This window comes from Benincasa hispida, chromosome 5 (genome assembly GCF_009727055.1).
Source record: "Benincasa hispida cultivar B227 chromosome 5, ASM972705v1, whole genome shotgun sequence".
NCBI classification, from domain to species: Eukaryota; Viridiplantae; Streptophyta; class Magnoliopsida; order Cucurbitales; family Cucurbitaceae; genus Benincasa; species Benincasa hispida.
Genome location: NC_052353.1, coordinates 1,320,151 through 1,392,239, shown reverse-complemented (window position 1 = coordinate 1,392,239; position 72,089 = coordinate 1,320,151). Strand labels below are relative to the sequence as shown.

Below are 72,089 nucleotides of genomic sequence, written 5' to 3'. Positions count from 1 at the left end.
CAACCTGAATTTCTAATATTATTAAAATATATATTACTATGAATATTATAACTTATATATAAATTGTTATGATGTTTGCTTGAAGTTTGTAATAAATATCTTGAATTTTGATATTTAACATTTGAGTTTTAATGAAATTTTAGTTATTAATATGTGTTATAGACAATTTTAAGTATTTTAAGCTAATAAAAAATACTAAAAAAGAAAAGGAAAAAAAATCCAACAACCCAACCCAATCTAACCCTTAAAATTTGGGTTGGAGACCATATTTAGGTCATTTGAGTAACTAATTCGAGTTGCTCCAAAAATTATACTAACCCAACCCAACCATGTATACCCCAAAAATTCAAGAAAATGTTTAAACTGATAAATAAATATTTCGCGCTTTTTAAATAAGCTAAAAAGTTTATTATTCATGTTATATTCACATTAATGTTATTTCTTTGCTTATATTCTATGTTTCATAGATTTTTGGAAAATTGTCAATTTACACCCCTAAACTTTGAAGATGTATCCATTTAAACCTGAACTAATAGTTGTATCAATTAAAACCCTGCAAATTTGTAAGTTATCAATTAATGACCTCTTTTGAACTTAGTATAAAAAATATCGTACGAAACATATAATTGTTTTAAATTAAATTTCTAAATTGTTAAAAGTGAATCAATCTAGACTCGTTATTAATATTATATTTGAAAAATCATCCCTACATTCAATTCTTACATATCTGTAGACTTTTTCAAATGTTAGATTGTTGAAATAAATGGTTAGAATTGATGCATAGACAATTTCCAAAGAAATTTTGTTATTGAGAGTCTAAAATGATTCGCATATGAAAGCTTAGGAGTTTAATTAATAAAATTATAAGTCTCACATAATGTTTATCTAAATAGAACATAGTTGAGGGTATAAATTGATGCACTTATGAATGTTCATAGTTTAAATTGATACAACTCCCAAAATTTAAGAGTGTATTTTTTTTTTTTTTTTTTTGAAAAAATGAGAATCATCAAGAATTAACAAAATCTAGAACAAGTTCCTTAAGCACAGTAAAGGAGACCCAACGGGGCAAATAAGATGTCTGCCAAATAACAACTTCTTCCAAACTAGAAAAAGAAACACCCACAAAAGCATACTCAAAATCCCCATGACTAAATGCTAGATGGAAAAGGAGAAGAGTTGCTCCGCCACTCAGAGAAAGAATTGAGAACAAGCCGAATCGCCAACAATTTCAAATTCGTAATCAATCAAGATTTGTTGATCTGGGCACATCCAACAAGGATCAGAGATCCAACAGAGTCACCAGCAACTCAACAACTCCACTCATTCCACTGTAATGGCACCAAGATGTGCCCGTGTTCATCCTCTAGTAGTTCATTGCTAGGGCATTCTAACGCTTATGACATGGTTGGATTTCAACACTATCACTTGCCTATGATGTACTTATAGCACTAGTGATCTTGACACAATGCTTCATAATTCTAGAACTCATCTGACTCAACTTCAACTTTTGGTTGCTTGACATTTCTATGGTTTCTACCATGCCCACATAATGACAACACCATATAAAGATCCTTCTTCTCAGGATGTTCAATAGATCCTCCCACCTTATCGCCACACCCTCACCAACCCTAAAATCGATAAAAAAGACGTGTAAGGAAGGAAGAAATGCATACCAAACTTTCCTAGAGAACTCACACTCCTACATTAGATGCTCTAAAACATCCACGTGCTTCTTGCAAAACAAACATAATAGATTGGTATCAATGCCTCTTTTACAAATGTTACCTATCCAAGGGATAATATCGATAACAATCTTCCAGATAGTTATCTTGATTCTCGAGGTTATTGGGATTGATGTCCTAAATCTTTTGTATTTTCGTAGTTTGTAAACATTGTATAAACAGTTTGTTAATAATAAAATAGTTGTTATTTTATGATCATACATTCAATCCAATAAACTAAGATCCTAGGTTATTTTATATAATTTAAACATGTATGTGGAGACATATGGATGGATCGTGTTTAAATGATAACCTAAACTGTCTGTGATAGACAGATAAGGCTAGGTATTTGGTGAAACTACGGATACGACCCGCTTTGTAGATATTACAAGTGTTGTAAACTGCTACAAATGATCTGATCCTAATAATTCATGTATAAGACTGGACTACGAAATTATTGGTCTCATTATATAACACCATTAATGGTATAGACTTACATTTCACCAAGAGTTCAGCTGTCAGTCTTTAGTGGAGTGCCTAGCAGTTAACGGATGGTGGATCCCGTAACTAAAGATTTTAGTTAGTTATTCACGTAGCTTTTGAGCTTCAAGCTACAGGTCCATAAGATCCCCTTGGTAGCTCAATGGATTTAGCTGAGGATCAGTTCTTGGTGTTGTTTTGAAATATTCAAATTGACAAGAGGTATTTTTATTATATATGATATAATCGGCATGATGTATGAGATACATCTAGTGGAGAATTGATGTAAATGAGATTTACATTAAGTACCATGGAATAGAAAAAGAACTATGGTTTATATGTTTCATGAGATGAAATATTAAAACTATAGGTTATAAATATAGTATGATAAGTTGGTTATCATTTATATTTATAATAATATTAATTATTGGATAATTAATTTTTTTTCTTTAATAACAAATTGAGTGGGTGGTTATTGGATTTTCATGGTAACCGTGAGATAAAAGGAAAATGGTTTTCCTAATTTTAGAAGATTTACAAACTGTTGAAATTTTTTTCATAAAAAGTTTTGGAGATCTCTTTCTCGGCGAAAAAGGATCTCACGGAGTTGTAAAGTAAATATAGATTTACTAAACGACGGCTTGGGCGAGCTAAACAATCGTGCAGTGGCGAGCTAAACGATCGTGCAATATTTACCAAACGATCGTATACCTTTTGCTAAACGATTGCTTGCCCAAAGTAAACGATCGTGTAATGTCTATAGGTGAAAGACCAAGCTAAACGATGAGCTAAACGATCGCTTAACTTTTACTAGACGATCGCATAGCTTTAGCTAAACGATTGGGCATTGAACTATACGATAGGTCTCCACCATCTCCCATTTGCCCAGTCGTGTACACGATCAGTGTTTCCTCCTTCTACCTCATATCAAGTCCGAACAGAGCCCACCCTCTGGATTCTCACACTGAGAATACCAAGGTAGCCTTGTTGGTGGTGTCATACTCAACTCGACACCGTCGAGGTCCGTTGGAGGTCGTTCGTGCGATTGTTGAGGAGTACGTGGCCGAGGCGATCATTGAGGACGAGGCGAAGTGTTCGTGCTTTGTTGCGGTAATGTTGATCGAGCGTTCGTGATTACTGTTGTTCGAGCGGTTATGCATAAAAGAGCATGGAGACGCATCTTTAAATGTTCGTAAAGTTTGCTCTTTGTTCATTTGAGTTTTCATGTTGTAATTTCTATATTAATTGCATAATTGTTTGTTTTGTATTCGACTATAAATGTAATGTTCATTCATGATTGTGATTTGGAATAACTTTTTTTTTCCGCTGCTCATGGAATCTCGGATTTGATTTCCTTCAATTGGTATCAGATCCAGGTTCTCTGATATTCCAAATTACAACTCTGAATTGAATGCATTTTACAGTTGTGGTGGGTTTCTGCATTTGTGGTTAATCGTTTTCTGCATCTGTGGTTGCGTTGATGAATGTTTTGGGTTTAAATTGCCTTTTTGTTAAAGCTTTCGGTATTACAAAGTGTTAATTGTAAGGGTCACTATGTTTTTGGGCGAAATTAACTTTGCAATCGAGTTTGTAATTAAAAAAGTTTGAGTTCGTCAAGTTGTTCGTGATGAAGCTTCGATGCATGGCGATGCGGTTCTCAACAAAAAAGAAGACCAAGCGTTGGTCGGATCATGTAGCCTCAGGTAAACAATCGTTGGAATTTAACTAAATGATCGTTTAGCTAATGCTAAGCAATGGGGTAAATCGTTTACCATATCGCGTAACGTTGGTTGCCTGATCGCATAGGCACTGAAGGTAGACAATCATAGTGGGATTATGCGATGCTCGTCATTTAATCGAAGGCGCGCGCTAGACAATCGTGTAGTTAGCAAGCTTCATCACTACCTATGATATCGCACGTATACAATACGGAGCGCGCTAAACGATCGTGTACTTCAGGCTTCATCGCTTTGTACAAGTACACGATCGTGTAGTAACAGCTAAACGATCATTATACGTGATTGGGCCATGATGGTTTTGGCAAGATTTTTCTATACAATCGTATAGTAAATGCTAAACGATCGTTTAGCTCTGGGAGCGCTGGTAAACAATAGAGCAAAGCGTTTTTTTTATCGTGTAGACAATCGCGGGATGCTTAGTACACGATAGTTGGAGAAGCGATGCTTTGCCCGAGCGGTTCAAGATCTGGTTCGCCTGTTTGAACCAGAACTCCTTGTCTTTGTAATAGTTGGCTTTATTTTTGTGTTTTTAAGGCAATTTCACCCGGTTCATCAACTTTTATTGCTTATACATGTAATGTATGGTGCTTATATGTCAAAGTGTTTGTCATATAGTTAAAACCCACCGGTTGTGCAATTATTCATGCATCATGTATTATAAATGTTATAATATTGCATGAAGAAATTACTTGAAAGCATGCGCATGCATCATGAAATATAAAAGTTATATTTTACATGCAGTGAACATTAACATGCATCATCCTTTTATTATAAGTGTTATAGTCTAAGGGTGAATGGAAGCATGTTTTGCTTGTTTCATTGTTGTTTTGTATAAGTGTTATATAAAAGAAGTAGCAATGATTGGACAATGCATTGAGCATGACATTTAGGCTGTTTATAAACGTTATTAATGCCTTGCATGTGTTAGCTTTTCATTGTGCTGGTTGTTTCTGTTTATAAGTGTTATAAAGGAAACTAGACCTAAAATTGATAATTCAGAGTTGCATGTGGACTTAGGGTGAACTCAAGTTTTTTAAAAGGGTTTTAAAATTGGATTGAGATATACCTAAGTTCAAGTGGTTCTAAAGAGTTTAGTAACCTAGATTAATCTTTTAAAATCGGTTTAATAGGATTAAGTTGGTTGAATAAAAGTTTAAATTTGTTGTAAACCTACTTATAAGGGACCTTTTGTCTAAGGCGAGTTTCTGGCTAGGTTGGGTTCTTAAGTTGATGGAAACATAACACCCCTACTTGGGAACCTACTTGGAAAGGTGAATTAGATAGATTTTCAACAAGCATTCGACAATTTTGTCAAAGATTCCGTTAAAGAGTTTAATGGATAATGATCAAAAGTTGTTTCACTATCCAAGGTAAATGTTACTCTTGAGAAAACCTAAAAGTCACTTAGTTAAAATCCTTAGCCATGTTTTTTCTAAGTAAGCTAAATCCTAGGTTATAAAATACTCAGTAGAAGGAAGAGGCGTATCAGATATGTCTATGATTCCACCCTATCCATGTATGTTCACACCATGAGATTCATGCTTGGCCTCATGGTGCCCAGGATGCATCCCCCTTCGGATGGTGTTTACATGAGTCAATATCAAGGTGAACGGAGAGAGTATTTATAGTATGTGGGTGAAGAGTGTGTGTCAACACGTCCTATGGTCTCTGTCATTGGTTCACACTGTGAGATCATTCTGTAATCCCTTGTGTCGCCTTTGGTGTGTTCCCATTCGGATGGGTTTTGTGCAGTTGGTCAATATCAAGGTGAACTCCATAAATGGATAGGGTCGCTTTAGGTTTTGGCCCAATCGGATTTTTTCCCTTTGGATTGCCCTTTTGGGATGGACCTCTAGGGCTTAAAATGATAGGTGACACTTACAGGAGATTGTTAAGCAAGTTAATGATCTCTTGGCCAAACCAATGATGGCTAGTCATTATAGGAGCAAAAGTTGTTCTGATATTAATGACTGGTTGAGAACTTCTCAATTCAGAGGAGGGATAATTGACCTCCCTTTGACGGCTTTTGTCCTAAACCTTTGAAGCGTCATTGCGAAACTAGATGTCACACGGGGTTCATGTTAGTTTTTCTAAAATCTTATTGGATGTTGATTTGTTTTACAACGGGTATTTGCTTAAAACCTAACGTAGATCAATGTGTTTTTCTTTTCAGTAACTCGTTAGTATTTCCGTTTAAAGTTTTTAAAAATGACTAATTACTTATGGTGGATAGAATCGTGTGAAACAAATTTCGTGGCAAACGAACTCGAACCCACTACTCTCCACAAGAAGAGACAAGACAGTAAATATGATTTATTGGTCTTGGAGACGTGTTTGGTAGAGAATGATGATTCTACCTGGATCCTCGATTCAGGTGCTACCAATCATGTCAGTTCCTCTTACCAAGGATTCAGTTCGTGACAAACGTTGCCACAGGGAGAGATGACTCTTCGAGTCAGTACTGGTGAGGTTGTTTCAGCTGTTGTTGTAGGCAGGTTGAAGTTATTTATTGACAAGAAACGTTATTTGTTACTGGATAATGTTTTTGTAGTTCCTCATATTAAGAGGAACTAATCTCGGTTTCTTGTCTAATTGAACAAGGCTATATCGTCTTCTTTTATGAGAATAAAGTGTTTATTTTCAAGAATGGAATAAAGATTGGTTATGGTTCAATGGAAAATAACTTATATGTACTAAGGCCATTAGTCATAAAAGCCTTGTTTAACACTAAAATGTTCAGTACGACAACAATAGCTAAAAGACCAAAGGTTTCTCCAAAGGAAAACACCCATCTTTGGCATCTTAGGTTAGGTCACATCAACCTCAATAGGATTGAGAAGTTGGTGCAAATTGGACTTCTAAAGAGTTTAAAAGAAAACTCCTTGCCGGTATGTGAATCATGCCTCGAAGGCAAGATGACCAAACATCCTTTTACTGGAAGAGGTTACAGAGCCAAGGAAGCCTTGGAGCTTGTACATTCAGACCTCTGTGATCCGATGAATGTTAGAGCTCGAGGTGAGTATGAATATTTCATCTCTTTTATAGATGATTATTCAAGGTTTGGGTATCTCTTCCTAATGTAACTTAACTTTGAAGCCCTTGAAAACTTCAAGGAGTATAAGGCTGAAGTTGAAAACTTATTAGGTAAGAAGATAAAAACACTACGATCTGATCGTGGTGGAGAGTATATGGACCTCCAATTCAGAACTATATGATAGAACATGGGATTGCGTTCCAACTCTCGGCCCCTGGTACACCTTAGTAGAATGATGTATCAGAAAGGAGAAATAGAACCTTGTTGAACATGGTTCGGTCTATGATGAGTTATGCTCATCTTCCATACTCGTTTTGGGGTTATGTAGTGCAGACTGCATGTTATATCCTGAACAACATTCCCTTGAGAAGTGTTTCTAAAACACCTTTTAAGTTATGGAACAGTCGTAAAGGTAGTTTACGCCACTTCAGGATTTGGGGCTGTTCGGCACATGTGCTAGTGACTAACCCGAAAAAGTTGGAACCGCGTTCGAAGGTTTGCCTCTTTGTTAGCTACCCCAAGGAAACGAGAGGAGAATACTTCTATGATCCGAGTGAGAAAAAAGTGTTTGTTTCCACAAATGCTATCTTCTTGAAAGAAGATCACATGAGGGATCATAAGCCACGAAGTTAGCTCGTTTTACATGAGATCTCAAGTGAGACCGAGACTGCTGAGGGTTCAACAAGAGTTGTTGAATAGCCGACAGATCAACAAGATTTGTTGAGGTCGGAACGTCTAGTCAACCAGCTCAAGAGTTGAGACTGCCTCGACGTGGGAGAGTCATGAACCCATTGGATCACTACATGGATTTGACCGAGGCCCAAAACATCATTACGAATGATGGGGTTGAGGATCCGTTGTCTTTTAAGAAAGCAATGGAGGATGTTGACAAATATGAATGGGTTAAAGCCATGAACCAGAAAATGGAGTCTACGTACTTCAATAACATCTGGGAGCTTGTTGATCCACCTGATGGGGTAAGACCTATTGGGTGTAAGTGGATCTATAAGCGAAAGAGAGGTGTAGATGGAAAGGTGCAAACCTTTAAGGCTAGACTCGTGGCAAAGAGTTATACCCAGGTTGAGGGAATTGACTATGAGGAAACTTTCTCACCTGTTGTCATGCTGAAGTCTATCAGAATTCTTCTGTTCATAGCCACATTTTATGATTTTGAAATATGGCAAATGGACATCAAGACTACTTTTCTTAATGATAATCTCGAGGAGACCATCTATATGACTCAACCATAGGGGTTTATCGTTCCAGATCAAGTGCAAAGAGTTTGCAAGCTTAGTAGGTCCATTTATAGGCTGAAACAAGCATCTAGATCTTGGAACATTAGATTTGACAATGTTGTCAAGTCGTTTGGCTTTGACCAGAATGTTGATGAGCCTTGTGTTTACAAGAAGATCATCAACAGCTCAGTAGCTTTCCTGGTACTATATGTGAATGATATCCTACTCATTGGGAATGATGTAGGGTATCAGACTGACATTAAGAGTTGGCTAGCTGCCCAGTTCCAAATGAAAGATTTGGGTGAGGCACAATATGTTCTCGGGATCCAGATCATTCGGGATCGCAATAACAAACGGTTAGCCTTGTCTCAGGCATCGTACATTTATCAAATGTTGATAAGGTACAGGATGCAGGATTCCAATAGGGGTTTGTTACCCTTTATGTATGGAATCATTCTATCTAAGGATCAATGTCCTAAGACACCTCAAGAGGTTGAGGAGATGAGATGGATTCCCTATGCTTCTGCTGTATGAAGCTTGGTGTATGCAATGTTGTGTACTAGACCCGACATTTGCTATGCAGTAGGGATTGTCAGTCGGTATCAGTCCAATCCAGGATTTGATCACTAGACGGCGGTCAAGATGATCCTCAAGTATCGTCGGAGAATAAGGGACTACATACTCATGTATGGAGATAAGGATATGATCCTTATAGGATACACAAACTCTTACTTTCAGATCGATAGAGATTCTCGCAAATCGACATTAGGGTCAGTGTTTACTTTGAATGGAGGGGCTGTAGTCTGACGAAGCATCAAGCAAAGATGCATCGCAGACTCTACTATTGAAGTTGAATATGTAGTGGCTTGTGAAGCAGCTAAAGAGGTTGTTTGGCTTAGGAAGTGCCTTTCAGATTTGGAAGTTGTTCTAAATATGGATTTACCTATCACTTTTTATTGTGATAACAACGGGGCTGTGGCAAATTCAAAGGAGCCTCAGAATCATCGTCGGGGTAAGCACATAGAATGGAAGTATCACCTGATCAGGGAGATTGTGCATCGCGGTGATATGATAGTCATGAAGATCGCATCGGAGCACAATGTTGCTGATCCCTTTACAAAGGCCCTTACGGCTACAGTGTTCGAGGGTCACCTGGAGAGTCTGGGTCTGCGGAACATGCGGCATCTTGTTTAGGGCAAGTGGGAGATGATACTGAGGTATGCCCTAATTTATTGTATATTATACATTTTTTTATTGTATAGTACATTAGTCTCCCGAGTCATTAGAACAAGTGGGAGATTGTTGGGATTGGTGTTCTAATTCTTCCGGAGTCTCGTTTTTTTGTAAAAATACACATTGTTTAATAAATAAAATAAGTGTTATTTAATTATGGCATTTACTCATATCTAATAAACAAAGCTCTTTGGTTATCTTATGTGAACTTAAACACGTATATGTGATATACAAGTGGATCATGCATTAAGTGATAACCTAGATAAGTTAGTAGTATAAGGATTAAGGTGGGATACCTAATCCTAGTGACACTACGGGTACGACCCGCATTGTAGAGGTTTGCAAGTGTTCTAAACTATTACAGATGGTAGATCCTGACCATTCATGTGGAGACGTGCGAGTGGGGGTGTCCTATACAAAAAGTTTATATAAGACCTGAACCACGAGATGACTAGACTCTGTATATAACGTCGTTGATACTAGAGACTTGCATCTCACCTAAACGACCATAGGTGACACGAACTCAATCCTGAGTGTTTTGGGAACTCCTGCCTTTGAGGGTGGTTCTTTGATTAATATGGGTGAGAGTGGCCAGATTACCAACTTAACGTGCCTATCTTTTTGGGGACTTGTCTGATCTGGAAGTTGGGAACTCAATCCAACAAAATGGAATTCACTCATTTCCCAAAGCAGGGATAAGTAAAGAGATTGCTCCCTTAAGGGCTGATTTCGGGGCTTGAACATAGTGGTCATAGCTTCTCTTTGGAAGAGAAAACTCAGTCATAGTAGGACTATGACTTATGCTCATCAGAGGGAACAGTGGTACTTAAGGAAACAGATCTAACTATAGAAGCATAACAGTTATTGGCCCAGCTGTACTTACAAGCGATCTGTGAAGGGTTTTCGCACTGCTGATTGGTTAAGATGGACACATAATATATATGTAGTAAAGAGAGTTCAATTATCGGTCTTTAGTGGAGTGCCTGACAGTTAACGAATGGTGTATCTCGTGACTAAAGAGTTTAGTCAGTTATTCACGTACCGTTGGAGCTTCGAGCTACAGGTCCATAAGATCCCCTTGGTAGCTCAATGGATTTAGTTGATGATCAGTTCTTGGTGTTGATTTGAAATGTTCAAATTGACAAGAGGTATTTTTATTATATATGATATAATCGGCATGATGTATAAGATACATCTAGTGGAAGATTGATGTAAATGAGATTTATATTAAGTACTATGGAATAGAAAAAAAACTATGGTTTATATGTTTCGTGAGATGAAATATTAAAACTATAGGTTATAAATATAGTATGGTAAGTTGGTTATCATTTATATTTATAATAATATTAATTATTGGATAATTAATTCTTTTTCCTTAATAACCAATTGAGTGGGTGGTTATTGGATTTTCATGGTAACCGTGAGATAAAAAGAAAATGGTTTTCATAATTTTAGAAGATTTACAAACTGTTGAAATTTTTTTCATAAAAAGTTTTGGAGATTTCTCTCTGCGCGAAAAAGGATCTCACGGAGTCGTCAAGTAAATATAGATTTACTAAACGACGAATTGGGCGAGCTAAATGACCGCGTAGTATTTACCAAATGATCGTATAGCTTTTGCTAGACAATCACTTGCCCAAAGTAAACAATTGTATAGTGTCTGTGGCAACAGACCGAGCTAAACGATCGCATGACTTTAACTAAACAATTGGGCATCGACCTATATGATAGGTCTCCGCCATCTTCCACTTGCCCAGTTGTGTACATGATTGGTGTTTTCTCCTTCGTCTACCTCATACCAAGTCCGAACAGAGCCCACCCTCTGGATTCTCACACCGAGAATACCAAGGTAGCCTTGTTGATGGTGTCATACTAAACTCGACACTGTCGAGGTGCGTCGAGGGTCGTTCATGCTATTGCTGAGGAGTTCGTGGCCGAGACGATTATTGAAGACGGGCGCAAAGTGTTCATGTTATGTTGTGGTCGTGTAGATCGACCTTCGTTGTTGCTGTTGTTCAAGCGATTGTGCACAAAGGAGCGTGGATACGCATCTTCAAATATTCGCAGAGTTTGCTTTTTGTTCATTTGAGTTTTCATGCTGTAATTTCTATATTAATTGCATAACCTCTTGTTTTGTATTCGACTGTAAATGTAATATTCATTCATGATTATGATTTGGAATAACTTTTTTTTTTTCCGTTGCTCATGAAAATCTCATATTCGATTTCCTTCAATTACCAACTCAATATGCCTACCATTTTGGGGATTTGTCTAGGGGGAGTTGGAAATTTACTCATTACCTGATGTCGAGATATGTAGATAAATTGCTCCCTTAAGGGTTGATTCCGGGGCTTGAACAATGGGGCTGTACCCTCTTCTGGCCCGAGAGGGACTTGATCATAGTTGGACTATGACTTATTGTTTATTAGAGGGATTAGTGGTACTTAAGAAGTTAGGTGTAACTATAGGGGCAAAACGGTAGTTCTAGCTCAATTGTACTTACGAGCAATTTGTGAAGGGTCATCGCACTGTTAACTAGTTATATATAATGGATACAGAAATATATTTGTAGTGCGAAGAGTGCAGCTGTCGGTTTTTAGTGGAGTGACCGACAGTTAATGAATGTTGGGTAATTTAATTAAAAAAATTAATTAATTATCTAAGTATCATTGGAACTTCAATCTACAGGTCCATGAGGCCCCCTCTGTAGCTCAACGGGGATTATAGAGAATTAATTTTGGATTAATTTGAATTGTTCAAATTAATTTAGGGAATTAGTTATATATTATATAATTAATTTAATTGATTATATGTGATATAATTAACACAATGTATTTGATACATTATAATATATTTTATTTCAAGAGGAATTAAATATTTGAATATGATTAAAATATTATTTATATGGATGAGATTCATATAATTGAATTTAGTATAAATATGATGTATATTAAATGTCATGTAATGATGAGAGAAAATAAAACTATAGCTGTCTCTTATACACATCTAGATGTGTATAAGAGACAGGTGAAATTTTATATTTGATATATGTATAATAAGTTGGTTATTATATTTATAAATTATTTAATTTATTTTTTTGAATTAAATTAAATGATGGAGTTATCAGAATAACTCCCTCCCTACTTTTCTCTCCTTCACATAATGGGGTTGGGGGGTTACGTGAGAGATGGTCTTACACTGGCTTCTTTTTTCCTGGAATTGACAGAGAAGAAAGACCTCTCCTTCTTCTTCTTCCTCTCACCATCTTTCCCTCTTCCAAAATTGTGCAGAGTCCACCACTCCTGCATATTCTCATTCCTAAAAGAATACAAAGGTTCTCAAATGGTGTTGCCCATTTGGGTTTTCAATTTTGGAGTTCGAAGCGTTCGTGATCGTGGATTGAGAGAATTACGCGATGAAGGTATTCTTCAAGGGTATGTATTTTTCTTCCCTATTTCTCAAATAAGTATGCTGTAATTTTAGTTTATAATGCATAATCTTTTGTTTCTGTTCTGTAATTTTATAATTATGTGAAAATTAAAATTGGGAACGATCCCCGCTTTCGCTGTAGAAACTTCACCGGTTCCTTTCAGAGGCAACACTTAATTTTCAACAAAGTCTCCATTTAGTTTGACCAAAGAAAGATTCAACCCTGATGCCACACTATTTCCCTCTTCCATCACAACAAGGTGGTAAGCACTTTTTATCGAAAAGAAACCTATGGGGTCCAGTCCCCAAATAATTTCATCTCTAAAACTCCCCCTGATATGGATATTACGAATATAGTAGACATACAGAGGATCAAAGCTCGTTAAGATTCTATCAACTTCCAATCCCATTCACCAACAACTCTCTGACTCTCTTGTCTTTGAGATCCACTACAATCCTAAACGAAATTCTAGAACCTTTTGAGTTCAACCATAAATCTTGGTTAATGACTTAATATAAATGCTCGTCCCATTACCAACTTTTCATTTGTATATTTCTTGTAACAAATCCATAACCCATACAATGTTTCTCCACATCAGAGAGGGATTGCATCCAAGAGATGCATTGAAAAAATCACCAACCTTGAAGTATACACCTTTGAGGACATTAGCAAGCAGGCTGCTAGGATATCTTATAACCCTTTTGCTTGTTTTTGGCTAGCATGACGTGGTCGAACAATCTTATCTCTAAAACTCATCACTCTCGCATCTTTGATGTAATAGAGCTTTTTCCAACTCAACTAATGTGCTTTTTACTTATTCGTCGAACACAAATCCTGTTGATATCTTCGCAAATGTTCATTGGAAGCTTGAAGCAGCTCATCGTATAAATCAGGATGGCCTGGGCTATGGAATTAATAAGAACTTCCTTACCTCTCGTAGAGAAAAACTTCTCCTTCCACCCATGAAGATGAAGGAACTCTTACTCAAGAGTACCTACAAGCGAAAGCGGATCTTTCCAATTCATAGTGAAGAATTACCACATATACATTCAAACATACTAAAATGCATTCATAATGCTAAAGAGATCGAGAGATCATACCAGTTGAAGACTTCTTCTTTATAGCAAATCTAAAACTCAATCGTTTACCTCGAACAGTCTTCACACGAACAGAAGGAAACGAAGATGACACCACCACTCAGAGCCCTCAGTATTCTTTGAGTGAGAATCCAAAGGAAAGGCTATGTTCGGATTTGGTAGAGGGAAAGAAGAAGAGAGATCGTATACAACGATCAAGCAAATGGGAGATGAGCCCGTCTATCGTATAGACAAAATGTTTGATCGTTTAGGTGAAGTATGCAACTCGTTGAGGAGAGTGGTAAGGGAGTAGTCCACTTTGTTAAGAATCGTATTGCTAACAAAGTGGAGCAAGCTCTACAGCAATGAAGGCAAGATAATGCTAACCTGACTGCCCTCATCGATTTTAGACCCATTCATCTCCGCCACGTTAAAGTGGACCATCATATTCAACACGTGTTCACGAACAGAGGTGCCTCCTCCATTTTAGAGCTGAAGATGTGTTTCAGAGCCTCATGCTTGAGCTGTCCAGACAGCTTTCCCAACATTCCCCGCAAGGACTCCATGATCTCATGTGCTGAGACCATGGACTCATGTTTCTTGGCCAACACGTCACTAAAACTAGCTAAGATATAGGCTCGGGTCTTCTCGTTTGCCCGTGTTCAACGCTCATACGCCGTCCGAACATTTAGAGTAGTGTTTTTAGGTGGAATAGGAGGACATTCCTCTGTAAAGACAAACTTCAGATCCTCGATGATGAGTATCGTCGTGAGCATATGTTTCCAACTTAAATAGTTTTGGCCATTCAGTTTTTCGGCGCTAAGTAAACTGATAGTGGTTGTACCCATTAAAAACCGTTGTTGAAAAAATGAATAACCTTTCATAAGACTTTGCAAAAACCACGTTTTTTAACCAATTAGTTTTAGTAAAGAAAATTCCAAGTACCCTAAGTGATAAGACTTCTATTTTGCAATGATGCCCCAGCAAGGCAGGACAAACGTCACCGGTGGGGTGATCAGATGTCTCTTCACTGGGATGAGACATTCTCAACCATTAACAGGAACCAACTCTTGGAACTGAACGAAGTAGCCACCATTTGTTCGGTCCTGAACTGTTAACCCTTAACAATTTCGCGTAAGTGTAACCCCTTGTTTTCGGCCCTAGAGTCCCGCCCTAATGCACCCACCGTAGGGAAAAAGTATATTAGAAAAAGAGACTAAGTAACCTTATCCTCTTACAGAAGATCAAATAAATAAACGCGCAAAACTGCCATTCTATAGGGGGACACGCCAAGGGTGCCACGAGGTGATGCGCAGAAACTTTATTCAATCTAACGAGAGAGACCGTGGGATATGTTGTCGCACTTCCCACTCCCACTTATTATGAACATTCTCTCAATCCACCTTGATATTGATCTACCCAAACACCATCATTTAGGGGGACACTCCCAGGGTGTCACGAGGCCGAGGATATATCTCACGGTGTGGACTATGAGGGAGAAACACGAGAGGTGTAAAGGAAGCATCAAATGCCCCAAGTCCCTCCCACCGAATGTTCTACCTAAGGGTTTATTAACCTAGACAATTTGGCTACTGATTATAATCTAAGTCATTTATTAAGTTTGCTAAAAAACAACTTTTGTCTTTGAAACAAAAAAACAAGCCCAAGTAGTCACATTAAACTCTTTAATGGACTGGCCTTAACTTGCATGCATGCATCAAATCTATCTAAAACACCTTTCCAGGTAGGTTCCCAGGTAGGAGTATTCCGTTGCCGTCACCTTAAATACCCCAGCCTAGACAGAACCCGCCTTAGGCAAAAGGTCAATTATAGATAGATTTGCTACATATTAATATTTTACTAATTATTTTAGTTCTAATTTCATTTTATAACCATTTATAAAATAAACAACTAAAACACACATGACACATAACGAAGTATTTATAATGCTTATAAATATTACGTTAAATAAATAATGCATACATAAATATAACCCTTATATTATATGATGCATGAGCATGCACTTACGTAAATTAAATCATGCTTCACTAAATCATAACACTTATAATAAAGAGAATATGCATGACCTAAGGTGGGATTTATCTATGTGTAAAACCATGGATTAATGGATCAGGATGAACCAAAATAAAACCAGAATGAGAAAACAATCTATTTACATAATTTTGCTGAGCAAACCGGTTCACAAGAGAATCGGGTTTTGAACCATCGGGCGAAGCTCCCATCATTTAGTAAACGCCTCCAAGCAAACGATCGTGTAACGCACACTAGACGATAGCGTAAAAGTTAAACGATCGTATAGACAACAATGAGTCTGCGAAGCCTGATTGTCTAAATAATCGCTTAGCATGCGACAAGTAAACGATTTACCATGCAATTACTCCGCGATCGTATAGTCAGTAACTAAGTGATGAGGCTTNACGATTTACCATGCAATTACTCCGCGATCGTATAGTCAGTAACTAAGTGATGAGGCTTGCTGAGCTATACGATCGTCTAGTGCGTGCGCGCCTTAAACGACAATCAAGCATCCGATTCTCATTGATCGTCTACCTCATCGTCTACATGACACGATCAACACTTGAACGTCTTCTTCAACGAAGAATAGCAACCCTTGCTCTGAACTTCAACATGAACGACTCAAGACTCAAACTAACTTTGAATTTACAGACTCGAAAGCAATTAATTGTGCCAAAAAATGCAAGGGCCTTTACAATTAACTTGAGAATTTAACAAACCGAGGTTACATCCCAGAAAACTCCATTAATCCATACATCCACAAACGAATTAACAATTAAAACAGAGAGTAGACATGCTGCACCCATCGTGAATGTAAATGCAATTCTTTTGCAGCAATGAATTGGAATATCAGAAACTGAGGGCTCTGATACCAATTGAAGGAACTTTTATTTAAGAGTACCTACGAGCAGAAGCGGATCTTCCCAATTCATTGTGACAGAATTACCACATATATATTCAAACATACTAAAAGGCATTCATAATGCTAAATAGATCAAGAGATCATACTAGTTGAAGACTTCTTCTTCACATCAAATCTAAAACCCAATCGTCTACCTCGAACGGTCTCTACACGAATAAAATGAAACAGAGATGACACCACCACTAAGAGCCCTCAGTAATCTTAGAGTGAGAATCCAAAGGGTGGGCTATGTTCGGTTTGGTAGAGGGAAAGAGGAAGAGAGATCGTATACAACGATCAAGCAAGTGGGAGATGAGCTAGTCTATCGTATAGACAAAATGCCTGATCGTTTAGATGCAGTGTACGATCATGTAGGAAAAGGTAAGCGATCATCTAAATGATTGTGTAGAAAAAGGTAAGCGATCGTCTAAATGATCGTGTAGAAAAACTAAGCGATCGTCTATACGATCATTTAGTAAATATCAAGAGCTAAACGATCGCTTAGGAAAAGGTAAACGATCGTTTGGTAAATAGCATGCGCAGGTGTAATCGTTAAGTGATCGCTTAGCAATATCGTATAGGTAAGCGATTATGCAGGCACTATCATATAGGCACTGATTTTCTAAGCGATGACACATTTTATAACACAATGTTCGCGTATCTCATGTTTACACACCGTGAGTTATTTATGCGTCTCAAAGTGATCTTTCAACTCACTCATCCATTATTAAAACAAAAAAGGCGCCGTTCCATTTCCCTTTTAACCGTGCAATGAATGTAATCTCATCATATTCATAAATATGAATTAATATCATACATTAATTATAGTATTTTTCCTCCACTAGATATAAATCATATTTACATCCAATTTCCTCCAAATTTAATGAATCTCATACATAAAGTTAATTATATCATATATAATTGAACTCCCTCTTGTCAATTTGAACATTTCAAATTGGCCCAAAAATTGGTTCTCAACTTGTATCCAAGCTACCAAGGGGACCTTATGAACCTAAGACTCGAAGCTCCAACGGTACGTGAATAGTTGACTAAACTCTTTAGTCACGATATCCACCATCCGTTAACTGCCAGGCATTCAACTAAAGACTGACAGTTGAACTCTTCTTGCCATAGATATATTTCTATGTCCATTGGATATAACCAATCATCAGTAGGATGACTCTTCACAGATGCTCATAATTACAGCAAAACCAATTTACCGTTTTGCTCCTGTAGTTACATCTTTCTCCTTAAGTACCACTGATCCCTCTAATGAACAATACAACATGGTCCTACTATGTGTGAACACCTCTCGGGCTATGAGAAGGTGTGTGGTGCCACATCGTTCAAGCCATGTGATCAGCCTTTAAGAGAGCAATATATCTATTTACTCCTACTTCGGGGAAAGAGTGAACTCTATCTTATGAAGTTGAGTTCCCAGCTCCCAAATCAGACGAATCCCCAAAGTGGTAGGTTGGAGTCAGCGCTCTGGCCACTCGCACCCATGCAAATCAAAGGATCGCCCTCAATGGCAAGAGTTCTCAACTCACTCAGGATTGAGGTCATGTTACCTATGGTCATCCTAGTGAAGTGAAGTCTCAGTCATGAACGGATTTATATGACGAGACATTAACACTTCGAGGTCAGGTCGTTTACAAACTCTTTGTATAGGATGCCCCCACTCGCATTCCACTAAAAGAATGATCAGGATCAGACCATCTGTAACACGTCATAACAGTTGCAATAATTCCACAAAGCGGGTCGCGTCCGTAGAGTTACCAGGATAAGGTTTCCCTCTTATATCCATATACTATAGGCCATTTTGGTTGTCAACTAAAACATGATCCACTTGCATGCCACTACATACATGCTTAAGTTACATAAAGACAACCAGGGATATTATGTTTATTGGTTTGTGGTAAAATAAAAAACATCTAAATGTGCAAAGTCAATAAGTGAGGTCAATATCATATATATTATACATCACAAGTGTTCTTACAAAGTTGTTTACAAACTACAGAACACGACTTTAGGGTACAAACCCCAACAGAATAAGGGCTTTACATGCCCTATCCCGGATTATTCTGAACAACTTGGCCTCCTCTTCCCCATTTTAAACAGGGAGACCCAAGTGATAAGAGCCCGCAATGTTTGTTGGATGTAAAACCATAGGACATTCTATGATCCTTACAAACACTCACAAATAAAGCTAACTTAGATTAAACTTATAATCTATAATGGTCACTCTTAGATCCTAAGACAACTCACTCCTGAATTAGCTTGATCAAAACTAATCGTATGCATTAATTTAAACATCAAGAAAAGACAACACCAACGGGTTGAATAAGCACAAACTTTTTAATATTGATCATATGAGTTTTCAAGTATATTGCAAATCAAATGGTCGTGCATAGGATGGAAGCTTGAAAGTCATTCAAATACAATTAAATGCAAATTGTAGAAAATAACACTCAACAACTTGAAACTTAATTACATACTAATTTAGTAATCAAAATGCAAAACTAAAAATGTAGAAAGTCTCCAAATTTTCTTAATATCTTCTTTAGAAAGCCACAAAGTTGTCGTGCATGTTTGACAAAGTTCGACATCACATTTTCCCATGTTGTGCACATTTGACAGTGTTTTCTTCACAAAGTTTACACACTTTTTTTTACCACTATACCATATTCTAAACTATAGGACTTTTCCCGTGCCTCTTCATGCCATTCTTTTTTTGACTCATTGAATTAACATTATATAAAAATTTTGATTTAAATTTTTTTGTCGCTTCTAGTGAATTTGCTATCTTTTGAAGGTGTAATATGAAAGCCTCTTGAATTTTCTTTGCCTTGCTTCTTGTAGTTGCTCCCTCAGTTACATGCAATGGTTCAATGGTTGAGTTCACAATTTCACATCACTAGGTATTGATCCAGATACAGTGTATTATTCACGCCCAATATCCTATACAGTTCGCTCGCCTTGCCGACATTCTGAGACTTACTAACCCTACATTCCAACTTTTCAAAATTGATAATTTGGTCTGTCACACTCTCGTACAATTTGGGCAAATCCTTGTAACTCTAACACTTCTTAATACAAATACCATGAATGTTAGAAAGAGACACTTAGATCGCCAAAAGCCCGTTAGCACAAACGAGGAAGAGAAATAGAGATAGTAGGTGAAGGAACTCTTATTCAAGAGAACCAGTGAGCGGAAGCAAGACTTTCCAAGCCCATTGTGAAAGAATAAATGCATTCACAAACATACAAGAACAATTATGCATTATAGAAAAAATTACAACATTCTTTATTACTAAAACAAAAGGAACTAAGAGACATACCTTTGAAGAACTCTTCTTCTGGAAATGTCTCGCTCTCGTGAGCAATTGTCTAGCAAAATCTCGCTTTCGTGAGCAATGGTCTAGCAACCTCTCGTTCTAGTCACTATCACGAACTATCTGATCCTTAAACAACGACCCCTCGACACTACACTCGGCAACCTTGGTATTCTCGGAGTGTGAATCCAGAAGGTATGGGCTCTGTGTGAATTTGGTAGAGGGAAGAAGGAAGTATATGATCGAGCTACACGGTCAAGTAAGTGGGATAAAGGTTTCATCTATCGTATAGACAGTGGGTACTTGATCGTCTAGCAATCTCTCGCTCGATCGTTTAGTCTCTCATGAGCAATCGATTAGTAAATCAATAATAAATCGATCTTCCATAAAACGAAAACTATTTTCAGTTTATTCTTCAACTATTAAAACTAAAAATAACCTCCCACTTGCAAGATTAATGGAGAAAATAAATAACCAACTAAACAATTATCTCATAATTGTTTTATTATAAATAAATATAATTAACTTATCATATTATATTTATAACCTATAGTTTTAATATCACATCATATGTAATATTTAAACCATAGTTATTTTCTCATTTATTTAATATAAATCATATTTATATCAATTCCTCCAATTAATGTATCTAATACATCAAATCAATTACATCATATATAATTGAACCAATTTAATTATACCATATATAATCAAATTCTCTTCTGTTAATTTAAACACTTCAAACTAACCCAAAAACTGATTCTCAACTTGAATCTATTGAGCTACCAAGGGGACCCTATGGACCTGTAGCTTGAAGCTCAAACGGTACGTTGACTAAACTCTTTAATCACGATATCCACCATCCATTAACTGTCGGGTACTCCACTAAAGACTGACAGCTGCAATCTTCTTATTACAAATATATTTCTGTGTCTATTGAATATAACCAATCAACATTACGATAACCCTTCATAGATCGCTCGTAAGTACAGTTAGGCCAATTTACCGTTTTACCTTTGTAGTTACATCTAACTTCTCAAGTACCACTAATTCCTCTCATGAACAATACATCATAGTTCTACTATGAATGAACACCTCTCGGGCCATGAGAAAGTGTGTGGCGCCACATTGTTCAAGCCCCTAAATCAGCCCTTAAGGGATCAATCTATCTACTTACCCCTGCTTTAGGGAAGGAGTGAATTCCTTATTGTGTAGCTGAGTTCCCGCTCCCCAATCAGATGAATCCCCAAAGTGGTAGGTTTGAGGCGGCAATCTGCCCACTTGTACCCATGTAAATCTGTTGGAAACGGCAAGACCCTCAGAAGAACGAACAACAAATGGTCAAGGCACGACAGTCAAGCAAAGAACAAAACTTGCAAAACAAAAACTCGTTATAGGCTGAATCGTGGAGCTCGCTCTCTTGAAGACATATCGTGACTCTACCCAAGTGTGCAAGTTGGTCTGGAATATTGCCACATCGTCCTCAGGATAAAACAACCAAAGAAACCCGATAAAAATGCACTGTTATTGATCAGAACACGCACCATTTCTAACTCATTCCTCGGAAAACGGAAAATGGAAGAGTATGAGAGGAAAGGAGAACATTCGAATGGGAGTGAAAAGTTTTGTGTGAATGAACTGCTGAAGGCCACGCCTTTTATAGGCCTTTAGCGTGGAACGATAGAGTGAGAAAGAGGCGGAGAGCCTAAGAATGTGTAAGGCTCGCACGGACGACTCGGACTCAAGTGGATGACTCGCTACAAGGGAGGACTTTTCTTTTCTTTTTTCGGTTTTAAAATAATAAATAAAAATAATAATCACACACACACGTGCCTTGCCACGCTCGATCGGACGGACGGACGGCGGCGACGTGCGTGTGAGACGTCCACCAAACTCACGTTGGTCTATCTCCTCACTCTCTCCAAAACATGGGTACCCTTGGGACCCAAATCCAAAGCTCAAGATTGGAGTACATAAGGGAGGCTTCCAAATCAAAATTTTTCAATGTGGGATTCTCCAACCAAAGGTTGGTTCCCTCTTATTTTTTAAAATTAAATTTTCACCCAACAATCCCCCACTTAGAAATTTAATAAAAAAAAGAGAAAAGAAAAGAAAATCATCGAGCAGTCTCAGTCTCTACAACACAGTGCATAAGCAAAGATGTCTTACAACTTGAACCTTTACGTAGTGTAGATGATTCATAATATACTAGAGTTGTTGGGTTTTATATCCTAAAACTCGTAGTTTGTAAAAAGACAAACATTTTTTATAGTCAATAAACTTATCATTGATTTTATAAATTGTATACATAAAAGTCTAAATCCAATAAACTAAGACACATGACTATTACATGAGTACTTGAACTTTATATGGAGACATAAAAGTGGATCAGGTTCGAGTAAATAGTCAAAATAATCTATAGTATATGAATACGATTGGATGCCTTATTCTGATAACACTATATGATGTGACATACTCTGTGGTTGTTACAAAGAGTTGTAAAGTGCTACAAACGAAGTGATCCTAATCCGTACATTTTATGACATGAGGAGTGGGGGTGTCCTATGCAATGAGTTTGCATAAGATCATACCAAGAAATAAGTCACTCTTACTTTATAACGTTGTCGACTGTATAAGACTGACTATTTCACTTAGATGACCTAGGTAACTCGATCTTAATCCTGAGTTAACTATGAGCTTCTGTTTATTCGGGACTATCCTTAGATTTGCATAGGTGAGGGATGACTCAACAGCGCCGGCTCAATAAGCCTCCCATTTCAGGGGTAAGACCTATTTAGGGATAGCTGGGGACATAGAGTACAAGACAAAATTCACGCCTACCTGATTTAGGGATAGGAGAAAGGTTGTTCTCTCAAGTATTGAATCCAGGTCTTGAACAAGGGGCCTCACCCTCTCACTGGATTGAGAGAGTTTTGGTTTAGTGACTGAATCACAAACTATTTGTTCATTAGAGGATCAGTAGAAACTTGAAGAACAAGACGTAATCTCGGGGGTAAAATAGATATTTGACCCAACCGTTATTACGAACAACCTGTGAAAGGTCGACTTACTAATTATGGTTAAATCATGTGGACATAATATATCTACAGTGAGAGGAGTTTAACCATGGGCTTTAGTGGAGTGACCCATAAGTTAACGAATGGGGGTTAATTTGGTGTAATGAGTTTAGCCAATTAATCTTGGATCGTTGGAGCCCATGATCTGTAGGTCCGTGAGGTCCCCCTACTAGCTCGTAAATGGATTAGTTTTAGAATAGTGTGATAAGTTAATTTGAAACGTTCAAATTAGAATTAAAGGAACTATATGAGATATAATTACATGTTTAATTTTAAGAATTAAACAGAATAGGATAATTAATATTTAAATATGGTTTAAATATATGAAGGTGGATTTGTGTAAAAATTAATTTAATATTTGATATTGAATTAACTAGAATTATTTAAATTATTTAAATAATTATTTATTAATTTATGAAATTGATTTTGTAAAATTAATAATATTTTGATTTTTGAAATCAAATTGATTTTTAAATCCAAAATTGAAAAAGATAAAAACACAAAATGGAAAAATGATTTTTCCATTAAAGCCTTTAATTTGCTCACATGAAATCCACTTTCTTTATCTTCAATAATTCCAAGCATGAGCTGCATCTCATGCAGCCATCTTCTTTGCATGATAACCTGCAATATATTGAGAAAAATGGAGTGGAATTGAGGCAGCAAATATAGAGTTTTGCTGGAAAAATTGGGTTGAAGAAGTTATTCTTCAAGTGGTGGTGACCGTGAGCTTTTCTCCATTTTCCCTACATTTAATCTTATTTTGAGTCCCACAACTCAATCTAAAGCTCCAAGAGAATAGTGGGGAAGATCTTGAGGTGGTCAACAACAAGGTTTGGAAAAGTTTTCAATTGAGCATCGAGAGTTGAAGAAGTTTTTCAAAGGTATGGTTTGAAGCCCTTTTGTTCTAGCTTGAGCATGCTTTAGTTACTGTCAAAATTAATGAATTAGAGTGCTTATTGATCCTTGTTGCTTCCGCTGTTGCTAATACAATCCTACAATTAGTATCAGAGTATCATATAAGTATTCATTATGTTTAATTTTGGTGTGGTGGGTGTTTTTCATGAGTTATATGAAATTGCTGCACTGATATGGTTTTCTGAGTTTTGGCTTTTAATTTCTCTTTGATTTCTCAATTAAATTTGTAATTGGCTATTTTTTATGAGCTTATATGTGTCCTCAAGAGTCTGTAATTTATTTAGAGTCATTAGAGTTGAAATTAAGTTGTAATTGAAGAAACAAGTGAAGAAGGCCGAGTTGCAGATTCCAGTTTTTCAGCCTCTACTCAAATATCGTCGTTGAGATTTATATACTAAACAATCGTTTAGCTACCGATGCTAAATGATGTGAAGAAAAGCTAGACGATCGTGTAGCTTCGGGTGTTGGGTGTTGAAGTCTTGTGCGCTAGACGATCGTGTACATGCGGGAGCTAAATGATGTGTAGAGGCGCAATGCGATAGCGCTACACGATCGTGTAGCTTTGCGTGGGAGCTAAACGATGTATTGAAGTGTATGATGGCACTACACGATCGTGTAGCTTTGCGCGGCAGCTAAACAATGTGAAGAGATGCTATGCGATAGCGTTACACGATCGTGTAGCTTTGTGCGGCAGCTAAACAATGTGAAGAGATGCTATGCGATAGCGCTACACGATCGTGTAGCTATGTGCACGCTAAACGATCAACAAGAGGCGTTGTACGATGATACTAAGTGATCGTGTAGTATTGTCCGGTGCTAGACGATGGCACTGCACAATAGTGTTAGACGTTAAACGATCATGTAGCATTGTCCGACGCAAAATGATGGCACTATATGATAGATGGAAGACACTATACAATTGTGTAGCTTGATCAGGCGCTATACGATGACGCTATACGATCAAGAAAACAATAGACGATCGTGCTAAATGATAGTCTTCAGTGCAACAAGATGAGCTTTAGCGAGATTTTGAGCATGGACCAAGAGTAGCCAGTTCGATCAGTTTTCTCAAGTCTTGTCTGATTCAGCCTCAAAAGGTTTTTGGTTGGTCCGGTTCAGACTTTTCCAGTTCGGATTAAGTGGTTTGGGTTCGGTTTGGAGCGGTTCAGAAGCGGTTTTGATGCTGTTTTGTAATAATTAGGCTTTTGTTTGCTTGTTTATGCCAAAACTAAAACCATATTAATATGTGTTTAATTATTTATGCATTTGATGTATGTTATAATTAAATAAATCTTGTATGTGTATACAATATGCCATGTAGATTTAAAATCCTACCGTAGGAAGCATGTTACACGCATTGTAAGTACGCTATCAAATGTTAGAATATATAGTATGCATGTTAGGGTATCTTGTATTTAATATAATTGTTATATTAAATATTGAATGCCTTTGATGTATGTTGTGGATGTTTAGCATGTCTAAAATTTTGTAAGTTGTTATAAATTTTGTAAGTTATGCCTACTATATTAAAGATATAGCCACTTTTAGCCTTTGAATCATTCGAAAGAGAGTTCCAGTCAGCATTGCTGAACCCTTCCAAGACAACGAGAAACTTTTAATAATGTAATCCTATGTTTTGGGTTTTCTTCAAGTATCTCATTAACCTTGATATAGCATTCTAATGCTCTTTACTAGGTCTGCTTGTAAACCTGTAAAGTAATCCTACAGCATGAGCTATGTAAGGCCTAGTGCAGTCAGCAACGTATCTAAGATTGCCTATGATGCTCGCATACTTAGGTTGATTAACATTGTTACCAGTGTTCTTAAACAACTTGACACTAGGGTCATAAGGAGTACAGGTTGGTTTACAATTAAAGTAATATATTTCTTTAGAATATTTTTTATATAGTGAGATTGATCCAAAGAAATTCCCTTTTCAGACCTATTCACTTTTATGCCTAAGATTATACTAGTTTCTCCCAAGTTTTTCATGTTGAAGTTTGCACTCAATATTGATTTCACATCATTTATGACATGCAAGTTCAACCCAAAAATCAATAAAGCATCTACATATAGACACAAGATAGTGCAAAGATTATTTTCAAACTTATAATAGATGCATTTGTCACTTTCATTAACTTTGAAACCTTTAGATAGGATAAGGTCGTCAAATTTTTCATGTCATTGCTTAGGAGTTTGTTTTAGTCCATAGATATCTGTCTAATTAACACACCTTATTTTTTTGACCATGGACTACAAAAACCTCAGGTTGTTCCATGTAAATCTCTTATTCAAGTTCACCATTTAAGAAAGCGGTTTTACATCCATCTGATGTACTATGAGGTTATAAAGGACAACGAGAGAGAACAGGACACAGATTGAGGTAATTCTAGTGATAGGGGAGAAGGTGTCAAAGAAATCTACGTTTTCTCTTTGTCTAAAGCCCTTTGCTACTAACCTAGCTTTAAATTTGTCAACAGTCCCATCAGGTCTAAGTTTCCTCCTTAAGATCCATTTGCACCCTATTGCCTTACAGCCTGGGGGTAGATCTACTAAGTGCCAAGTTCTATTTGACTCAAGTGAGCCCATCTCATCATTTATGGCTTTTTGCCATAGGTTGACATCTACTGAGGACAGGGCAGCTCTCAGATCTTTAGGATCTTCTTCTACATTATAGGTCAAGAAGTCATTTCCGAAATCTTTGGTTGTTCTAACTCTTTTGCTTCTTCTAGGTTATGGGTCGGTTTCCTCTCTAAGGTTTTGGATTTCTAACTAGGGTTAGACTACTTGATCCTGAGTCCCTACTATTTCTTGATTTAAAAAAGAAATCTATCTTCAAAGAAGTCGGCATCGTTTGACTCAATGATCACTTGGTTCACTAGATCATAGAACATGTAGGCTTTACTATTTAAGACATAACCTATAAAGATGCACTCATAAGCTTTACTAGCCAACTTTCTCCTTTTTGGGTCTGGAATCCTTACAAAAGCTAGACAACCTCATGTTCTAAAGTAGGACAAGTTTGGTTTCTTATTCTTGAGAATTTCGTAAGGTGAAGTTTTGTTTTTAGACTTTGGGATTATATTTAGAATATAACACACGGAAAGGATGATTTCACCCTACCAATAAGATGCGGCTCCTGAACTAAGTAAAATAGCAACTACTAGCTCAGCTAAAGTTCTATTTTTCCTTTCGGCTTTTCCGTTCATTTGAGGAGAATAAGGTGCGTCTTTTTGTGTATTATTCTATGTGAGTTAAAGAACTCATTAAAACTGTCTGAGTCGTACTTGGTTCCCTCATCACTACGAAGTCTTTTAACCTTTCTATTAAACTGATTCTCTATTTCAAAAACAAAAAGTTTGAAGGCATAAAAAACATCACTTTTGTTTTCAGTAAGTATACAAAAGTAAAATCAGAGCAATCGTCAATAAAAGTAATGAAATATCTTTTACTATTCCTAGTTAAGATGGCATCAAATTCACATACATAAGAATGAATTAAATATAAAGGCTCGAAATTCCTAAGTACAAATTCATGCGGAGTTTTAGTAATTTTAGCATGACTACAATACTCACATCTATCAAAATTATTCGTGGATAACTTAGGTATCATTTCCTGCCTAATCATGTTACTAATTAAATTCTTATTCACATGACAGAGTCTAGCATGCTAAACATTCATAGAACACAACATATACATAGAAGATTTCATTTTTTTTACGTCTAAATTCAATTTGAACATTCCCTCAGTTGCATATCCTTTCCCCACACTTACATTGTTTTTGGTAAGGGTATATAGGTCTTCCCCTATAGTTTGAGTAAACCCGACTTTGTTGAGGAGATTGCTTAAGACCAAATTCTTTCTTATCTCCAGAGTGTGCAGGACGTCCTTCAACGTGAGGGTCTTCCCAGAGGTAAAATTCAATTCCACCTCGCCGGTTCCAACAACTTTTGTGGAGTGGTGATCCTCCAACAAAATATTTTTACCCTTAGTTTCAGTATAAGTTTTAAATAAACTAAGGTCATGATAGACATGGCGCGTAGCGCTAGTGTCTATCCACCACCCTTCACAACCATCAATCACATTTACTTCTGTGATCATGGCGACTAACGGTTCTTCTGTCAGGTTCGCCTGACCAGTAGGACGACGACTGTTCCTATAGTTCCTAGTCATGTGCCTAGGTTTATTACAATTAAAGTAGGGGAACTGTACCATTTCTCCTGAAGAGGGCTTATATTTTTTCTGTTGATTCTAGTTGTTGGAGCCACGGTTCTGACCTTTCCTCTATGTTTCTTTAGATTTTTTGTTAGGTTTTACCACGGTAGAGGCGGGTTTCCCAGGTACTGCGTTCACCTCCTCCCTCTGGTCCTGCTTTCGAGCTTCCTCCTCGATCCTTAGTCGGGTGATAAGACTCTCCAAGGAGAACTCCTTGGTCTTATGCCTCAAAGTGTTCTTAAATCCTTCCATAAAAGGGGTAGTTTATCAATAATAACAACAACTTGGAATTGTTCGTCTAGAGGCATACCTTCGGTAATTATCTCGTGGGCTATCTTCTAGATTTCATGGGACTGGGCCTCCATGGATTTTTCATCCTTCATCTGGAACTTGAGATAAGGCTAACACTATATTTCTTTGACCCAGCCTCCTTGGTGTCGTACTTATTTTGCAGGGCATCCCAGACCTCCTTCGCTGTCTTCATTGTACTGTAGTAGTCATACTTCTTTTGCAGGGCTTCTTTTATCTGTTGTTCAGTTGGTTCTTCTAAAGGGACGGTAGGCTTATCTCTGGTACAAGTTTCGGCAACTTTCTTGACGGTGAGAAAGAACAACATCTTTTGCTTCCACTGTTTGAAGTTTGCTCCTTCGAACCGAAATGGATGGTTTGTTGGGGTTTGTGCCCTAAAGTCTCGTGTCATGTAGTTTGTAGACAACTTTGTAAGAAAACTAGTGATGTATAATATATATGATATTTACTTTACTTATTGACTTTGCACATTTAGATGTTTTTATTTTACCACAAACCAATAAACTTAATATCCCTGGTTGTGTTTATGTAACTTAAGCATGTATGTAGTGACATACAAGTGGATCATGTCTTAAATGACAACCAAAATAGTCTGTAGTATATGGATATAGGAGGGAAACCTTATCCTTGTAACACTACGAACGTGGCTCGTATTATGGAATTGTTACAAGTATTGTGACTTGTCACGGATGGTCTGATCCTGATCATTCGTGTAACGAACATACAAGTGGGGGCGTCCTATACAAAGAGTTTGTATAAGACATGACCTTGAAGTGTTAACGTCTCGCCATATAACTACGTTCTTGACTGGGACTTCACTTCACTAGGATGACCATAGGTAACATGACCTCAATCCTGAGTGAGTTGGGAACTCCTGCCATTGAGGGCGATCCTTTGATTTGCATGGTTACGAGTGGCCAGAGTACTGACTCAAACCTATTACTTTGGAGATTCGTTTGATTTGGGAGTTGAAAACCCAGCTTCACAAGATGGAGTTAACTCTTTCCCTGAAGCAGGGGTAAGTTGATAGATTGCTCTCTTAAGGGCTGATCCCGGGGCTTGAACGATGTGGCGTCACACACCTTCTCATGGCCCAAGAGGTGTTCACACATAGTAGAACTATGTTGTATTGTTCATTAAAGGGATCAGTGGTACTGAAAGAGTAAGATGTAACCACAGGGACAAAAAGGTAAATTGTCATGCTGTAATTACGAGCATCTATGAAGGATCATCGTACTGATGATTGGTTATATCCAATGGACATAGAAATATATCTATGGCAAGAAAAGTTCAACTATCGGTCTTTAGTGGAATACCTAACAGTTAACGGATGGTGGATATCGTGACTAAATAGTATAGTTAGTTATTCACGTACCATTGGAGCTTTGAGCCATAGGTCCATAAGACTCCCTTGGTAGCTTGGATATAAGTTGAGAGTCAGTTTTTGGGTCAATTTGAAATGTTCAAATTGACAAGAGAGAGTTCGATTATATATGATATAATTGAACTAGTTAATTATGTATGATATAATTAACTTTATGTATGAGATACATTAATTTGGAGGAATTTGGATATAAATATGATTTATATCTAGTGGAGAAAAAAATACTATGATTAATACATGATATTAATTCATAAGTTATGAATATGTGTGATCATATTTATTGTTTATTAATTGGACGGTTAAAAGGGTAATGGGATGGCATCTCTTCTGTTTTAATAACGGATGAGTAAGTTGAAAGATCAATTTGAGATGCATAAATAGCTCACGGTATGTTAAGCATGTTATGCACGGATATCGTGTTGAAATGTGTCATCGGTTATAAAATCTGTGCTTATACGATAGTGCTAAGCGATCGCTTAACGATTACACCCATACACGCTATTTACTAAACGATCATTTACCTTTTTCTAAGCGATCGTTTAGCGCCCTATATTTACTAAACGATCGTATAAACGATCACTTAGTTTTTCTACACGATCGGTTAGTTTTTCTACATGATCATTTAGACGATCACTTACCTTTTTCCTACACGATTGTATACTTCACCTAAATGATCAAGCATTTTGTTTATACGATAGATGAGTCTATCTTCTATTTTCTTGATCGTTGTATACGATCTATCTTCCTCATTTCCTCTACCAAATCCGAACAAAGCCCACCCTTTGGATTCTCACTCCAAGAATACTGATGGCTCTAAGTGGTGGCGTCATCTTTGTTTCCTTCTGTTGGTGTGGATACTGTTCGAGGTAGACGATTGGGTTTTCCTGAGCAGTAACTTACTGTCTTAGCAAAAGTGAGATTTGTTGTGAAGAATAAGTCTTCAACTGGTATGATCTCTCGATCTCTTATTTACCGTTCTTCTGAGCATGTCAATATTTTAGCATTAAGAATGCATTTTAGTATGTTTGAATGTATATGTGGAAATTCTATCACAATGAATTGGAAAGATCCACTTCCGCTCGTCCTCTTGAATAAGAGTTCCTTCAATTGGTATCAGAGCCAAGTTTCTGATATTCCAATTCATTGCTGCAAAAGAATTGCATTTTACATTCACAGTGGGTGCAACATGTCTACTCTCTGTTTTAATTGTTAATTCGTTTGTGGATGTATTGATTAATGGAGTTTTCTGGGATGTAACCTCAGTTTGTTGAATTCTCAAGTTAATTGTAAAAACCCTTGTGTTTTTTGGCACAATTGATTGTTATCGAGTCTGTAAATTCAAAGTTAGTTTGAGTCTTGAGTCGTTCGTGATGAAGTTCGGAGCAAGGGTTACCATTCTTCGTGGAAGAAGACGATCAAGTGTTAGTCGTGTCGGGTAGATGATGAGGTAGACGATCGCTTAGTATCAAATGCTCGACTATCGTTTAACGCGTGCGCACACTAGACGATCGTATAGCTCAGAAAGCCTCATCGCTTAGTCACTGACTACACGATCGCAGAGTAATAGCGTGGTAAGTCGTTTACCTTTCGCGTGCTAAGCGATGTCTAGACGATCAGGCTTCGCGGCCTCATTGTTGTCTACGCAATCGTTTAGCTTGTGTGCTATCATTTAGTGTGTGTTACACAATTGTTTACATGGAGGCGTTTACTAAATGATGGGAGCTTCGCCCGACGGTTCAAGACCCGGTTCACTTGTGAACTGGTTTGCTTGGCAGAATAATGTAATAGATAGTTTTCTCATTCCAGTTTTGTATTAGTTCATCCCGATCCATTAATCCATGGTTTTATATATGTGATGTATGTTTATTTTATGTCATATGGTATGCACGTATAGATAAATCCCATCTTAGGTTATGTATTGGTTATGCATATTCCCTTTATTATAAGTGTTATGATTTAGTGAAGCATGATTTAATTTACATATGTGCATTTAGTGCTTCGCCATACTACAACCCATCCGTTAAGAGTGAACATTGATCGTGAAGTAGATTTCCTATAATCCTTATGATTAGTCTGAAAATCAGAGTCTGTGTATCCAGTAAGGATCAAATCCTTATATCCATACACGAGCATTGTAGTCCCTCGTTCTCCAAAGATACTTGAGGATGTTCTTGACGGGAGTCCAGTGACCCTATCCTGGATTAGACTGATATCTACCGACTATCCCACAACGTAGTAGATGTCAGGTCTAGTACATAACATTGCATATATCAAATTGTCAACGACGGATGCATAGAGGACCAATCTCGTTTCTTCAATCTCTTGAGGTGTCTTAGGACATTGTTCCTTAGACAATGTAACTCCATGTTGAAAAGGCAGTAGGCCTCTTTTGGAGTTTTGCATCGTGTACTTTATCAACATCTTGTCAATGTATGATGTTTGAGACAGTGCTAACACTTTGTTCTTTCAATCCTAACAGATCTGAATCCCAAGAACCAACTGAGCGTCTCCCAAATCTTTCATTTGGAATTGGGTCGCTAGCTAGTTCTTAACTAAAGTCAGTAAACCCACATCATTCCCAGTGAGTAGGAGTAGGTTCCTTAGTGAAGCCCTCTTATGGGTTTGAATTCTTCTTGGGGCACTACACAAGAGCACTGAGAACCTTATAGACTCCATGTAGTTCACCCTATTTACTTTAAACCCCATTCAGAGTCACTTCAATCAATTTTATTATAAGTCTTACTCATGTCAAGCTCAAACGTCATTTGCCTCTCTTTAATATGCTTAGACTCAACTATGACATTAATAGTAATAAGTCGTCCACTAATAAAAGTAGATTAGAGGGAAAAATGATCAACACCAACACTTTTCTGAGCCAATTTGCTAGAAATTTTTTGATGACCTTATACATCACGAAATAATGAAAATATGAGATGGTTAATAAAAATTAAATACTATGACCATAGCAAATTGATCCAAGGTTGGTTTCAAAAATCGATAGTGGGAGTCGGTGACGTTGGCACGTGCGAAAGGAAGATGGAAGAAACATGTGAATACGTCACACAATTATTGGTTATGAGAAGAAGACGTGGCGCATTTCAGGCTGGGCTCCTCCTCCTTCACTGTCCTGTCCCGCAAGAACCCTGGAACTTCCCTCTGCCGTGTCTCCATTTTCATCCTCAATCCCAACCTTTTTCTTCATTTTCCCTTTATAATGCCCGCCTCGCCTTCTTTTTCCCTTCCATCTCTCAACCCTTAGAACCCCAACTACAAATTTCACAAACCCTAGAACTAATCATCTCATCTCATCTAATCTATTTACCACCTCAAATTTCGAGATATTTTTTCAACCGCTTATTTCAGGTACACCATCTTCAGATTCGACGGATTTTTTAATTTTTTTATCTGGGTATATATCTTGTTAATCTTAGTTATCATCTCTGTTTTTTTTTTTTTTTTTGAAAGTTTTTGTGAATTTTTTGACCGATGAAAGATTGAAGACTTGATGTTTTGGTTCTTGATCGAGTTGGTTTGTGTAGTTGGGGCTAAAGATCCGATGAAGTAGGTATTGTGTGGAGATGGATTTTTATGATCGGGTATGAATTTTGTGGTTTATTGTAAATTTTATGATTAATTCGAGGATTTGATGTATTTGAATCGTGTGCTGTAACTGATTATTAATGAATGTTTAGGGGGGAATGGTTGATTTTAAGGAGTGGGTCTTTGTGAATAATGTGGGGTTTTCTTTTTAACTATAAATTTGGGAACACATTGTTTGTTGATTAACGAGGATTTTGTTGTTGTCTTGGTTTCTGAGTTACAGGGATTTGTTTCTTGTGTTCTTTGCTCTCTGTGAATCTTCTTGTGTTTATTGCACGACTAGACTTCACGCTTATGGGGTGGTTGTGGGAAATGAGTGTGATGAATAAAGATATAAAGTTTTTGACTTGTGTGCCATTTCAGTGATAACTGAAGTACTTTTTAGTGTTTTCTTATCAAGGTTTTCAGACTATATTTGAATGGTGGTAGTTGTGGTTTTTGTCTTTGTTGGAAGCCATCAATTTCTTTCTCCAAATTTCCTTTGTTCACTCTTACATGATACATCAGTTGGCCTCTTGTTTGCATTCAGATTTTAAATATATGTATAGCAGGTTGCTGAGGAGCTCCAAAATATAGATGAGTACTCAGGCTATGAGGGGACATACCGCAAGAGGTTATCATCGTAGGAAATCATTGGACTTGGACCTGAACAGCATGCCACCAACTGAGAACCGAGATCAAGGAGAGACATCTCAGTTGAGGTTTCAGGAAGCACAGGTTAATCAACAACAGCACGTACAACCTGCAATGATTGACATTGAGGCCATTGATGATGATGTCATTGAATCATCGGCCAGAGCTTTTGCTGAAGTATGTTTCCTGCAGCTTCACTTGAATGTTTAATACTCACGATTATTCTATCCATATTCTATTCTTGTTCTATTGATTCTGATCTGTATTTCATGAATTCCATTGATTATCTGTCAGGCTAAAAATAAATCCAGACGGAATGCCAGGAAGAATATAGTTGACGTGGATGCAGGTATGTTTGTTTCAGCTGGCGGAGGACTATAGCTAAGTAGATTTTTTCCATTACCTCCCCCTTCGTTAATTGGGGAAGAAATTGGTAGCATGTTGGTCTATCTATTTTAATGTCTTATCCTGCAATGCAATTTTATTCTCTACTTAGTTTTTTTTATAAATTCTAACGGTATACGGTTTGCTGCTTGTTCTATGGAAGGAAGCTTGGAAATTTGTTATATTAGAATATTGAACATTGGTATTAACTAGGAAAGTGTTCAGTTGGGATTAGTGGTCACAGAAGCAGCAATTGAAACAGCCTTTAGATTTGGTGATTCATGTTTCAAACATATCCACATTACAGACGATCTTAATTTTAGGATGTTTAAGAAGTTAGACATCTGGAAGCATTAAGGACTTAGAAATTGTGGAAGCACAGAAGGTGTATTTGTAATTCCATCATTGAGATTTCTTCTAAATCTTAGCATCCATTAGTAGTCAGACCCATTCTAGCACTGATTTTTGGAATACTTTGTTCTCCTGTCTAGAGCACGGTAAGAGAAATGAATAGAAGAGAGATTTACATTCGATCCATACATCCTTCCCAAAATACATCATTATTCCAAATTACCAACGACCATCTGAAGGTCGGAGCTAATGATCACAATAGTTTTTAGCTTGATATTTGTAACCTAACCCATGTTTTCAATTTCTTGTCTAGAATAGATTTTGCTATTTATTAGCCAAACCACCATATTCTGCCGTTGCATACTCTTTTGCTATGACATGACTGTATGCCACATGGCATCACTTACAAGAGTTACATTCATAGCCGTTTGGTTAACATTGTTTTTGGGTTTAGCTAGCTTACCTACTGAATCTTTCAACTTCATCATCATGGGATGACTAAACGCTGAACCATTCATTAAAAAAACTAGATTCTCCTACCAACCATCCACGGAAGTATGTATATCAGATTCATTTACTCATGTATTCTCATATTCAAAAGGAAGAAGACCGACCCCAGTTGAACTTATTGCGCTTAAAAAGAAGTGGGAAGTGATTGGAGATAATATCGTACTAGTATGTCCGTGTATTCTTTCATCTCTTTCTAAAGGAAGTCAGGTCTTTTCATTAAAAAAAAAATGTTACTGGTATACTCTCTAATCTTGAGGACGTGTCCCTTTTATTGCTCAAAGGAATATGCAGCAATCATCATTGCTGCTTGGAACAGAGGCCTCCCAAATATTTGAGATCCTTTATTAGAAGCTTCATGAAATTGGTTCTTCCTTCATTCCAAGCTTGGCCATCAGTGAATAAAAAGCAAATATTCTTAATGCCATAGGAAGGATCAGACCACATTACAAACAATGATACCCCCCAAAGAACTACAAGAATCAAGTGTCGCCCAACCAAAAATCTCCTATCTGAAAGATTTTGTTTCCTGTGGAGAATGACAAAGTTTGGGCTGAAACATATAACTTGTCGGTGAACTATTAGGAAACCTTTTTTTAAAGATGTTTATTATTTATATTTATGGTTGTACCCAAGGATTGAAGTGTCCGTCGATATGTATCGTTAGATGTAGTTTGGGCGAGGGTTTGACATCGAATTAAAGGTCAATCAATCTCTCCAATATCTTTTATAAGTACATATAAAACATAACAAATTAGTTTGGAAGTAAAAACAACTATTATTAATTTATAAATTTCTTTATTTATAGAAATATTTGTCAATATAAAATATTTTATCGAGATATCCATAAAATTTAAATCCTAATATTGATGACGGCAACGATATTTAAATCCTTGATTGTACCATCTATGGACTGTAAGTCCCAAGAACCTCTTGTTCAATTGATGTGTCTGTCAATCACTTGTTGTGATGCTTGCTTCTCTCATTCTCTCATCTTCTAATTGTTGCAGAAGAGTGGACCAAGGTGTCAAATAATAATCGGAGCAAGCGTAGGAGAGATGTGTCTAATCAACAACCTGTAAATTCTGATTTATTAATCAATTTGGAAGCCAGCAACAGCTCTATGGTACTGGGACAACTTATATCTTTGTTATTCTTATTTTTTTGTGCAAGATTTTTCCTGTGTTGTTAGGTTGTAGTGTAGATCATGTAATTGTCCTTTCTTGAGATTGTAGTTTTTAGTAGAAAAGCCAAGTTTGGCATGTTCTCCCCTTTCTCCTGGATTAGTTCTTATGGCTATTTCTTGCATATATGGTACATCATTATTTATTATATGATAAAAAATTCAAGAAAAAGGCGAGGGGTGAGCTTTCTTTTGGAGTTATTATGTTTGTGGGGAATGATATCACCCTAGAAGCATGGGTGTGGAGATGGGGAATAGCTGTGACATGACTAGGGCATGAGACAAGGACTTGGCAAGACTTCCACAAATGCCCAATGCTTCAAACAAGTTGGATTATTCATAGTTAAAAAATTTTATGGTATCAGTCTGTTGGTTTAGAAATATTGAGATAACATATTTGTTCCAATACAATATTCAATTTTGTGAGAACTTGAATATTGAGTAACAAATTATGTATATCTCTTGAAGACGGACCAAGTTTTATGTGCCGCCATTGGAATGGTAAGTCTAGTTTGCATTTCCCCCAATGAGTTGCTGCTGAGCTCTCTCGCTCATGGGGACCTTGGTTTATCAGCTGATTGGGTTTGGTAGCTTTTGTTTCTCCCCTCTGAAAAAGTTTAATTTAGTTTGTTTTATGGTTTTTAACAATAGTTCACTAACCTCTCTCTCTCTATGTTTGAATGCTGCTGTTCCTTTGGTTGATTTATCTTCAAAGTTAGGGTTGTTCACAGGTTGAATTGATTTGGTTCATCACGTAATGTAGAACCAATCCTTATGTTTTGGTTTGATTTCAATTGATTATATTTGAAAAAGACAAGGATGGATGGTTTGTGCAAAATAATTAAAAACTAAACCAAAAGATGCCCTCATTGGTCTAGTTGTCACTAGGTTTAACTTTTCCCTTGTGACTAGCAGTGTTCATCGGTCAGTCAGCATTAGCCTCGCCACCAGAGACTTATCAGTTGGTGAATGTGCAGTTCTTGAGAAATGATTGAAAACAAAGATGGAGAAGAAATATTGGGAGGGTCTCTTTTTTTCACTTCTCATTCTTTTAACGTTGGGTTGGGCAGTCTGTTTTTCTATAACCGACGCATCCATGTATCCATAAAACCATCATCCAATGTTGGTTTCAGGCAGTCAGAGCATGTTTTGGTCCAACTATGTTCAGCCCTACTTGTCGGTTAACTCTTTAATCTTCAGAACCATCATGGATTGGTGATCTTTATTTTTAGTTGTAGCATATTATTAGCTGTTAGTGTTGAAAATGTGATCTTGTAAAGATAAACTAAATGTGTCGAAGATGGGATTATGTCTCTACTGCATAATATTGAGCCAACATGTCATTTCTGTGCCATTGGCAGAAAGTGAAGCCTGCTCCACCGAAGGAGCCCAAATTCAGTTGTCCAATATGCATGGGTCCGTTAGTAGAAGAAACATCAACAAGGTGTGGTCATATTTTCTGCAAGGCATGCATCAGGGCTGCAATAGCCGTCCAGAATAAATGCCCAACATGTAGGAAGAGAGTAACTGCCAAAGAACTGATTAGAGTATTCCTTCCTGGGACAAGCTTGGAGTGAGGCGTACATGTAAGTTGCTTTACTGTTTGGTCATTCTCTTGTTCTCACGGTACAAAAAGTTGCATATGCCCCAATTTAATATGCTTTTTGGTTATTGGCCTAGGTAACCTTGTGTCAGTGGTTATACTTATGGGTGAGATCTTTGAGATCTTTTTTTGTATTATCGCTTAGGGTTTAGGATGGTTATTCAGTTGTAATTTGGGGCGGGAGCAGTTATGAATGCCGTAAGAGTGCCAATGTAATTGCATGTTTCTGTTTAAAGGGACATTTGAATTAGTTGTATTTATGAAAAGTTTGATTATTTATAGTAATTCAGAAAATTGGATTTGTATATTAGGGAAGTATATATATGAAGTAAATCCTTTATAGCTCAGTTTTTCCTATGCCACTCTTGTATTTCATTTAGGCTAAATTATAAAAATACTCCTGAATTGTGAGTTTTACCCTCAGTTTGAAAAATACTTCATAATTTCTGAAGTTGTAATATTATCCTTCACCTATCATTAATATTTCAAAACTATCCTTGGAGCAGAAATCCTATAAAATGTTGGAGTGAAATCAAGACTTGAATGCTGTGGCGATCACTTAAAATGATGTGGTGCTTCGAACTTACGTTTTAAGTCACTGCCACAACATTTCAGCTCCCAATTTATATATGAAATTCTAAAGAATTTCTACTCTAGTGATTGTGTTGTAATGTTTATGAAGGTGCAAGGGTAATATTGTGACTTTTGTAAGTATCGGGTACTTTTAAAATCGAGGGTAAAGTTCAAGGTATCTTTTATAATTTAAACAGGGAATGTGTTCTAGCCTAAGTGACCTTAAGAAGTAATCCTCCAAGAATCAAGATTGTGAATCTTTTATTAGAATGATAATGTGTTTCATACATGCGGAGAATGTTCCTATTTATAGAGTTTTATTACAAGTGGGGTAAAAAGGGAAGTAACCTAGAGTATTGCTTAGTTACCCAATTAACCCCTATTCTTCTTACATCATTCTACCCCTCCAAAAAGAAAACTCGTCCCCGAGTTTTAAAAACGAAAAATGAAACAATCAAGAAGTAAAATTACCCCGTTCAATGGCATATGGCAAAACTAACCTCCTACATTTTGAATAAAATTATCCCGATTAAAGAAGTAAATTCGAGACAGAAGTCCAATATTGCCACCAAAAGATGAACTTCTCCATTGGCCATAAACCCAAAAAAGAAGTTTTCATCAAGCTCATTCCAAACCGTAATCATAGGACCAATCACAAAAGAATTAGCTTCCGAAGAAAATCCTTCAAGAATCACATTTTCTTCATCTTTTGCTTCAAGTTGACGACGTTGTGTCCAAGCAATTGGTGTCGTTCTTGGTCGATTTTTTGATTTCTGCCTCAATGTTTAGAGTTTCGATGTTCGATACCTCTCTTCCATCTTCTCGATTGGATTTTTCTTCTTCACTCGAGACTACTTCCGAATCCATTTTTTCTTTGGATAAGAAACAATTTCATTGATTGAATGAAATATCTGTGATAAAGGATCATAGAGCCTCATTTAGAGGGTATACAAAAAATGTTTCTAATTAGCAATAAGGAAAGATAAGCTATGACTATGTGTAGTCTGTAAATCTTTACACCAAAAAAAGCAGATTGAATGCAAATATCTATGTTGTCCTTTGTCGATGAGATTTTCCTTGGAAGATTCGTGAGTTCCTTTCGTCCCAACTTTTCCACGAAACAATACTGATAATGCTCAGCCATAGAATCTTCTACTTTGTTCGTGTGATTTTTGTCCCAATCACCTCCGTCAACAACATGGGCTCAACAAGATTTTTCTGAAATTTATCTTCAAAATTTTCTATTTGAAAGATTTCCAATCGTGATTCCTTTGTTTGTTTCTTCCGTATATGAAATCAATCCGGTCTTGAACTCTTGTAGATGACTTGATAATTGATCAATATGTTGGGTCATTTTTCCCGATGAACATTAGATTTCTTTTGTTGTTTTCTTTATTCCCTCCAATGTTATGAAATCAAAGTAGTCATTTTGTTGGATTCTTGGATATGTTTCAATCTCGTAGTGGGTATAGGGCTCATCCATTGGTTTTCTTCGATCGACCTTTCTTGATCGTGTTTCATAACCAAAAGAGTAATTTCGAGTCTTGAATGTTCTTCTTGGGCTGTAAACATCCATTCTTGATGATTGTTTAATTTATTTAAATCCCAATCTTTATGTCGATTCCCTGAAAAATGAGTTTGGTTGGATCGTTGGGCCTTTTTCGACATTGATGCCTTTGTATTCTATTCTAGACTGCCTTAGAAACATCATCGGAATCACTCAAATTAAATTTCTAATGTGGATAATGATAGGTTCTTTGAGAAAATCGATCATGGGCGAAACTAATATATTGGAATTCTTCTTCTGTATCATGTGAATCAGAATCTCAGCATTGTTTTTGGAAGTAAAATTGATTTTCTTCCCTATACCAATTGCTGAATTTTTTCTTGGACATCTTCTTTGATCGGCAATAGTTCATTTTTGCAAATCTTGAAAATCTGCAATTTCTTGATTCTTCCTTCCCTTGAAATTTCATGGGTTTCTCCTAATTAGATGCGTGTTCTTCGCCAACGAGAAACACGCACGAAGCTCCCTCTTGTTATCAGCATCTCCAAGAGTTCCTCGGTCTTGCACTGGTGGCAGTCAACATTGGTCGAGACGGATACTCTGATACCAAATTGTCCGAACAACACACACCTAACCAGAGAAGCCCTTTAAATTTAAGAAGATCGAGAAGAAGTTTGAAGAATCATCCCAGAACGGAATTTTATAGATGATTTAATGCATTTTGGGACAAAAATTATTATTGGTGCTATGAAGAACGACCAAGAAAGATCAAAACATGGTCGAGAAAATTCAAGAATTGATCCTACAACGATTATGATGATGAAACTTATTCAAGAACACCTAATTTGTACATCAATCTGAAGTATTGGAAGAAATGAAGAATCCAATATTTGTTGGGAGAGATGACTAAAAACGTGGAGCAGCTTTCAAAGCATGGGCAAGAACTTAAAAAAGAATTAATTTAAGAAATTTATTGGGAGGAAGAACCCACACAATTTCAGTAACAGCAGAAAATATGGTCGGAATTCTTGGCGTTGAAGCAAAAATCACTGGTGAAGACAAGGAGATTGAGATTCAAATTGAAGAATATGATAAGCCGATTAAAGAAGAAATAACTCATGGGTATGAAATCAACACAAATACTTTCAAATTGGAGGGTGAGCAACCTAATTCGGAAGAAACCGAAGCTTGTAGAGGTTGAAATACACAAGAACCATGTGCGTCATACTTATATGATACGTTCGGAATTGGAAAAAATTTGATTTTTTAGTGGAATTGATGACAACACAGAAGAGGTCGAATTGAAAGAGCACACGAAGAAAGAGAAAGATGCAACATTTGTGAAGAAGGAAGAAGGAGACGTTGTGGTTCTCGAAAGAAATCATCGAAAGTTAATTGACACACCATTTGCCGTTCTCCAAGAAAGAGAAGATCCTCGGAAGCTTGTAGACAACTCATTTGCAGTCCAACGCGAAACTGAAGAACACGAAGCAGCCGTGCGACCCTGAGGTGAACATTTTCACGAATTTTTTACCTGAATTTTCCTTTCTGACCCGACCTGGAAGACACAACCCCAACTCCGGCCTGATTTGACCAATTCCCGCACCCATTTTATTTTCCCTGACCCGACAAAGAAAATCCAATACCCTCTTACTGAAATTTTGGGGTTTTCAGCCCATGACCCACACAATTGGAACCCAAATACTCCCCAAGCCCAGTTCAAATTTGAAGTCCCCCTTTCTTCATGGAAATTGAAGTTCATCCCCAATTTGATTTTATTCACACTTACAAAATGGATTTTCCTCATTTTCTAAGAAATCTGCACATTCTTTTTACAATAGAGGATTTTTTGAACAAATTAGTTATTGGGTTCATTGGCTTGATCATGAAAATTGGATATCTTTTATGTTGAATGTTTCGATATGTTTCCGTTCGAGTGGCACATATATATATATATATATATACCTTTATTTTCGTTTTAAAACTCGAGGACGAATTTTTTATGGGAGGGATAAAATATGATGTGATAAGTTTGGGATATTTTGGTAAAATCAAGTTAATCTTGGTTAATCATTGATTGATTATATTTTAGTTACCAAATTAGCTTTTAACCTCTATCCTTTTAGGATTCTTATAATTCTCTATAAATAGAGAGTTTCCTCTTGTATTTAATATCTTCTCATTCATGATAAAGACTTTATTGGTTTTCTTGGAGATTTCTCTCCTTTGATTACTTAGGCTACATCTCAGAATGGTAGGAATATGAATGCACCATGTTAAAGAGGATGAAATGATGGATGGAAATTTTAGATTTTGGTTGATTCAAAAGTGTGGAAAATTGGAAAATTAGGCGTCTATGTGAACACATTGATCCTTCGTCATTTTGTGCCAAGTGCAATCATCTGAACTTTATTTTCTAAATTTGTGTTTTAATATGATTACAGCTCACAGGATTTTGTTTATGAAGGCTTCGAAAGAAAATGGCTGAAGTTTTCTTGTAAGTAAGAAAAGCTAATTTTTAGGTGGAAATTTCCAGTGCATTCTGCTGATTGCTACTGCGTCTTGATGATTCATAGTTGGATTAGGAAGAAGTAGCAGGAAATTCTAATTTTCATTTTTTTTGTCAACTTTTGTGGTGTTATGGGAGTTGTAAACGAACTGACAATGAAATCCAACAGTAATGCAAATGAGATTACACAATTATTATTCTAGAAAGTTGCTTTTGTTGGTTTACTTCTGGTTGGTCTATGTATGTTATTATATATATGATATCATGACGTATTATATGTTTGCATCTGTTTGAGAGCCTTGTTGCAGTGCCTATTATATTTGTTTTTCTTGCAGCGCCCATATCATGAAAGACAAGGTTATTGGATGTTGTTGGAGAAAGTTCTAACTAAAGACTGGAATTCTGAAGAGAGGGTTATTGCAAGTCTTTTTGGCAAATGGCATATATATTTTTCATTCCATTACCTTTGGCCGGCCTTACATATTTAGTTAAAGCACAATTTCATTAAGCAAGACCTACTTATATTTCACACATTTTATTCATAGAAACCACAAGCAATACTATGCTTATGGGGTTGGTTTAGCTGCACTGCCTTTCAGGGGAAATTCTGGTGTACTCCATGCTTTTCGGCCATTTCTTTCAGCTTTGGCATTGGTTTCTTTAGAACTCCAGTTGTATTGACTGTCGTCATCCTCATTGTAGGGAGATTTGTCACAGTTGCCATATTCATAGCAATCTTTATCTTTATATTTGTATCCGTCACATTCGTAGTCCTCCTTTGGTTTGTATCCCTCGTAATTTTCACTTAAAACATGGGGATAAGCTTTTGCAGTTGCTTCCTTCAGAGTCATCTCTCTTCCTCTAACATTTTCCAGAAGCGCCATTGCCATTGCCATTGCAGAGACTACGAGCACGGTGACGAGAACCTTGCTGAACGTCATCTTCTCTTGCTTTGGTTTCTCTCTCTCTCTCTTTTTTGTGGTGAATTTTATGGTTTTGAGGCCTCCAAATTTATAGGCAGCAAGGGAGTTTAGGTAGCCTTTTTGGATCAACTAATTTATGAGCTTCTGCATGGGAATCTTTGTTCTAATAGAAACAAATTAGTTGAGTGGCTCCATTCCAATTCATTGCCTTTAAATTTGCATGGCCTCCCATATGCTTCTATTGTGTATTGATATGGTTTAAGGTTCTTTTGATTTCAGAGAAATTGCTAAATCTTAGCAATCACTCAAATATGAATTCACATTTAGTATACTAATCACCCAAATATGAATTCACATTTAAAATACTGTCATTTTTGTTTTACAATCATTTACAGTTTACTATAACATCATTTCTTTGATTTACCATTGCTGTTTACTGTTTATTTTATAGCGGTGGCATTTTTTATGGATTAAAATATTCATATTGATAGCATAATTGAATATAATTTGGTGGTTATTGACATGTATTATCTTTGGAAGTTGAAGGTTAAATGTTTTTTTTTTTTTTTAATTAATTTTAATATTACACTGCGGTAAACAGGAGCAAGGTAAACTCAAAATTATTAAATGCATGCAATTGGATCACTTATTTACTATTAAATTATTAATCAATTAGTTAATAATTTCTTTAAAATATTAGTTTAGTAAAATAGTATTAGTTAAATTAAGGGTTTGTTTTGTTTAGGAGATAATTTTAGATTCTATTTAATATTTTTAGATTCATTGAGTTTAATAAATATGTGTTTGATAGACAACTTAAATCTGTTTTTAAAATTGTTTTTTGGATTTTGTGATTCAAATAGTAACAAATTCATAAAACAATTTTTTTTAATACTTTTGTTGTATCTAGATTTTTAATTTTTAAATTTAAAAAATGGAGGATTATTACTAAATAAAGATGTAAACATTTTAAAAATTCAATTCATTATTTTAAAATAAATATATATGTATTAGGTAAAGTTTTATAAATTATATACTATTACAAAATATAATCGTATATTTTTTATAACATAAATCATATTCATAAAATAAATTAATAATAGCTATTGTAAATTAAATATAATGGGTAGCTACAACTGATTTTATGATTTATAAAAAATATAGTGTTAAATACATATTAATAATTTGTTTAAATTAGAATTAATTTTTAATTTGTTTTGCCAAAACATTTACGAAATATGAAAATACAACTGTTTTCATTGAATCTCTAGTTTTAAATTTTTTTTTTTTTTTTTTTTTTAATTTCACATTCTTTGCCAAACGAGCCCTTAAATGAATAGAAAAACTCATTTTTCAATAAATATAATTGATTAGTTATTATTTTTATAATTAAACAATCATTCATTAAAATTAATTTTAATTAAATAATAACATATTATGATTTCAGAACATGTTTCTAATATTTTTTATTAACTTCCACTATTATCTTATTTTTCAAAGCCCATGTTTAGTTGGTAGATCTTGGAAAAGACAATTCTAAGCATCTTTTAACCACACAAGTGAAAGAATTACATACACAAGTGTGAGTTTTCACTTCTTTCTCCCATTCCTACCAGCAGCTTAGTGTTGCCTTCCATTGTATAATAAAATAAAAATTGCACAAATTAATTATTTAAAATAAAAAAAAGTTGATAACATTTCCTACACAACCTTGTTTTCCTATGCACAACCAAACATAACCAACATAGTCATTCTTAATTCCCAGTAATAATTCCCAGACATCCTTGATTCCTGGGCATTGAGAAAACCTTAATCCAAACGATCCCTAAATGTTTTGTTTCATACTCTTCACACTCTTTATTTACTTTTGTTATTCCAACCTCAATGTCTTACAAATACTATAGTACATCCAATGAAAATCTTTTGTCCAATATAATATTTCTATCAAAGATTTAAATTTGTTACTACAAAGTATTTGTATGACAAGTGATTTTATTTTTGTTATATTTGTAAGACTCAACCTACAAAATTTTCATGGTTGCAAAGTATTTATGTAGCCCAATTTAAGCATGTTACTCTTACTTTTCGTTAGAGGCTATCATGGACACCAAATCCTCTACAAGTATATATATATATATATATATATTTCAAAAACATCATTTTTTTTTAGTGTTTAAGTTAGTATATTTTCTTAAACTAAAATTTTAGGGGATCATGGTCGAGTAGTTAAGATTATTAGATATTTTATTTCTAATTTATTATTTTGTGGTTAAACACACCATCAATGGTAGGGACAAATAAGGGTATATTTGTTTATTTTTAGATTCTAAAAAGTAGAAGATTAGTTCTTGGGCCATTTTCTTCAACTGAAATCACTTTGATCGTTTTTTTTAGAAATATGGTTTTATTTTGGTTATTTTGTCAAATCAACCGTTTCATTAATCTTGAATGTGTTACAAGGTTAGTCTAACTTTCGATCAAATTGTATCTACTTAGTCTTTAAACTTCAAAATTTGTCTAATAAATCTCTGAAATATTAATTTTATGTTTAATAAATTTCTCAACTTTAAATCTGATTTATATTAGATTATTAAGGTCCCGTTTAGTAACCATTTTATTTTTGTTTTGTTTTTTTAAAATTAAGACTATAGACTCTACTTCTACCTCTCCAAATTTCTTCAATTTTGAGAACTAAAAAAGTTTTCAAAAAATTGTTTTTGTTTTTGGAATTCGGCTAAGGATTCGATAACTTGTACTAATCATTACAAGAAATGTGGATGAAATAGGCTTAATTTTCAAAAAAAAAATCAAAAAAAGTCAAATAATTACTCAACAATGCCTAACTTTCAATTTGTATCTAATAGGTTCACGATTATATTCAAATTTCTTTAAATATTAATGGATGATTCAGAGTTGCATTAGGAGGAAGGTAACATGAAATCTAGTTTCCATTTTTTTTTTTTTTTTTGTCAAATTAACTTTGGTGGTTTTATGAGTAGTAATTGTAATGAGATTACATAATTTATAATCCAAGAAGTTGCTTTATTGTGGATTAACTTCTGATTGTCTTATCTATAGTATTTTTATATAATTTGTATATTTGATTTGATATTATATGTTTTTATATTACTATTTCTTGTTTGTTGGTTTTGTTTTGTTTTGTTTTTTTTTCTTTTTCTCTTTTAAGTTTAAATATATATAAATATACTTTGGTTATATATAAATATAAAAAGTACATGAATATGCATCTAAGCACATTAAAATAATTTATTCAAAAGCTTACATTATCTAATACAAACCACTCCATATGAAAAATAATAAGATATAAAAATGTTTTCTTATCCTTTGAATATTTTTCTAAAATTTGATTTACAATGTTTATCTCTCTCGAGATATTCCTTAAATTGATATCGACTCAAATCCAAACTCAATTACACTGCTACATAGATGTCGTGGTAAAAAAAATTAATTACATATATTGCAAAATTTAAATTCAAATTAAAAGTCAAATGAGTATAATTTACCATTAAGCTTGTACTATTGAGGCCGAGATGGTAAAAGTCAAATCTTTTCTCTCCAAGTCAAATAAAAAAAATTTAAAATTTAAAAAATTATGATATATATATATATATATAATTATATATATATATATATAATATATATATTTTATAGTAAATATTATTTAACTCTACATATTTTAAAAATATGTAAATATAAATATGGTAAATTAAAGAAATGAAACAAAAAATAAATAAAAATAATATGTGAAGACATAAAATTAAAAAACCAGTTGCCAAGTTCAAAACCCATAACTCATTTCATGAAAAATATAAATAGGAAACAACAATATTAATAGGAAACAACAATATTATCAAACAACTCCTAAATGATTGAAAATATGAAGAGAGGGGGAAAGAATCATTTTGACAAATAGCAGAATATTATCAAACGACTCCTAAATGATGAAAATATGAAGAGAGAGGGGAAAGAGTCATTTTGGCTAATAGCAAAATATAATCAAACTACTCCTAAATGATGAAAATATGAAGAGAGGAGAAAGAGTCTTTTCGGCAAATAGCATAATATTATCAAACGGCTCCTAAATGACTAAAATATCAAGAGAGGGTGAAGAGTCTTTTTGGCAAATAGCAGAATATTATCAAATAGCTCCTAAATGACTGAAAATATGAAGAGAGAGGAAAGAGTCTTTGGTAAATAGCAGAATATTATCAAACGGCTCCTAAATGACTGAAAATATGAAGAGAGGGGAAAAGTCTTTGGCAAATAGCAGAATATTATCAAACGGCTCCTAAATGACTGGAAACATGAAGAGAGGAGAAAAGAATCATTTTAGAAAATACTAGAATATTATCAAACGTCTCTTAATTGACCGAAAATATGAAGAGAAAGGAAAGAGTCATTTTTGGCAAATAACATATCTATAAAGAAGATATTTCATTGCATTACCTTGGCCTTACTTACATATTTAGTTAAAGCATAATCCCATTAAGCAAGACCTAATTATATTTCACACATTTTATTCATAGAAACCATAAGCAATTCTATGCTTATGGGTTGCTTTAGGTTTCAAGGGAAATTATGGTGAACTCCATACTTTCCGACCATCTCTTTCGGCTTTGAAATTGGTTTCTTATATGGACTCCAATTATATTGGTGGTCGTCGTCGTCGTCTTCATCGTAGGGAGATTTGTCACAGTTGCCATATTCATAACAATCTTTATCTTTATATTTGTATCCATCACACTCATAATCTTCCTTAGGTTTGTATCCCTCGTACTTTTCATTTAAAACTTGGGGATAAGATTTTGCATTTGCTTCCTTCATGGCCATTTCTCTTCCTCCTTCAACATTTTCCAGAATTACCATTGTTGTTGCAGAGACTACAAGCACGGCGACGAGAATCTTGCCGATCGTCATTTTCTCTCTTCTTTTTGTGGTGAATATTATGGTTTTGAGGCCTCCAAATTTATAGGCAGCAAGGGAAATTAGGTTGCCTTTTTGGATCAACTGATTTATGAGCTTCTGCATGGGAATCTTTGTTCTAATAGAAACAAATTAGTTGAGTGGCTCCATTCCAATTCATTGCCTTTAAATTTGCATGGCCCCATATGCTTCTATTGTGTATTGATATGGTTTAAGGTTCTTTTGATTTCAGAGAAATTGCTAAATCTTAGCAATCACTCAAATATGAATTCACATTTAGTATACTAATCACCCAAATATGAATTCACATTTAAAATACTGTCATTTTTGTTTTACAATCATTTACAGTTTACTATAACATCATTTCTTTGATTTACCATTGCTGTTTACTGTTTATTATAGCGGTGGCATTTTTTATGGATTAAAATATTCATATTGATAGCATAATTGAATATAATTTGGTGGTTATTGACATGTATTATCTTTGGAAGTTGAAGGTTTAAATGTTTTTTTTTTTTTTTTNCTTCTGCATGGGAATCTTTGTTCTAATAGAAACAAATTAGTTGAGTGGCTCCATTCCAATTCATTGCCTTTAAATTTGCATGGCCCCATATGCTTTCTATTGTGTATTGATATGGTTTAAGCTTCTTCTGATTTCAGAGAAATTGCTTAATCTTAGCAATCACCCAAATATAATTACTTCTCATTTAATGTACTGTCATTATTGTTGATTTACTATTGTTGTTTATAGTTTACTATAACAACTAACATTTCCACATGAAAGAGTTAAAATAATTCTTATTCATACTAAGGATTATTCTAAACATTTGTATGGATAGTTTAAGTGAGTATAATTTAGCGGTAATTGTCATGTATTATCTCTTCTTAGATCGTTGGCTTCACTTGTTCATAAAGTAAGCTTTCTTAATTTTTATTTAATAATACATGTGGTAAACCCGAACAAGGCAAGCTCAAAATTGCATTAACATAATTTGTTTCCTTGAAAATCCTGATAATATTTTCATGCACGACTGAAAAAATAATCTACATGTTACTCAGTTTTTTTTTAGTATTTTTAAAACCTTAAATTAAATAGTCCCTAACAACATTTTAATCATAACTTGTTAGATATTATAATTAAATTTACCTTCTTTCATCGACAGAAATTTTTCGGTCAATAGGTGATTTAAGATAACTCAAAAAGAAATTTCCATGAAAGCTTTAAACCATAACATAAATGAAAATGAAATTTGTATTAATTTTATTAACGAATGTGATCTTATACACATATTGTAGACAAGTATATGACACTACACAAATTTATGCACAAAATTGACCTTGTGAATATATCTACAACCAAACTAAAACTATTGATTACGAGGAATCAGTAGGTGCACCTAGACATCCCAACTATATTGACACGACCTTAGCACCCTCATCTTTTGACCTCGTACCAATAATTTATAAAAGAATGACAATAATGTTCTAACTACCGTAAATCAAAAGAATAAACACTAATCAAAATCCTCACCCAATAATAAGAAAATCGCCGATGAATATTGGTGACGAACGACTGAAAGACGACACCAAGCATCTGGATGACGGAGATGGACTGACGATAGTGACAGGTTGTCGGAAGGCTCGAATTGGGTGAGGCAATCCATACAAAATGCCTTCGGAGAGTTGTTCAGGGAGCTTGAATATGGTCTTCATCTTAGCATAAACGGAGGCCGTTAGCAAACTATCAGAACCAGCAAAATGTGCAGTACCAATTCGATTAACACCAAGCAACTTAGCTAGTTTTTTTAGGCCTAAGTTGTCGTCGAGGAGACCATCGCAGTACCGCGCCATATGTTTGAGATCAGTGACAGTACCCAACAAACGTTGAGCAGTTGTAGCGAAGGTAGCCATAGAAGTAGGCATGAATCTAATCTGGACAAGCTTCATAAGATAACCAATATCGTAAAATCCATGGAAGGTAATCCATCTTTGGATTACACCACTCTGAAGAATGGGTAAGAATAACCTACCAAATTCCTTAGGCTTAATTCCATGGCTTCTCAATTTCTCAAAATCAAAACCCTTGTTCTTCAAAAATGAATCCAATGAAGAAACCTTTTTCATATCGGAAATCTGATCAAACTCTCTAAAATTAAACTCCCAAGTCATTCCTATGTTTCCTTGTTGATCGCAGAGTGTGAGACCCAATTGAAGTATGCTCAATCGATTCACGTTGAATTGTAGACAATCATAAAATTCTTCCTCTGTAACGCCTTTTGGAGTGTATCGGAGAAACCCTATAAATAATTCATTCACTGCTAATGGTAAAACCAACCCTAAACTCTTAACAATCCATCCATAATACTACGCACAAAAATATACCTGGAAACTCTGTATCAATAGCGACTATCGGAAATTTTGGAAGATATTGTTTCAAAAGCTCTATTTCTTTCGTGAGATTCTCAGACCAAACCTCTCGTTTCCAATCGATTGGGCTAATCGGCGCTTCTCCAATTGTCGGCTTCTTTCGTATCCCGTTTCTTTCAAGTGATTTCCCCTTCGGACTCCTCATTATTGGAGAGGAAATTTTTTTTCTTCGGAAATCGGAATTAACTTTAAGGTATGAATAGCGTGGAAATAAAGTGTGACATTATATAGTGTTCAAAAATTTGGGCTTCGCGCCCAAATTTTTATATGATCAATTTTAGCGCTTCTCCAATTAGAGAGATTCCTGCCAATAAAATGTAAAGTGAAAAAATAATAACAATAATAAAAATAAAATAAATCCCGTGATCACGTTACCTTTCCCCTACCTACATTTTTTTTTAATTTATTACAATAATTACTATAATGATGTTATAATTTGGGCCGTGAAATAGTAGATTTTAAATATTTATTTTGAAAAGGAGCAAAAAAAAAAAGTTTCAAAATTAGAAAAACAGCAAAATAAGTTTAAGGATTATTAACTACTAATTATCAAAAGATGAAAATAGTGACTGATAAAAAAATCTAAAATTCAAAACATGGAAGATTCTATTAACTATTAAAAATCCTAATATTTTCAAACTTTACACTTGAAATTAAAGAAAAACGTACATAACACAAAAGAAAAAAAAATAAAAAAATCATAAACAAATACAAGCAAATATACTGGATTAAAAAACAATCTTGAAGAAATTGGACAACCAACGTCATTATGATCAACCAAAATATAAATACCTTTATCCAAAATAGCTATTAAAATATCTGTTTGAATCCCCTTTGTTTAGTCGTTGAAACTCATGGAAATAACAATTTAGTTATTGAACTATATTGAATAGTTAGTAATGGTTCAGTCACCATATTTTTAATTTGTAACAATTTAGTATATGAAGTTTAATGAATAATAATTTAGTCCCTATACTTAAAAATATGTAACAAATTAGTCTCCATCATGAAAAATCTCATCAAAATTAAGTGTCACTTTTTACGTAATAACTCATTTTTTATAGTTTATAAAAAAAAAATGATCTCAAATCAATTTATGATCTACACGTACTATATATCTTTAATTAAATCCTAAAAAGATTTTTAGGATAGAAACTAAATCTTTGCAAATTATAAGTTACATGGACTATATTATTACATATTAATGTTTATACACTAGATTGTTACCATTTCAAATTTATTAACTAAAAGTAAAAGCTAAAGACCAAAGTAAACATTAGTATCATGAATAAAAGTATAAAATATTAAAACTTAGAAATTAAATGAAAACTAATAAGAATTTTTAAGCTACTGGGACATATTTTGGTGGAATGTCCCAAAATTGAAACAAAAAAAATTTGTTTCAAACTCAAAATTTATAAATCGAGAATAAAAAAAAATTCTTTCTATAATTTAAATGTAATTGTATTAAATAATAAAATTACTTGAAATAGTTTCACTGCCTATTGTTTTGCTATATTTATAAATAAGTTGATCAATTTTTATATATTCGACAACAACCCTTAATTTATAAATATATTTAAAGAAATTTTCATGATATTTGTGGGAAATTTGTACGGATGACCTAAAAATTAGGCCATTTGCCCTTACTTCGTCTTCTTACCTTTTTACTGAGAAAACCCACCAAAACTAAACTATTATTCATTCAAATTTTCCAAGGCTAACGGCTGTATTGCTCATAAATGCAAAAAAACTATTTCCGGCTTGCAAACGATTCTACTTCCGGCTTTCAATCGAATCTTATCGGTAAATCCTTCTTTCAATATGGTTTTTTTTGTTTGTTTTTTTGGTTTTGGATGTGTTCTGTGGTTGAAGACGGGTAGAAAGAGTTTGTGAGCGAGATAAGTGAAAGTGAAATCGGTAGAGCGACATCGGAGAGATAAGTGAACCTATGGTTTTTTTTGTTTGTTTTTCTGGTTTTCGATGTGTTATGTGGTTGAAGACGAGTAAAAAGAGAGAATGTGAGGGAGATAAGGGAGAGCGACATCGGAGAGAGCAAGATTGTGAGAGAGAGCGACACCGGAGAGAGTGACACCAGCGAGAGTGATGCCAGCGAGATCCATTCTAGCGAGATTTAAACAGTGTTTTTTTACATTTTTTTTTCTGAAAAAGTTTACTGATTGAATTTTTTAATAAATGCAGGAGTGATTTAAGATGGCTACACGTCTCAGAATAGTTGAAGGTGACAAATTTCTCGGTCAAGTAACCAGCTTGGCCCACATTGCCAATGCAAACAAGATTGTCAAAGAGAAGCTCACGCGAATAAAACTTACACCTGGTGACTGGTACTGATCCATCCGTAATCACTCAGGAGAAGATGAGTGAATATAGGATGCAATTAGCGTGTCAGCTATGGGCAAACACTCCATATTTTTTATATGTAATATTGTATTTTTTATTCTTTGTAAAAATATTCATTTATTTTTTATGTATGTAAAAACATTCATTGTATAATTGAACATATATTTTTTATGAAAGTTTAAAGTTCAAAGTTCAAAGTTCAGTGTCAGAATTTTATCAGAACACCTGGCCACTGCTCTTTTCATTACATAATTGAATTTGATCAGTAGAGCACATCCAAAACCAATTATACAACACATCCAATTGAAAGAACATTCATTGTATAATCTTTGTTTGTTATCCATTTTGTTTCAAGTTTGTGTTCTGTAAAAACATTCATTGTATAATTGGTTTTGGATATGTTCTGCTACTGCTCTTATCAGTATCAGAATTTTATCAGAACATGCATAATTGAGCTTAGAACATTACATGGTTCAAGGTTCAAAGTTTAAAGATTGAGAGAGCAAGATGTTCAAAGAGAGCAAGATATTTAGAGAGAGCGAGATTGTGAGAGAGAGAGCGAGATATTCAGATTTAGAGGTATTTAGCCACTTGGGATTTTGTGTTCAGGTTTGAGTTTTGATTAGAATTTTTTCTTTTGGTTTTTTTTTCTTCTTTTTATATTTAAGTGAGATGTAAAATCAGATTGCGGCAGTATAGCAAAATACGTATCATCATGCATCTTCAGTGAGGTGGGGATCCACAAAGTTATAGACTATGCCTTGTTTTTTTTTTAAGGTCACCCTTTTAATTTTTTAAGTTCATCATAATTGTAGCAGTAATACCTGAGGCAAAGTTGTGAGCTTTGTTTAGGAATGTTGTTTGTTCCATCATTTTGGTTTTTTTTTTAATAAATTTGTATCAGAGTTCCTCTTTTTGTTGAATTGTTAGTGTGAAAAACATTCAAGGGATATCCATCTAGCTCCCTATGAATAAATAACCACAAATTCTTCGTCTTTTCTCTTTTCAAGTTAGCTTTCATAACAACGTGAAAATTCTTGTTTGATGCTTTTAGTTTCTGCTTTGAATGTATAGAAGAACAGAAAATATGGCTAAAAACTTTATATGTTGTACTGTCAGTCCATGTAATTTTTTATGGTGGAACAGGAACAATATTAAAGGAGCAATACCAATCTCTTCTTTTCCTACTTCAAAATTATCCACCCTTCCTTCACCTTGAATATTGATTCTAATAAAAAATAGAAAGTCTAAGGGTATGCACTTGAATCTTGCTCTCTCTGAATATCTCACTCTCTCTCAACAATCTCGCTCTCTCTCATAATCTCGCTCTCTCTTAAAATTCTGATACTTATAAGAGCAGTAGCAGAACACACATCCAAAACCAATTATACAATGAATGGTTTTACAGAACACATACTTGAAACAAAATGGATAACAAACAAAGATTATACAATGAATGTTCTTTCAATTGGATGTGTTGTATAATTGGTTTTGGATGTGCTCTGTTCTGATACTGATAAAATTCAATTATACAATGAAAAGAGCAGTAGCCAGGTGTTCTGATAAAATTCTGATACTGAATTTTGAACTTTGAAATTTGAACTTTCATAAAAAATATATGTCCAGTTATACAATGAATGTTTTTACATACATAAAAAATAAATGAATGTTTTTACAAAGAATAAAAAATACAATTGTCCTCTTCACTTCTCTAAGCAACATGTGATAGATAATTGGACTGTTGAACACCATATCAACGTCAACAAATCGCCCAAAAACTGTTCTCTTGAACATGGCCAACTGCGTTGGCGTGAGCTTCTCTTTGACAATCTTGTTTACATTGGCAATGTGGGCCAAGCTGGTTACTTAACCAGGAAATCTGTCACCTTCAGCTATTCTGAGACGTGTAGCCATCTTAAATCACTCATGCATTTATTAAAAATTTCAATCAGTGAACTCCTTCAAAAAAAAAAAATGTAAAAAAACATTCTGTTTAAATCTCGCTATAATGGATCTTGCTGGCATCGCTCTCGCTAGAATGGCTCTTGCTGGCATCGCTCTCGCTAGAATTGCTCTCGTTGGTGTCGCTCTCTTTCACAATCTCGCTCTCTCTGGTATCGCTCTCTCTCACAATCTCGCTCTCTCCGGTGTCGCTTTCTCTCACAATCTTACTCTCTCCGATGTCGCTCTCTCCGGTGTCGCTCTCCCTTATCTCCGTCACATTCTCTCTTTTTACTCGTCTTCAACCACATAACACATCGAAAACCAGAAAAACAAACAAAAAAACCATAGGTTCACTTATCTCTCTGGTGTCGCTCTACCGATTTCACTCTCACTTATCTCGCTCACAAACTCTTTCTACTCGTCTTCAACCACAGAACACATCCAAAACCAAAAAAACAAACAAAACAAACCATATTGAAAGAAAGATTTACTGATAAAATTCGATTGAAAGTCGAAAGTAGAATCGTTTGCAAGCCGAAAATAATTTTTTTGCGTTTATGAGCAATACAACCGTTAGCCTTGGAAAATTTGAATGAATAATAGTTTAGTTTTGGTGGGTTTTCTCACTAAAAAGGTAAGAAGACGAAGTAAGGGCAAATTAAGTAATTTGATAAGGCGATAACATCAGCAGCGTGTCAATTGACATTATTTTTTAAAAAATGGTCATTTGACATTTTGGACCAAATTTTTGGATTACAAATTTCCCATATTTGGTCCATATTTCCGTGACATTTTTGATAAACTTGAGAACTTCCTGTAGAAAGGGGGAAGAAATTGGATGGATCGACGGCGGAGGGACGGCAAAAGCAAGAATATTGTTCATCAATCTTAACTGGGAACTTCTATCTTCAATTCCTTCGCCTCTTTTCAATTACAAATTCTTCAATTTTCGATTCCAATTCCCAATTTCTCTGTGATGGGTACAGCGGGTAGTGATGTAGAAGCAGGGTTCGCGAAGCTTCAAGGTGAGGATTTCGAATACTATATGCAAACTTACTCCATAATCCTCGGCCGGAATTCCAAGAAATCCACCGTTGACGTTGACCTCTCCAGCCTCGGCGGCGGCATGAACATATCTCGCCACCATGCTCGTATCTTCTACGATTTCACTCGCCGCCGATTTGCCCTCGAAGTTCTTGGCAAAAATGGTTGTCTCGTTGAAGGGGTTCTTCATTTGCCTGGAAACGCCCCAGTCAAGCTCGATTCTCAAGATCTTCTTCAGATTGGGGATAAGGAGTTCTATTTCCTGTTGCCGGTGAGGAATATTTTGGGTGGTTCGGTTGGGCCGAGGAGCTATATGGGTCATCCTGGATCGGCGTCGGCAGGTCCTGCCGTCGTTGGGCCAGTGGTGCCGCCCCATTCGCACTATAATTTTCATTTGGTTGGCTCTGGAGGAGCCGCTGCTGCAGGGGCGATGGTGAAAAAGGGGCGAGGAAGAGAGTATTATGAAGAGGGATATGAGGATGAGGATGATATTGGTGGAAGTAGTGGTAAGAAATTCAGGCGAGAGGGATATGGACCTGGTGGTTCAGGAGGCAAAGCCGGATTTTCTGGCGGATTGGGTTAGCATCTTTATTATGTTTCCTGTGTTTTTTTTTGATTGACTGTTTTAGAGGTTTAGAGATAATCTATGTTCAAATTCTTCGTTGTGTCACTTTGATTTCCGCTATCAGACTATTGATTCTAGAAGTGGAAAATTCTTTAATCATGGTAGAGTTATCTTATAGTGCCAGATTTTATTGTGTACTGCCGGAAAATCTTGGTTTTATTTTGATGAGAAGCCTTATTACGAACAATGGATGGAGTTTGTGTGATGTTCAGCTATATTGAATGCTTATATCTTCGTCTATATGTTGTTTTTTGTTGTTGTTGTTGTCGTCTCCTTGATCTTTTAGTTCGTGAAAGTTGATTGAAGAGGTTTAAAACACGTTTGACTTCACGATTCTATGGAATTCACGGTGTTTTTTTTTATGCCTTTCTACTATGTAGTTATCCTGAATCTGATTGTTTGGATTGGAGCTAGGGGTTTCTGTATTTTTTTTTTGCCCTATAAGAAATGTAGCTTAATGAAAAAGGAGTACTTTTCTTCAAAAGCAACACCAAAGAGTTTATTTGCCTCTACAAGTCTATTAGAAGATTAATGAGTAAACAGACAGACACGAGAACAACAGAAGGAAGTGTTTGTATTACTTATGGGTTTAGATTTTGGAATCCTTAGAAGTGTTACAATATATTTTTCATACTTCAAATCATGCAAGTAGCTGCTCAAATTTTTGTCCTAGTATGGTTTTGGCTTACTTCCTATTCTTAAAACTCAATATTTTCCCAGATTTTATGTGGGCAGTTGTTTTAGGAACAAAGCTTGCATACTTTGGTTGAATGTGATAATAGCCTTCTTTAGAATCCTTGTCTAGAGAGAGGAAAAAAATGGAATCTCAAGAGATAGAGAAATTTGTTCATTTGTGGTTTGATTTGAGATCTCGAATATATCCTCTGCATGGTGTTCTTATTTGCTAATAGTTTCTGTAAATACTACGTCTTATGAATTAATACTAATTGGGAGTATGTGAATATGTTTGGCCTTTTGCTGGGAGTCTATTTTAAATCTTTCCTTTCTGCATAATGACTGCTCTTGTTTCTTCCTCCCGTTGAAATTCTAGTTTCTTATCAGACGGGAAAAAGAAGTTGCAAACTCCTTCCTTCCCATTCATGATTATGTATTTTTAAGTGTTATCTGTTTCCATACGCTGGGATTAAAGTGAACATAACAATTGAATGAGTGTCTGCCTTGAACTATTATTGCATAACCATTTGAGACACTGTCTTTCTCTTGTACCATAATCTACAGTTTCCATGGACAAGAAGTTAGATGGAAGATCAAGAGTTGATCGAGAAGCTGATAATCAGCTTCTCCAGGAAGAAAAGGATGTGGTGTCATCAGTAGCTACCGTGCTGTCTGATCTTTGTGGCCCAGGAGAATGGATGCCTATGGAGAAACTCCACTCTGAGGTATGTTTTGATTATGAAGGATTCTCTTGATGCTTATATAAATATGAACAGTCTTATTCCTGTACCTGTAGAAAATGAAAAAAGATGGGAGTTCGGATAAAGAATGTCATCTAGAAAGTGACCGATTAAATCTAATTGTTATGCTGTCTAACCTTTATTGTTATGCTAAAACAGAGACAAGTAGAAGGTTGGTAAAGGTAATTTCTTAGCTAAAGATGGGAGGAGAGGCTATGAGCAGGCTGTTTACCATTTCTTTTAGGGTTCTCTCTCTATACGGCTTGCTTTTTTCTGTCGCTCATAACATCTATGGTGGTCAGCCTATACAGCTCTTATATTTAGTTATTAGAGATTTTAGTAATGTGATCAACTACTCTTTGAGTTGCATACTTGATGATACCAAAATGTAGAATCCCAAATTTCAGCCCTCTAAAGAACTGGAAAGTTATGACTGGGAATTACATATCAAAGTTCTGGTGACAGGATATCTGTAGATATTAAAAAATTTCCTCTTTCCATTTAAGGGACTGGTCTGCTTTCATTTGCAAATGCTTGGACATGGAGAAAACTGACACCCAAATGATATTTTCTCGCTGGCATCAAAATATGATTTCCCTTTCACTATAAACAATTTTATTTAGCTTCTGGGATGTCGGGAGGCCTTCTGAGGTTGGTGGGGGATGGGCAGTCTTCGTCGGAGGAGGTGCTTTTGCATCCTTCCTTAAGAGAGAAGGGTATAGTGTTGTCGCATGCGAGTTTCTTTGCCATTTTGTGGGGCATTTGAATTGAGCAGATAGTATGATTTTTAAAGATGTTGAGAAATCTAGAGTGGAGGTTTCGGATTTGGTGAGGTTTGTTTGGGCATTGGTTACTTTTTTTTTTGGGGGTTGTTTTTTGTACGTCGTTTCATTTTCTGGATGAAAGTTCTCTTTCATACCCCTCAAAAAATAATTTCGCTTAGTCCTCAATGTTCACGTTTTTTTTTCCTGATGTGTGTTTTCACAGCTGGTTGAGCTTTATGGCAATGTTTGGCACCATAGTCGTGTAAGGAAGTACCTCACGTCAGACGATTGGCACGGTCCAGAAGCGAAGGATAAACCTTGGTATGGCCTGCTTATGTTGTTGAGAAAATACCCAGAACACTTTGTGATTAACACAAGATCCAAGGGTCGAGTAACACTCGAGTTTGTCTCGCTCGTCTCACTGCTTTCATAGAGTCAGAAACTAGAAATAGGGTTTTTCCTTGGATCTGGGCGTTTTGACATAACCACATATGTAATGACATTCTCATGCTTCACTTGCCATTCCTCATCTTTGTCCAACTTGCAGTGATTTCATGAAACTCAATGTAAATTATAATTCCTACTACCAATCTAAAATAGCTTTTCGTCTAGATGGAGATTTTTCTTATTGTAATCGTAATCGTTGTTTATTATTTAGGTTTCGTATGATAATTTTTATAATTTTTAATTTTGATAATTACGTTTATAAATACTACTTCAATGTATGAGTTTATTTGTTTTGTTATTGGCTTTCTTAAATTCAAATTGAAAGTTGTTTTTATTTTGGAATATGGATTTAAAATCAATTGTTTTTTAAAGAGAGAATGACCATATAAAAAAAAATAAAGTACAATTTCTCTTCTTTTTTAGGCTGAAAACTTGTCAAATCAATCATTCGGTAGTGAAAAAAAAGAATTTAAATGGCATTTAGTTTGCCACTTCTATGTCCCTAAAAGAAAATGATCAAAAAGTAAAATGTCAAAATACTGTGGTATACAAAGAGACCTTCAAATAATAACAATGGACCAATAATAAAGGCATTAACTATGAACATAAGATGGCTAAAAGTCGTATCTTCTTCCTCCATGGGAACAAGGGATAGGCAAAGGCTAAAGCTATGGATTCTGAGCTCGAAAATTGCCTGAACTCATCATAAGAGGCATCTTGAGACTTGAAGTATGATAGAGTAGATTCAAAAAGGGCCCCCTCGTATTGTGACTATCACCATAAATTGCTCCTCTGATCAGCTCAAAGCCTGAAGGATTTGGCTAAACTACTAAAATGATGTACATTCAAAATTTCTAGGAGGTTGATTTGCCCAACCACAGGCTTTTGGACAAAAAAAAAAAGAAAAAAGAGAGAAAAAAAAATCAGGGCAAATCAAAATCAGGGCTGCAGGTCTCCATACTTAAACTGAGATGTTAGAGATGGGAAAGCTAAACTTTTTCTTCTTGAATTTCAAGATGTAGAGGCAACAGGTTCCATGTCTTCTAGAGCTGACGGGTCGATGAACTCATCATGTCTTTTGTTAGAGTCGTCATCGTCATTCCCAGGCGAAGAAAGTTTAGACTTATTTGATTCTGGACTGAGTCTCTTCTGTTCTGAAGATCATGATGATAAATAACTCATATGATCTATATTGGGAAGTGGGAACATTTGCCAAATTGTAGAGAAGAAGAGATACCTACTTCTATTAGTAATCGCATGGCGAGTCATTGCTAGAAATTCGTCCCAATTAAACTTTCTCAGTTCTTTCTTCTCCTCTTCTGGGAGCTCAAAGTTGGGTTCCCTTCCACACATGAAAGCAGCTCTAGGATAGCAAAAGACATGATCAGTTGATTGTGCTTGTTCTTTTTTCCCTCTTTTTTTTTTTTTTTTTTTGAAATGCTAAAAATAATGTATTCAAGTATAAATGGAATAATTAATACTCCGCAAGCATATAAACGCATATAATATTGGCCACGTTTGATAACCATTTGATAAACATTCGTTTTTTGGTTGGTTATCTCAAGTACAAAATGCCATTATATATTCTATTCATCAATCAGATGGAAATTTATGTCACTTCAACATTTACCTGTCATACAAATGAGCGGCTTCCTCTTGTGATCCTACGGTTCCCAAGTGTATTTGTTTTTTGTCAACCTTTATAGCAGCCTGCCATTTCATGTTCTTGAAATAAACACCTCTCATTAAGAAAGATTCGTCGGGAAAATGCTTTCTCCGGTGTCTCTTTCTGCGCTTTATGGGCGGGTCTGCAAATACAATAGCATGTAGCTTGAGTCATAATACAGCATTTCTTCATTAGTAAAGACGGGAAATACATGATTACAGTATAAATGTAGATTAAAAGAATAATCTCTCATCTCTGGATATTACGATATGTAAATTGTTATTAAACTTACATTTTATACTATTAACCAGAAAGATGTCACTTAAAAAATCAGTGAAAGAAAACCCCATCATATCTTCCTAGTGGCGCACGCACGATAGAGAGTCACAGTGGGTAATCAGATTTTTGTCTCCTTCAGTTAGTAGAACTACTAAATTAGTCCAACTGGGGTTAGAAATTCTCTGATGGTTATATGGTATTTTGGAAATGGTGGCAACATGGAAAAGGAAAGCTGTGTCATTTACAAAATTACAACTTCACAAATCCATTACTGATCCAAACCTATAAGACTTAGAGAAAGTAGAGATGACAGAATTGTTGAGCTATGCACGTGTGGATAGACCCAATACTTTCTAGATTTCAACTATCGAGTATAACATTCAATGAAGTCATAGAAGACATATATTTATCCACCTACACAGCAAACCAAGCAAAAAATAAAAATAAAAAATAAAATAAAATCCCTAAACATGTGTGTGAAGCTTATTGGCTAATGGCTAGCATAAAGCAAATGCGACCTACCCCACCCTTCCCCACCCAAAGATGAATCAAGAGCATAATCTAACAAAAAATGTCACTTCAAAGGATAGATTTATATCCTATACTATTCTAATATCACATCCATTCATGTAACTCATAAATGTGAAGAGATGATTTGAAACAAACAAACAAACCTGCTGCTATTGGCTCGTCATTTGTCGTATCATTTTGCTCTCTGGATGTATCCAAAACAGATACCCCTGATGATTCAGGCTCTATATTTGCAATTGGATTCTGAAAAAGGTCATATTATGGAGATGAATATCCAGCACAAATGTCTATGTTTGTACTAAAAGACAAACCAGTCTTGCATTGAGAGGAAAAGGGAAAGTAAAGAAAAAGGATAATTAATCTTCTTTTATTTATGGAACATGAGTAGCATTCCCCATAAGAACATTGCAAGACCTCCGGCAAATAAGGTTCTATGTCAAACTAACACCAGTACTGACTGAGATGATGGCCATCCATCAAAAGGCAGGGTTATGTTAAGGGTGCTCAAACATGAAACCATTTTATCGATTAACATTATATAGATTACTGGAAGAAAGAATATTTTGTCATCATATTATCTCATAACATTTCTTACTAAAGCAACTCCTTTTTAACAAACAAAAAAACAAAAAAAAAAAACAAAAAAACAAAAAACAAAAACAAAAACAAAACAAAACCTCTAAGTAGCACCCTGCCAACTTAAAGCAGATTAGATACAAGTTTTGCAAAATCTGAACCTTACATCAATAACTAAATGTCCTAAGTTAATTTGGGGACAAAGGATGACATATATCCTATGCTTTTCTACAAAAATGACATACCAATATAAATAATATGATGCATTTCCGTATAAGTTAGCTGTCATAAAGAATATGGGAATATCGAATAATATTTTCTTAGCATGGGTGTCACATTGTTAGAGAAACTCATGCAACCTTGTACATTTATCTAACATCATAATAGTAATTGCTATTAAAAAAAAAAACATGTCCAATTTTATTTTACAGATAATTTTGCCTCAGATAAGAATTGTAAAGTATGAAAACTGACAGCAACTTAAGCTAAGAAACAAAAAGAAAGGAATAAGGTTTTGAAGTGAGAGCCATGTACTAAGGAGGAACAGTCAAGGTAGCCAGTTCTTTTATTAGCAACATGATGTGATTATGTAGTGATTAAAGAAATTGGAAATCTTGATTTACTGACCTCCTTTATCTTGTTAACTTGATCTGAACAGATGGGATAAACACTAACGAAGTTTGTACAGTGCACATGATCTTCAGCAGTCAAATTTTCAGAAAACTTCAAAACTGGAGCAACAAATGAGCCTTTGCCTACAAGTCCCGCATGGGTAAGTCATATCATTTCAATTCCTCTGAGTCAATTTCATTCAAAATCATGAATCAAATACAAAAACTATATGCATATATATATATTTTTTAAAATCAGTTCTTTCAACACATTAATTAGCTTAAGAGAAAAGTGAGTATAAGCCTTCTCCAATTCAAGAACAATGTCCTTTTCTCAATACCATAGCTTTAAAAAGTAATCTTTACCGGTGCAAAGTCCCAGCAGTTTTCGCCTTCTTAAGCTCACCATAGTTAGCTTCAATCCTGTTATCAGTGGTATTGTTTGGTTCTTTTTCCTGGATTACCTCACATCTAGACCAGACAAACAGACAAACTCAATCAGGTTCCATTAGAAAAAAAACACATCTCCAGAACACTGGCCAATACGTAGCTACATAATGACAAGCAATAAACGGATGGATAAGGCTAAAAGAACAGAACCAGTTCGATCATAATGGTATAAAGAATGCAAGTTTCTAATGATTACTTATTTTCACGTCAAATCATATGTCCGAGGGAACTCAGCCCAAATGCATGAATATAAAGTGAGTTCATATTTTCAAATACAAAATAGAGGAAGAAGAAGAAAACATGATGGTGAAGTCTATTCATCTTTTCTAGCCAATGTCAAGAAACAAAATCGACACTACTGTTTGGAATAACTTTCTCTTCTAAGCACTTGGAAAGTCATTCCAAACAGACACTAAATAATACTAGTGTTTAACTTCATTTTCTCTCAACTGAAGCAATCTGAATAGAGTTCAGATGTGCAACATAAGGTAACTAATACACAATTCAAGCATCATACTGTGAACCAATAATCTAAAAGTAGTGCCAAGAAGCATTAAAGAGCAGTACAAAGCTAACAGTTAGTAGCCAATAGCAACTTGCATTGAGCAAAAACAAACACAAACACGGCAAACCTACACCAACTTAGCTGGCTCCATTTACAAATCTAAGTCGTCAAACCAAGCCGAATACTGCTCAACTAGTTAAAAGTATTAACAAGCTCAAAACAAATGAAATCTCCCAAGTCAACTTGAATGACCAAACCATCTTCTTCTTGATCTTCCATTCATATCTAGAACTCCCATCCTAAACGTTGAACTCAAAATTCAATGTAAAAGGGGGGGAATCAAATTCGGTGGTGGGAATTATCAAAGTCGTTCTTCTTGTTATAAGTCAACCAAAAATCCACAGACCCAATTCATGAAATCGCTAATCTAAACAAACCCAATACTTAAAAAACACCAACTCAAAAACCCAAAAGAGAAAAAACAACAACAAACAACTCATCAGCATTCGATTTCTGCCCGTCAACGCCAAATGCCGATAACCGGAGACCAAGCAAAAACGATCAAACAGAGAGACCGCCGTTCGTACCTGAGGAGAAGGCGGCAGCGGCGGCGGCGGAGGAGGAGACGGCGGAGAAGAACGATTGAAAAAACTAAGAGGGGATTGAAATCATGAAGAGAAAGGGGAAGGTGGTAAATATTTAGAAATTTTAAGAGATTATATGAAAAATCCTTAACTCATGCATCATCATCATTATAATCTCTACCACCTTTACAAAAATCCTGGTTCTGTAAATTTGTTGTGTTTGGAGTGATGAACTTTACCATGGATATAGAGAGAGAAAAAATTGGATGTAGAGAGAGAGGTTGAATGAGAAAAAGGAAGGCGCATCTTCTCTGCACTTCAAAAGAATTTTCAACCATACTGCATATGAATGCTGGAAATTTTCCAACATTTTTACATTTTTTTTCTTGAAATTTCATGTGTGTATAAGAAAGAGCTATAATTGTCAACTTTCCACAAAACAAGAATTATAGTAAATTAATAGCTATCTCGGATAAATTGAAAAATTAGATGTTCAAATTTTTATTCCATGCTTCATAAGTAGTTGAATTTAAAAAGAAAAAGATTCTTAACTTATCTTGTGAAGTTAATATAACTATGAATAAATAAGACATTACTTATCTTCTGAAAGGTCGAATTCTTAAACTCATGTAGAGTTTAAAATATTATTTCTATCTTTGTACTTCCAATCGTGTTTCATTTTAGTCACTGTACTTTCAAAGATCTAATTTTGTAGTCTCTATATTTTTAATAAATTCTAAAATTCTAAACCCTAAAAAAAAAAAAACCAGTCTCTATGACAATCTACATTTTAAATTTTGAAAATATATTTATATAGTTTTTTTCCGTTATTGTTTAACCATTTTTTTAAAAAAAATAACATTAATGGACTATATTTAAGATTTATTGAAAGAACAATAATTGAATTTAAGATTCATTGAAATTATATAAACTAAAATTGAACGATCGAAAGTATAGAGACTAAAATGGTTCAAAATTCAAAGTACGGAACTAAATTGGCCTTTTAAGCTAAATTAGCTTATATCAAATTACTCTAAACTTTTGGAGTAGGTTTCAAATGTGTCCCTAGACTTTAAAAAGTCTACTTTTATCTTTGAACTTTCAACTTGTTAAAAAAAAAAAAAAAAAAAAAAAAAAAAAAACCTTTGAACTTTGAAATTGTTAATTAGAAAAAAATATATTTTATGTTAAAATAAATTATAGAAGTTGATATGATATCTTATGTATGAGAATTAGTAACATACTATTTACAATATATGTGAATATTATCCTAATTTAATTATAATCGACATTTACTAAAAAAAAAATGATATCGATATGTTATCTTTCTATTGAGGGTGGAGATTTAAATCTTCCTACCTTGACTTTTTATATAAAAATAGTAATAATAATAATATCGTTGTTACTATTTATTTCATCTTAAAAGAGATGGTTGTACAAATTTCGCCAAAAATATTTAGTATAATTTAGCCAACTAAAGAAATACTAAGCGAATAATTTAGACTTTACCATGTGCAAATTATATATTTGGGATAGGCATGTCTGTATAACTTTAATATCTAGGGAGAAAAAGACAAGCTTTTATAATTATGTGTGAAATTCATAATACATAATTTGCACAAATGTTTTTGTCCTTACAAGTTTAACGGTTTGATCATTGTAATTGACATAAAGCCCTATTAAAAAATACTTAATGTCGATCAATTAAAAGATACGAAAGTGTAGGTAATACCAGTTGTTTGATTTAATTGTACCCATAACTTTATTATATTATTCAACCTACTCGTAAAAAGTCGATTTTTACAAGACAATAGGTACAACCATGATAGCTTTAGCAAGGAATAATTTGATTTTGAGTTATAATCAGATAATTTGATTTTGAGTTATAATCAGATAATTTGATTTTGACTTATAATCAGACTCAATCATTGTAGTACTTTCAAATCAGTATCACATTATTTACTTTTTTTTCAAGGCAGTTATCAATTCCTTACCCAGAGGTGTACATTAGTCAGTCGATGTTGATTTTAGGAGAAAACCGACCATGAAAATTGGTTGGTAATAAACCTCTGGTCGGTCATTTTTGTTTGTTTCCTCTTTCTTCTTCTTCTTCCCACAATCAGATTAGAGACAGAGAGAACTGGATCTACTTTTCACATAAAAAATACTAGAAAATATTGAGGGAAATTGTGAAAGGGAGAGCGAGAGAAAGGTCATGACGACGGTGGAAATGGGAGAGGAGGTGAGAGATGGAGATCATATTGAGAATGTGAAGAGGAAGTGTATGGTAGGATAAGAAAGGGGAGCAACATATTTTTTTGAAAAAAACACTAATATACATCATGGTTAGTCAGTTGGTCGAGGAGTCGATTTTTTATGGGAGAACTGACCACTGACCAACCATAATCTATCACCAACCGATCAATGTTAATTTGGTCGATCTAAACGATTTTTAGTGCTTTACCTCTATCTTTACCCATTATTCGAATAGTTGTATGTTACGTTCAAGAATGGTGAATTGTTCTTGAAGAAAAATCTATTGATTACCTTACAATTGATTGGACTATAGGTGATCGCACACTCCAAGTTGAACCAGAAAAAATATATATAATAATAATAAAATAATACAAAATAATTAAGACATATACTCTCAATCGCGGTATAATGAATTTGAATCTCTCACTTTATATGTTTTTATTCCATTGTCTAATTAAGTATTTGTTAATAATCCAATCAACTAATTATAATCTTTACCCAAAATGTCCTAAAACATCAGCATAATATATTCAAATATTAAATATGGTATAGATCTTTACCTTTTCCTTAAAAATAATAATCAATATGGTTAAGACCTTATGATATGCCACTATATACGATTTGAAAAGCAAAAACATATTCCAATTATCTTTGAGAAATATATTAATGACATTATTATTTGAAAACAAACGTGTGCTTTCAAAGAAAAGAAAAAGATACAAACGTGTGGAAAGAAAAAATTAATCGGTAATAATTATTGACCCATTCTAAGATAATCTCTGAGTCAAACAACGACGTCTCGAATTTAGGATACATACAAAAAATTATAAATAATACATAAGGAAAATTTGTGATTATAATTATTTGAAAAAATTCCAATTATGTTCCTAATTGTTTAAGTTTATCCATTAAAATTTAAACTAATAATTTTATTAATTTAAAATCTGAATTTTTGTGAATTCAAGTTTATAATTTTATGCACTAACTCTAATAATTCATTTTGTTAATTCAGTATGTGAAAATGTCTATACGTGCTTAATAATTAGAATTTTTTTTAATAAAAATCTAAATAAATTCAGTTATGACAATACAAGAGTTTAATGGATATAATTATAAGTCTGATATGATTTTGTTAGAATAAAATTTGAAGAAGGGTTGAAACTTTAAATGAAATATTATTAATGTAACTCGAAAATGTTGAGGTATAAATAGATATTTTTTCTAATTATTTGGATTGGTTTTACTTGGTCAAGGTGAAGGGTATTTCCGTAAATTGAAGAAAGAATTTATAAGAAAGGACATATTGGGGATTTAAAGAAATGAGGAAGGGTAGTTGTGGAAAGTAAAATAATAGGAGCTGCAGGCACCGACGAATCGGTGATTGGATAGGCGGCCACCCACCTATTGCCTTCGTTCAAATTTGTGAGCTTTGAAAGTAGGTTCGAATCTTGTGTTATATTTTACTACTTAAATTGTCAATTTAATCTTGTTTAAAATGCGGATGTTAACGAAAATATTAATATAAAAAATTTGTAAAAATAAAAGATTCAAAAAATAAATTTAAATTAGTAAATAAATCACCTATTTTTCTACGACATAATAGAAACATTTGATTCACTTTTTATATTAATGTTGAACCCATAAAAACATAGAAATATCGACATGTTAATGAAAATTTCTATGTTTTTGTTGATATAATCTCGTGAAAGTTATAATTCAGTTTTTTATAGTTTATAATTAAAATTTAGTATTTTTTTTATATAAAAAATACTTTCTAAATAGTTTTATGCCATAGACTATAATTGAGGAGTTTATCATGTTTTATTGTACTATAAAGACTAACTTCTGACTTTTCAATACTATGAGGATTAAAATTTAACTTTCTCCTAATTATAGAGATAAAATTTGTAATGTTAACTTATTTTATTTCATTAACATTCATTAAAGTGAATTTAGCTCGATTTGTATATTTCCTTTCAAAAATTTGATTCAAAATATTTTTTAAAAAATGAAAAAAAAAAAAAAGGTACATCGCACCAACTAGACCCAACTAGACAAATTTAAGGAGATAATACAATTTAGAAAACTTTATTTCCAAACAAAAGAATCTTAAAAGAGGATACTAAAACAGCAATGGAATGCAATTAGGGACAGAAATACATTTTAGATTCAAAATACATTTTTTTCCTTTGGAATGTTATTTTACATTTGGGCTTTACATATTAAAATCCAACTTAGATTGGGCAGAGTCCATTGACTAGAAAAATAGGTTACTTGTGAAAAGGTATTTTTTTAATAAATAAATACATAAATATTTATATATCAATTTTTGGTTAGACCCAACGGTACATAACACGTATATACTAAAGATATAAGTGGAAACAATATTATTCACTCACCGACGTGATAGTCAAAATAGCAAATATTATTGTCCCTGTGATCCTAAAATTTGTTTTCGAAAATAAAGAATTAGTAGAAAATAAAAATGATTTTTTTTTTTTTTTTACGATATATGAAAACACATTTAGTTCTAAGTTAAAATTTTGAAATTTGATTCAAAATTCAAATTTTGTGTTTGGTTGTGAATTTAAAAATGCGAGAGAAGATTAATTGTTTCTGATAAAATTCATTATTCTAGATAATTAAAATTAACAATTTAGTTGTTTTTGTTATTATGATGATTTTTATTGTTAATAATGGAAATAAAAATAGTGCAGAGAGTACATGATGGAGTAAATTTTTTTTTTTTTTTTCGAAAATACAAGTGATAAAATGTGTAAGAGAATAAAAAAATATTTATGATAAAATAATATAAATAATTTCCATAAGGTAAAAAAAAAAAAAAAGCTTCACCAAGAAGGAAGATCATACTACAAATTAGTAGGATTAATGTTGATAACATGTTGCACAATTTAAATTAGTGGTATATTTATTCATATATTTAATTGTAAAAAAAAATATATTCACTATAAATTGATAAGAGTTACAATTTGTAGATAGAAGCAGGCTTCTCGACTCTAAAGAAAAATATATAATATTCAATCTCTAATTTGTATAGTTTGATATAAATGTGTTAAGTGTATTTTGTATTCATAATTTTTTAAAACAAAGAAAATGACAATTTATTGTTTTTTAAAATCGTTTTTGAAAATAAGTATATCAAATACGTTTTTAATTGTTTTCCTTGTATTTTTTTGTTTTTGAAAACACACAAATGAAAATGAATCACGAATCAAGCGGGGCTACAATTTTTTAGGCATTTTTCCTTTTCTCTTTATATTTTTAATTATATAACACAATTTTCCTAAATTATATCCATTTTGTCTTTACTAAGTTTAATTTTGTTTCAAAGTAATAGACTTTGGTCGAGGTTTGATCATCAATCTATCGATGTCAATATTGGACCTAAATCAATGACGATTTATTGATAGCCAATTTTTGGTGGTCGATTTTGGAGACGTTGGTTATCACAATCAACTGACCACAATAACATAATCGATCAATTTTGATAGAAACCAATGTAAAGAGAGAACTCTAACGAATCATGGATAATAAACAGAATAAGTGAAATAAAAGCGAAAGAAGAATAAGAGAGATGGAAGAAGGAATAAATGGATGAGAAAGAGAGGATTTGAGGAGATGAAAGAATATGGTTTATGAAAGGTAAAAAAAAATAATATAAGGGGGCGTATGCCCTACCAACTTCATAAATTTGTATTAAATAACTCAACTTCAATAATAATCACCATTGAAATTTACACGTCCATCAATTTTTTCAACTTTTTCTGTTTTACACATTTATCGAAAAGATTCATTCTAAACACAAATTTCCTAAAGCCAACATAATAACTTGTTTCCTAAAATATATTAATAAAAAGCTCTACATTTCCCCAACCCATAAGCATTAGCAAAGCTAAAAGAAAGTTTGAATTGATAGTTAAATATGGTTTTCCAATCTTAGTTATTTTAACTAATCTAAATGTGTTTTTTAATGAAGGAAAAATAAGAGATTTCATAGTTTTAAACAAATAAATTGACTCGAGAAAAGTTTCAATTTCCATCTCTAGAGTTTTAAAAGTTTCGTTTTATTTCATGTGTTGGGTTTAGCTTTAAGTTGTTCCCATGATTTGAATTTAATTGAAACTGAATCTCCATCATTTTAAAAATTACAATTTAATACCTATGATTTAGGGCATGTCTAGAATGATTTAAGAAAAAATGTTTTTCGAAAAATACATTTTCATTTAAACCCTTTTAATAAAACCTACTTACACGTGTGTTTGGCAACTATTTTTCAAAATGTTTTTATGTAAAAGTTTGTTTGATTTATTATAAACTAAAAGTATTTTTTATTAATTTCAAATTACCATAAAAAAATTTACGATGGAGATGATGGCCGGAGTTAACCGGCATAGTCTGATGTGGCCGATAGTGGTCAAAAGTTGGCCGACAACAGTCAATGGAGATTGTGGTTGGAGATTGGCTGACGACAGTTGGTGGTGGTCGGAGTTTTTCATACAAATTAGAGAGAGACTAACCATTAAACACTCAAAACTCATTTTTCTAAAAATTGGTTTCTTTATCCTAAACCAACTTAGTGTATTTGGAATACATTTTCAAGTGTTTAATTTAAAAAATAAGTTATTTCGAAAGATATTAGATTGTTCCCACCCAAAATAGTTTTTCGAGTGTATTTTAATTAGTTTTTATCAAAAGTGTTCGAATAAAAATGAGTTTTTTAATTACATTTTTTTCTCAAA

At 34.5% G+C, this 72,089-nt stretch overlaps 4 protein-coding genes across 14 annotated transcripts; 2 read left to right on the top strand and 2 right to left on the bottom strand.

Annotated features, from left to right (window-relative positions):
- The first annotated feature begins 33,240 nt into the window (after positions 1-33,240).
- On the top strand, positions 33,241-43,706 carry LOC120078027 (E3 ubiquitin-protein ligase RNF4-like). Of its 7 annotated transcripts, XM_039032205.1 has the most exons (7): positions 33,241-33,490; positions 33,593-33,723; positions 34,279-34,537; positions 34,655-34,709; positions 36,613-36,728; positions 38,147-38,371; positions 42,913-43,201. In XM_039032205.1, exons 3-6 carry the CDS (start codon positions 34,304-34,306, stop codon positions 38,360-38,362), a joined length of 621 nt encoding a protein of 206 aa, XP_038888133.1. In that variant the 5' UTR covers positions 33,241-33,490; positions 33,593-33,723; positions 34,279-34,303; the 3' UTR covers positions 38,363-38,371; positions 42,913-43,201. The 7 variants fall into 7 exon arrangements, with proteins under 7 accessions (XP_038888133.1, XP_038888131.1, XP_038888134.1 ...); XM_039032203.1 differs by lacking the exons at positions 33,593-33,723; positions 42,913-43,201 and adding an exon at positions 43,313-43,706; XM_039032206.1 differs by lacking the exon at positions 33,593-33,723 and having other exon boundaries at positions 34,276-34,537.
- Positions 43,707-50,272: 6,566 nt separating this feature from the next.
- On the bottom strand, positions 50,273-51,481 carry LOC120078592 (probable CCR4-associated factor 1 homolog 6). The gene has a single exon (XM_039032880.1). The coding sequence runs from the start codon at positions 51,011-51,013 to the stop codon at positions 50,372-50,374; it is 642 nt and encodes a 213-aa protein (XP_038888808.1). The 5' UTR covers positions 51,014-51,481; the 3' UTR covers positions 50,273-50,371.
- A 4,877-nt stretch (positions 51,482-56,358) lies between these two features.
- Positions 56,359-60,035, top strand: LOC120078350 (FHA domain-containing protein FHA2). Its single transcript, XM_039032605.1, has 3 exons — positions 56,359-57,198; positions 58,485-58,645; positions 59,648-60,035. The coding sequence occupies exons 1-3, from the start codon at positions 56,553-56,555 to the stop codon at positions 59,855-59,857; spliced, it is 1,017 nt and encodes a 338-aa protein (XP_038888533.1). The 5' UTR covers positions 56,359-56,552; the 3' UTR covers positions 59,858-60,035.
- Positions 60,036-60,370: 335 nt separating this feature from the next.
- Positions 60,371-65,521, bottom strand: LOC120077544 (ethylene-responsive transcription factor-like protein At4g13040). Of its 5 annotated transcripts, none has more exons than XM_039031464.1 (7): positions 65,077-65,521; positions 63,901-64,005; positions 63,551-63,678; positions 62,491-62,590; positions 61,502-61,679; positions 61,109-61,234; positions 60,371-61,020 (listed from the first exon to the last, which is right to left on the bottom strand). In XM_039031464.1, the coding sequence occupies exons 2-7, from the start codon at positions 63,941-63,943 to the stop codon at positions 60,915-60,917; spliced, it is 681 nt and encodes a 226-aa protein (XP_038887392.1). In that variant the 5' UTR covers positions 63,944-64,005; positions 65,077-65,521; the 3' UTR covers positions 60,371-60,914. The 5 variants fall into 5 exon arrangements, with proteins under 5 accessions (XP_038887392.1, XP_038887393.1, XP_038887394.1 ...); XM_039031465.1 differs by having other exon boundaries at positions 60,371-61,025; positions 65,077-65,520; XM_039031466.1 differs by having other exon boundaries at positions 61,113-61,234; positions 65,077-65,519.
- Between the last annotated feature and the right edge of the window lie 6,568 nt (positions 65,522-72,089).

Excerpts from the sequence above, each read along its gene's own strand:
- LOC120078027 (XM_039032203.1), top strand. The coding sequence starts at position 34,304 with ATGAGTACTCAGGCTATGAGGGGACATACCGCAAGAGGTTATCATCGT. Across the intron at positions 34,538-34,654 it reads CGGCCAGAGCTTTTGCTGAA|GCTAAAAATAAATCCAGACG; the intron begins GTATGTTTCCTG and ends ATTATCTGTCAG. Across the intron at positions 36,729-38,146 it reads AAGCCAGCAACAGCTCTATG|AAAGTGAAGCCTGCTCCACC; the intron begins GTACTGGGACAA and ends TGCCATTGGCAG.
- LOC120078592 (XM_039032880.1), bottom strand. The coding sequence starts at position 51,013 with ATGACTTGGGAGTTTAATTTTAGAGAGTTTGATCAGATTTCCGATATG.
- LOC120078350 (XM_039032605.1), top strand. The coding sequence starts at position 56,553 with ATGGGTACAGCGGGTAGTGATGTAGAAGCAGGGTTCGCGAAGCTTCAA. Across the intron at positions 57,199-58,484 it reads CGGATTTTCTGGCGGATTGG|TTTCCATGGACAAGAAGTTA; the intron begins GTTAGCATCTTT and ends CATAATCTACAG. Across the intron at positions 58,646-59,647 it reads TGGAGAAACTCCACTCTGAG|CTGGTTGAGCTTTATGGCAA; the intron begins GTATGTTTTGAT and ends GTGTTTTCACAG.
- LOC120077544 (XM_039031463.1), bottom strand. The coding sequence starts at position 63,943 with ATGGTGAGCTTAAGAAGGCGAAAACTGCTGGGACTTTGCACCG. Across the intron at positions 63,679-63,900 it reads ACTGCTGGGACTTTGCACCG|GCAAAGGCTCATTTGTTGCT; the intron begins GTAAAGATTACT and ends CGGGACTTGTAG. Across the intron at positions 62,591-63,550 it reads AAGTTAACAAGATAAAGGAG|AATCCAATTGCAAATATAGA; the intron begins GTCAGTAAATCA and ends GACCTTTTTCAG.